The 64,417-nt window shown below is 36.7% G+C and overlaps 1 long non-coding RNA gene across 1 annotated transcript; it reads right to left on the bottom strand.

Moving 5' to 3' along the window:
- Positions 1–3,691: 3,691 nt before the first annotated feature.
- LOC123380549 lies at positions 3,692–50,096 on the bottom strand. Its single transcript, XR_006586456.1, has 3 exons — positions 49,627–50,096; positions 27,169–27,367; positions 3,692–5,340 (listed from the first exon to the last, which is right to left on the bottom strand). It is a non-coding gene; the product is annotated as an uncharacterized LOC123380549 (long non-coding RNA).
- Positions 50,097–64,417: the final 14,321 nt, after the last annotated feature.

Genomic DNA, 64,417 nt, shown 5'->3' with positions numbered 1-64,417 from the left:
TCTGATAGCAGTTTAGCCACACCAGGCTGGTTTTTGTTAATATTTGTATGGTGTAACATTTTCCTATCTCTTTACTTTTAAGCTTTTTACATTATTATGTTACAGTTCTGACTCATCTAAGGAGAACATAATGAGATTTAAAAAATCTCATTGACAGTCTTTGTGCTTTAATTGGGTTTAATGCATTTATATCAAATGTAGTTACTGATACCTTCTTTTCAATTTCCTTCACCTTTTAGAACATATCAATTGTTTTGTTTTGCTTTGTTTTTAAGTTATTCCTATTTTCTTATAATGCTATTATGTACTTAATTTTTGCTTAGTGACTACCATCATACAGCCTACTTATTTGAGTTTCATAAATTGGCAACTTTGCCACATCTTTAACAAATGCACAGACCTTAGAACTTTTTAACTCCTTTCATGTGTCTCCTACCTTTTGGGGTTATAACTCTAATCCTACACATATGTGTAGTCCCTATAAGAAAAATACTGTTATGGATTCACTTAAAGTTACTGAAATATTTACCCTTTGCTCTTCATTTCTTTTTTCAATTTCATAGTTTTCCAGGACTTCTTTCAGATTCTACTATCTGAATAACTCGCTTTAATATTTTCTTTATTATGGGTTTTTGTAGGCCACAACACTTGTTCACAAAAATGGCTGCCAGGGATAGCAGCCAAGAATATTTCTCCAACCACCACTCATGATTGCTGTGGGAGGGAGTGTGTTGCCCAAGCTGCTTGATCTGGGGCAAATCCATTTTATTAGCAAGCACTCTCCTATAGAATCAGGTTTTCAGCTTTACCCATGTAAGGAAACTGTTCAATACACATGATCTCACACTATTAGATGAGACCATGGCAGCAGATGGAAACATAGTGTGAAAGTTAACCAAACACTTCTGGGAGTGTTTAAATACAAATATTAATGCTAATTATTAATATTCATTGTTAACAAATGAAAATCCTGGGCAAACGCTAAGCCGAGTGATAAGCCATGATACCAAACATAAATCAGAACTGTTCCTGGAACCCACTGTTTGAAGGTGTTTGATTAAATTGTACTCTTTCCCACAATACTTATTTCTGCGACAACTAATAATTTTTGTAAAAAAAATATCATACACATCCTTGGACCTTCAGGACAGACTCAAAATTGAGTTTTGGTTCTAAGTTTCTCTGTGACCCACAGTCTTTCATTTCATCAAAAGTAGTATTAACCTGCAGGAATTTATAAATTTAAATCTTACAAAGTATATTGTTCTTCAAGTAAATTTCATTAACAAAAAGAATTTGATTTATTAATGATGGTGATCAAATTATTTCATCCATTCAAAATTATCATGTCAGGCCCTGTGCTAAACTACTTGGAGATTTAGAGAAAAGAAATAATATGGATGTGGATATTCGTAATTTGTCTTATTCTGCTTAATCTTTTCTCAGGAAAATCTTGTATTCTGTTTACATGAGATTTCAATGGAATTCATGCTTATTGTTAATCAAAAATTATTCAGTGTTTCTAAAACTTCTTTAGGGCACATTTTCAATTCAAATACCTTCATACGTGCCTGTGACAATGTATTTTATTGGAAAAATGGGCAGGATTTGGAACCAATGCCTAAAACCTTTTCAAAGTGAAGTCAAACATCACTATTTCTCCAAAACAGTTATTACCATGTGGTCCTTGGGGGTACCCTGTGGATTTGGAAGCATTCCCCTGGCCACTGCCCTTCCACCAGCATCCTTGTTGTCTTGAATCTGAAGCATTGACTTGAATTCAAAGAGCTACCTACCTATGTGTTAAAAGTCACTGAAATGCCAATAAAATCAAATATTTATGCCTTTTGGAGCTGTAGAAGCAGATTTCAGGTCAATCTCTTCTTTTCCACCCTTGAAGAAATGATTTCTACCTACTTCTTTTTCCAACCGTGTCACTGTTTTCAGTGAGTCTGGTTGATCTGCTATTTCCTTCCCACCTCTTCAATTCATCTGGATCACCTGAGGTGTCTATGGTTGCTAAATCTTACTAATTTAATAATATATTATGCATAAACGTGCCTAACACAGAGCTTAGAGCAGACTGATTGTTATTTATGGCATCTGAGCTTCTCAGAACACATTTCTTAAACATAGCTACCATAATTCTGGCTTGTTTTTGAATACTATGTGGCCTGCATTTACAATATCTGAAATTTTATTCTGGCTTCCATTGAGATCTTCTTTCAATCTTGACTCACTTAAAAAAAAAAAAAAAAAGGACTTTAACTTTGGACAGTGTAATATTTACAGAAAGCTAGACAAGATATCTCAGAGCATTATATATACCCTGCAACCAGTTTCTCGTATTAACTTACATTAGTATGGCACATTTGTTACAATGAACAAATCAATATTGACACTTATTATTAATGGAAGGTCACAGTTTTAGATTTTCTTTTCAGTGACATTGAAAGTTGTAAGGATCAGGTATAATGTAGGATGTCTTTTGTTGTAATTTGCTTGATGATCTTCTCATAATTAGACTGAGCTTATAGGTTATGGGAGAGCAAGATCACAAAGGAAAGTGATTTTATCCCATCAGACAAAAGATATATAGTATCTATGAAACTTATCACTGCTGACATTGACCTTAATTACCTGGCTGGGTAATGTTCATCAGGTTTCCTTACTGTAAAGTTACTATTTTTCTTCTCTCACAATACTGTACTCTTTGGAAGGAAGTCACAATGTACAGCACATGCTTTAGGAGTGGAGAGTTATGCTTTCCCTCCTTGACAGCAGAATATATAAATATTTGTCTGGAATTCTTTTGCACAAGAGAGTTGTTTTTTCCACTCATTTGTTGATTTATTCAATCATTTATGTATATCAATATGGATTCACAGATATTTATTTTATACTGTGAGTTATAATCTACTACTACTTTTCTTCTTTTCTTGCTGAAATTGTTTTGGCTTTGACCACTTTTGACAAAAGGACATTTGTCCTTTGGTTGGTTCCCCTGATTTTCTTACATTCCCCTATCAAAGTATGTATGTGTGTGTGTGTGTGTGTGTGTGTGTGTGTGTGTGTGTGTGTTGAGTACTTACTTTCTGGCACTATTAGATACTTGAGAATCATCTCATATATTCTCTGCCCCACTCTTAGATCAGCTGTTCCTCTGTGGAAACCTGGTTTTCTTTGCTGGAGAATGGTATTGGAAACCAAAATATGGCACTCAATATATTATTGCTACTTCAGTGTCATTTCCTTTAGGCCATATCAGCTGACAGAGCAAAGAAATATATGTGTTGATAACAACAACATATGTTTATAAATATTTTATATGTAACTATATCAATCTATATGAAGCCCAATATGAGTTCATGGTGCTGTCTCCCAGCTCTAACCCATTAGGACATGTATCATTCTAGCCTTCTTCACTGGCTTATCTAAGCCCTCTCACTCCAATAGTGTATCTGAGCCTGTTTCTGATAGTCCCTTTGTTTCTTCCTTTTTATTTTTATTTTTTATTTGAGAGAGGGAGAGAGAATGTACACTCATGTGCGCACATGAGTAGGGGAGGGGCGGGGGGGAGAGGGGGACAGGGAGAGAAAGGAGAGAGAGGACAGAGAGGAGAGAGAGGGAGAGAGAGAGAGAGAGAGAGAGAGAGAGAGAGAGAGAATCTTCAGCAGACTCTATGCCCAGCATGGAGCCCAATAAGGGGCTCTAAGTCATGACCCTGGGATCATGACCTGAGCTGAAATCAAAAGTTGGATGCTCAACCGACTGAGCCACCCAGGCCCCCTCACCTTGTTTCATCATATGACTTTTCTCTAGATGTTTAGCATGCTTTTAAAGTTTCATTGAAATTCAGACAAAATTGGTAATAGAAGTTGGTCTGCATTTAATGTTTGCTGTACCTGTTGGTGCCAGAGGCTTTGATTTACTCTGTTCCTTGATTTTATCTCCCTGTGTGTCTTTGGATTTCCTAAGAATTTCTGAATAAATAGAGCTCCCATACTGCACATCTTTTAGGTATAATCCTATATTACATCAGGAGAGCCCAGTAGTGGGGGTGGGAAGATGGGGAGGGGGAGAAGGCATTTTATAAGCCTATGATTAAATGTCAGTCTCCCGGTGGGCATATAGGTCTCACTCAATTTTAGAAAAGGAACATATCCCTTCAAAAGATAACCAACAATTTTTTATCTTCATCTATAAGTCAAGGTAGAAATGACACAAGAAAGCAAGGAACTGTCATTATTTTACAGATGTACTTCCTTTTCTTTCAAAATTTAACCAAAACTAACTTCTAATTATTGAGAAAATGACTTACTTAACCTCAGTTTTCTCACAGCTGCTGTCTATTGGACTTATCCGGAAAGTGTTAGAATTTTCTATGGCCACACCTTAGATTTACAGAAGCAGAGATCCTTGAGCTGCAGGAGCTGCATATTTCAATAGCCATTTGTCAATTTCAGTAATAAGTCACATTTCTGCATCAGCGGATTAGCTATTACCCACAAGACCTTCAGTTAATTCACGATGCTCTGGCACAAAACTCTAAAAATTTTATACTGGTTATCTCCAAAAATCCACTTCAAGTTTTAAAGCAATTTAGAGATCATAGAATCCAACTTTTCAGTGAAATTAGTTGACTTGCTTAAACTTCCAAAAGGAGTTATGAAAAAGAAAACCAAGGCAAGACAAACTCCAGCCTGAATCCTAAGGCTTTCAGTGGGGGAAAAACATCAGTGACAGGATTAAAAGATCTTTTTTGCTTGGCGGCCAATTTTAACTTTATTGAATGTTATCTTAAAAGGCTTTTGATCCTAAATGTATTGATTGATTAGTTGAACCTAGATAGAATACCTTCCAGATATCATTTTATACAATACCTTATATATCAAAGCTGCTCAAAATGCTTCAATCAGTCAAATTGATCACACATCCAAATATATTTTCATCCAATACCAACAACTACTGATAGAGGGAAAAGGGTTCTAATCTCATTACATTTACTATTCATACAGATAATGCATATTTCAAAAGCCTGGGTATTTGCTTCCTAACTTTCTCAAAGGAGCTGCTCAAGATTAACTTATAGGAATCCCTCTCACACACTAATATATGTTTAAAACTCTATGTAGGGTTGGAAATATTCAATTTAGCACAAGTTTTATTGCAAATAATGGAAAAGTTATCTGAGTGCATTAGCTGAACATTCCATCTCCTATGAACTATACCCACAAAAATCCTTTTTGTGAAACCACCTCTGCACTTACCACATCACATGACTGTTGTCTGAAACCAAAGGGGCATTCTAATGCAGGGAAGATGATTATTCGGGTGTTCCTAAAAAAAAAAAAAAAAAAAAAAGGGGGTTAAAGCCAAGCAGTACAGCACTTATAAAGAAATCCCAGGACAATATCATGATTATATTTCATAAGAACATAAAGATTTCATAACATAAATTTGCAAAGACAAAGGAAAAGGAAACAATTCATTTTTCTTGGAATTGGGCAAAGATAACCATAGCTACTTTGGAGTAGACTCTGAATTCTGGGTTATAAAAAAGCCTTACAATCCTGACTTGGCCCTGGGGTTCACAGGGTTAAGGATAAATGTACCTCCTAAAATCACTATGTTCAAGAAATTGCACATTATTTTTTAATGAAGACCTTAAATTGCATATCTCAGTAGAGTTACTAAGATAGATGAAAGTAATATTAGAAAAAACAATCAGAGCTTTAATTGTAATGGTCTGAAGAAACACCCGTGTAAAAACTAGACTTAGTTTAATAGATATCTTATACTAAAACATGTTATCATGCTATAAAATAATGATTTGCAACAGAGATAAAATCATTTTCCTGACTTTTCATCCAGAACAATCACAAAGGCAGCAAAGTAATGGAAAAAGTCAGAACTTTAAAATTATATAGACCTGGATTAATCCTGTTTCAGATATTTAGTACTCATGTACATCTGTTAAATTTATTTGACATATTTGAATCTGTTTCCCCATGTGTGAAAAGTAGAATAATGATACCCATGCCTAGAAGGATATTTTAAGAGAAAATGAGATAATATATTCAAAGCTGCTAGTCTAACATCGAGCTCAAAACTACCTATTCATTCTGTACAAGTTTATTAAGTGCCTGCAATATGCTAGTCACTACTTTAAGTATTGCTTCTCAAAATAGTGGGTAGGATAGAATACAAGTGACAAATCTAGAATGTGAAATGAAGAACAACAAGCATTATTTTTAAAAACCTCACATGTTAGGTAGAAAGATAGCACACAAAAGGGTGGTCAAGAAAGTGCACTGGGAAGGTGTTGTATGTGTGGAAAATAAAAGGAAAAAAGGAATGTGTTTTGTGAATTATCTGGAACAAGAGGCTTCTAGGCAAAGAGAAAAAGTCTGTGAATAGGGTGTGTGTTTGTCTGTTTGAGGACAGTGGGTTCAGAGAGGTTCTTCTATGTCCCTAGAATGTAACCTAGGAGATAGTATCACAAATAGCATCTCGTAAACTCCATAGCTAAGAACAAGGCCACGGGAATCAGAGTGTCTTTGTCTAATGTTGCATGTCTACCTTTGGCAAGTCACTTAACCTTCTGGGTTTAGGATCCCTCATCTATAAATTCAAAACAACTGTCCCCTAGGGTTGTTATGAGAACTAAATGTGTTAACAAATATTAAGGTGATAGCATATAGTAAATATCAAAGAACTCACTTTTAAATTACTAATTAACAAGGAATAGAGTCTCTTTTTCCTCTTATTGGAAAATCAACCTCTAGTTTCCAAGAATATAGCCCAATTAAAATTATTGGATTTAATATTTGAAATATAGTTTGTTTGTGTGAATCTTATGGCTGTTTTCTATTCTGGAAATAATGACTTTTCTGTTCTCTTGTTTTATTTCTAGGTTTCTGTTGGATAAAATTAGGGTTCTGTTTCTTTCCAAACTTTAGAAATCTTACTTCAGAGCTTTGCTATCTCTTGAACATCAGTGAACTGTACAAACAAACATCTGCAAGATTGATGAGTCATAAAATTCAATGAAGAATTTTAAAATTCAAAAACAAATAGTTTCAATGTTTTCTTTTTGAAAGCTTTTGATAGTGGGTTAAAGGTTTTATCTACTTTAACATGACTGGAATTTGGCATTCAAATAAAATGCAGATTTCATTGCCTATATTAATGCCTTTTGTATTTAGACTATGAATCTGCTTCTCGCTTTCCCATGCATTTTCCTATGCAACCCTCTCAATGACACAGTGAAGTGGGTGTTGTTACCCCCCATTTTGAAGATGTAGAAACTGACGTTTATAGACAGTTAATTTAAAATAATTGTGAGGTTAAATGTTAGGATAAAGTTCAATTTTGGGCATGTTAAGTCCAACATTTATTCCTTATTGTTATGGTATGAATATTGGTATCCCCTGAACATTCCTATGTTGAAATCCTAGCCCCCAAAAGTGATGGTATTAGAAGGTGGGGCCTTTGGAAAGTATTTAAGTCATGAAGGTGGAGCCTTATGAATGGTTTAGCTCCTTACTAATGTTTTAGCTCCAGAGAAGTCCCCAGTCCCTTTCACCACGTGAGGATAGGAGAAGTATGGGACCACAAAGAAGTCTCTCACCTGACTATGTGGGATCCCTGATCTTGAACTTTCAGTTTCCAGAACTGTGAGAAATAATTTTTTTATGCTTATAAGCCACAAGGTCCCTGGTATTATGTTATAGCAGCCTGAATGGACTGAGAGAACTATCCAAAAACAAACTTTCTGTTAGTTTTGCATGCACCCAATCTACCACAGGGCCCACACAAATGGTTTCAGCTCATCATAAGTATTTATTGTATTTATATAAAATATAACACACATTGTGTTTCTGTTTCGTAACTGTATAAAATAATGCTTACTTCTTCCAATATGAGTATAAACTCCTTAAAAAATTGAAAACAATATATGCTTTATAAAATGGGTCTGGACATATCAAAGATTGAAAAATCTTTGAGAAATAAATTAAAATAACTTCACTTCGATTATAGGATTTAGAGTCACACACATTTAGATTAAAATCTGCTCTTTGACATCTCCTAGATCTAAATCTTGGGGAGTGGTACTGAGTACTTATCACCATCATCTATTCAATGAGAGTAATATTCTTTTTCTACCATGATCATTACATGGATTGAGTATGTAAGGAAGCAAAAATAATTTTCTCTCTCTCCTGAGTTCTTAGCTGAGACCCCTGTGATAATAAACAGATGAATAACAGAAAAAGAGACAGAAGTTATTATCATGTATAATTCATGTATACATGGGAGATATGCAGAGAAAAATGAATAATTCCTCAAGGTGGCTTAGAATTCAGGTATAAATGCCATCTTAACAGGGAAAGGGAAGGAAGGGTGCAGGTCTCTTAGGGGAGAGTAGGAAGTATGTCTGGGTGTGGTGTAACAAGGATCAATCTTCCCTGGTTGATGAAATGTCCAGGAAGGGGACTTAAGACAATTGAATTTCTTCTGGAGAATCTGTCTTTAGGCAGACAGAGAGAGTTCAGAGAAAGTATTAGATTGGTTCATACAAAAATCCAGAAATTAACTGAAAATTATCTTATGTTACACATTATTATTTTCCACTATTGATCTCATTTAAACACTGTAACAAATTTAACGACAACTCTTATTTATTTATTTATTTTAATTTTAGATACTAGAGAGAGACAGTACAAGTGGAGGAGAGGGGCAGAGGGAGAGGGAGAATCTCAAGCAGGCTCCACACTCAACACGGAACCTGAGGTGGGGCTCAATCCCAACACCCTGAACCGAAATCAAGAGTCACACTGACTGACCCCTTAACTACAAATCTCAATACAAAAACATCTCTAGTTACATGAAGAAATACTCCCACGCACTGTGATGGAGAAGACTGCATTGTGCAGGACGCTCCTCTTGTGTGACACAACATTGAGTTTGTAAACACAGTCTCCTGTCACTGCTCTCACCAGAAGCACACGGCCTCTTACTTGTATCACTGCTTTCACCTCCTACATGGTATTGCTTCCCTTTTGCTTTATTTCATCAATATGTCATTCACATTTCCAATTATAAGATCTCTCTTTGTAAGTAAACATTCTCTTACATTTTAGATGATTTATAAAATATTAAAAAATAGTTCAAGGAGGAAACATGTTAAATGTTCATATTCTTACCTTTCAGAATCAACAAACAACCTTTACTATTTTGACACAACTGCCTTCAGAGATTTGTTTTAAATGCATGATTTTGAAAAAAGGATTCATAGTAATAGTTATTATCAAATAGTAAGTAATTTCCATTGGAAATCAAAGAACATTGCAGATGAAAGTTAATCTCTTCTTTGACCTTCACTGGCCCATTGTTATTCCTTCAGCCAAGCACTTTCTTAGAAAAAGTAGGAGGAGGAAGTTATTAAAACCCCTTAACCAGAATAAAGTTCTCACACTGATTCAGGATCTACAGTTTTATACAGCAGTGTACTACGATACCATAGCCCTAAATGTTATATCAGGTCTTAAAAACCTGTTGCATTTTTCCATTCCAGAGCACATATGTATCTGAGAAGTCCTATCTTTCTTCCCTGTTCATAAAAATCTGGCTCAATTTAAGACCCTTTAAAAAATATTACAGCATCTGATGGGGCACTTGGGAGGCTCAGTTGGTTACGTGTCTGAGTCTTGATTTTGGCTCAGGTCACGATCTCACAGTTTGTGAGACAGAGCACCCCATGGGGGGGAGGGGGGTGCTGACAGTGTGGAGCCTGCTTGGGATTCTTCCTCCCTCTCCCTCTCTCTCTCTCTTCCCCTTGCTCCCCTCCCCTCAAAATAAATAAATAAACATTAAAAAGATTTTTAAAAATTACAGCATCTGAGATGTTCATTAGGCAGAGATGATTATCTCTCTGTCACACTCACCCATGATTATACCTCCACCACAGAACCTGTCACGCGTCCCTGATGTTACTAATATTTGTGTAATCTTTGTTGCTGGTCTGTGAAGGACTTGAACAGAGGCCACTTCATCTTCATGTTTGTACTTTCTGAATCAAACATGCTACTGGTCCTTAGCCTAGGTTCAATAAATTTGTGCTTTAGATAAAAGTAGAGGAAATAGTGATAATGGGTATGGAAGGATGAGAGCACGATAGAAAGAAACACCAACAGTTATTAACTTACTCAAATTTAATCAAATGCTTTAAATGGAACATAAGTAGGATATACAATGTGGCATGAAAAGGTCAGAACATACTCATAGTCAGGCATGCACAACTCTTTAAACTGCTCTCAAAATGAGAAACAAAATACAGTCAACTATGTATTTTTGCAAAGAATTTTATAACCAATATCTCTAAAATGAAGCCTTAAAATACTAATGGATTATGCAAAGAGTATTTTTGCTTGTTTTAAATTTCATGTGACTCCAGTCAGAGCTCTCAATTTCTGGACTCCAAAATAAGATATATTGGTAGAAAATTTATTAATGATTAATTTATATTTATTGATTAACCTAGTACTTTCAGAGTAATGATATTTTGGGTATTGTTTTAAATTGGAAACAGAAAGGTAATTTTGGAGTTATTAGCAGTCATTTCCAATACTGTATAAAATCTAGTTGCATAAATATGATTTTACAATATATGCAAATAATAATGCTATTAGTTATTTCAAAATGACAGCTCTGAGCATTAATTAGCTAATGCTTTTAGATCAATTAGATCAAATAATGAAAGAAAGGAATGAGTGGATTTCCACCAACCAGTTACAAAAGGAAATTTGATTTAGAATATAGGTATATAGTTGTGTGGAAGTGCTGACTGATTCCTTTTGGATTTATGGAAACTACCTCACCAACATCAAATATGCTCTATAGAGTAAACATCGACCAATCATCCGTGTCTTAAATCTCAGTCAGGTCAGAAGTTGCTTTGCAAAGTTGCTGAGACTGTCTCACTTCCTAGGCCTATAGCAAATAAAATGACGAGAGGACTCTTTCTACATAAGCCTTGCGAGCCCTTTTTGAAGTTTTTCTACATCTCACAATGAATTGCAATCTTGCCAATTACAACACCACTGGTTATAGATTGAACATAAGGTACCAGTACAAAAGGACTAATCGAGATGAGAAATGTAGATAAAATGTGCCTCAAAAACAGAACTATTCAGTGGCTTTTAGGTAACAGAATTAATCAGATAGAGTATCTGTTAAATTGGGAAAGCAACAGACTGTATTAACTAGGTCTGTGGTGTTTCAAAAAACTTCCAGATCCTAATGTTTATTTATTGTTCATGTGTCTGTGCATGTCCTACAGAAATGCAGATTAATCTTGAGCAACATTCTTTTAAAGCAGTGGCAGTTTAAAAAAAAAAAATCTAATCTTTACAAAGATTTAATTAAAGTGACTTATAATATATTAAAAACTTCATAAGAAGGAATCTCCAAATAAAGAATACTTTATGTCCCAGATGGAATTTTTCAACTTTGCTTCCAATTTAATAAAGAATCAGTTTATGACCTAAATCACATTAAGTCAAATGGTGGGAAAACTTCTGTATTCAGTTTAATGCTGAATACGTTTTCTAATTATTCAAGTATCAGAACAGGAAATATACTTCAAAAGTTTATACATGCTTTAATCTTTCATCGTTTTTAATCCACTTTTTTTCTTGGAAGTCACTCAAATTCTCCCAGAACTGGCACTATAGGATTATGTAAGTGGTATTTATATTGTTATGTAGAGTTTGATAATTCTTCCAAATGGAAGTTTTACGGCACTAATTGGATAGGTTTTCCCTGAAGGGGTCTAAAAACCTGTTTGCAAAAATTTGGGAGTGTCTATTTCATATATGAACTCATTATTAATCCATTGAGGAATGATGACAAGTGCTGACATCTGCGTGCTTCGATGTAACATGTCTTATAATAAGCATTTCAAACGAATTATTTAATAATTTCACAGCTATCACAAAAGTTGTATTTTTAATGTTTACAGAGAAAAGAGAGGCTCAGAGAAGTTAAGCAACTTTACCAGTTTACTCAGATAATAATGAAGGAGCCAGTATATGAAACTGGATCTGTGTGCCCTGGAGCCTGTACATGTCACACTGTCGATGTTCATGCCATGCTTGCTGCTTTACATATATCATCCTAAAACCACTACTGTGGGGTGTACATGTATATCACAATCTCACAGGCAAGTAAACTGAAGTTAAATAATTTGCACAAGGTAGCAGCTGTATTTAGAATGCCTTTATGACTCCAGTGCCTGATTCAACAACAATTGACTTGGCACTTAATATTCATAACTTCCAGAAGGATCATGTGAAGAACAAGGGAGAGAAATAAAATGAAGTTCTGATCAATGAAATCCCACAGCAATGCTCAGAAACATGCAAGAGACAACATGGTTCTTCCTAAGACATAAAGCGAATCCACTGAACAAGGATAGTTTGTGAATTAGCCCATCAATGACCTTATTTCAGAAGTGTTTTTCAGCAGAAATTAATAAAATATTTTTCCTTGATCTTATTTACTCTTTTTTCCTAAGTCCTCAAAATTCTAAAGGCAGCATTTAAGTGAAAATGGAACAAGCTAATAAGCACTGTTACAATTTAAAAAAATCAGAGTAAGAAACCTCACATATTGAATTCTAGAAGAATCGAATAAAGTAATGTACTTGGCAGACAAAACTAAGAATGAATCCTGGCTCTAGCACCCATTAACTACATGATTTAGAGAAAGTTCCTTTGCTTCAAAGAATTGTAACTGTCCACTAAATAAATCGTAAAACTTTTAATGCACAGCATTTTCTACAAAAATCAAATGAGCTCAAGTTATGCAAATCATCTAATACCCTGCCACGCATGTAGCAATTATTATATTGTTTGATTCTTTACTATTCTTTCTACACGTAGCATACATTTCTTTGCTTAAATCAGCATTAACATTTTCCCCCTCTGTATTCCCTTTATGTTCCTCTTGGCATGATTAACCCAAATCTATTTTCAAATATCATATATATTAAAATGGAGATATTGGATATAGTGAACATACATGGACATTAGCAATAAAATATTGTTTGTGAAAATATTTTTCCATTACACATAAGAAGAAATATATGCATGGATACTGGATTATTATGTAAATCAAATTCTTAATGTGAGGTACTATCAAAATAGTTAAAAAACATAACAGTACAGTTCTGAGGGCAGAGTGGATGCTAAGTAAACATGTAGTAAAATATTTGCATCGGATAAGTACTTGGCTTCTAGTAAAGAAGACCCCCTTTAAATAGTCATTTTTTTTTCTCTTGCATAAGATAGGTCAAAAGGCAGGCACTCCTGGTTTTAATCTAATGCTTCATTAAATCCTGAAGAACCTCAACTACTTCTATCTTTCTGGACAACAATTGGTTGTTTTTATCCTCAAGATTCCCCACCTATTTAAGATGACCACTGCAGCCCCAGCCATAACATCTTAACATCAGCATCACTTCACAATAAAGATTAATGTGAGTAGCCTCCCTCTTCTCCAAAGAATGAACCCTAAATCCCTTTTAGCAATTCAATTCTCATTTCATTCACCAAAACTTAGTTGCATAGCCACAGAAGCTAAAAGGAAATGACTAAAACAGATAGATCATTCAGTTGAGTTCAGTTACTAAGGAAGATGATAAAAGTGTATATTAGAAGGCTCTTCGCCCAAATAGAGATCTGTGTTTCTTTTCCCCACTTTGTCTTGGCTCATGGGAAAGAGGCCTTCTAGAATTTGCACACATTGGAATTATGCTGTGTAGGAGAGGCAATCAATATTAAGAAGAGAGATTTATGTTTTCCTTGTAGATGTCTACTCTTGGCAATGCCAGTAACAATTAAGAACTAATTATGAGATAATGCAAAATATTCTGATGTGAAGTGGGTGAGAAAATAAATGGAGAGGAGAGAATGAAGGAGGATGGGAGGGAATTGGGGGTATCAGGGAGAGTTAGCCAAACATCAGGGAACAGGCAAGATTAGGCAGATAGAAAATACAAGTTTTCTCTGTTCTTCAAGATATTGTGAGTGACACTAAATCCTATGCACAATGAACTTCAGCACTTTCTCAGCTATTACCAGGTAAACCCAGATTTACAAATAATTAAAAGGATCTATGAACAGCTGGAGGACTTTTTGAGTGAAATTTGCTACAGCCCCACATTATGACAGGAATCAGTTGCTTCATTCACCTGAGAAGGATTAAAACAATTGAAAAGTTTTGGCAATCACATTTATTGACTATTTCCATTTTTTTCACATAATTACTATTTTGTGTTAATATTTTTTGGCAAAGAACGTGTAAATATTTGTCACTTTTCTTTTAAGTATTTGGTTGAAAGAGTCCTTCAGAACCACTCAGCTCAGCCCTTCAGATAAGCAAAGCAATACAGAATTTGTTAGCACTTTGGTAGTATACAATTCCAGTTCATGTCATTATTTGTTTCTATCCCAAGTATTTATTTTTACTGGTCCTGACCAGCATTTCTTTATTTCTTAAATTACCTTGAAACCACTGTGATGCATGCTAGGAAGTTTATGTAACCCAATCGGAGGTCTTGGAAGACTAAAATCATCTAGGGTGTTGGTCAATTAAGAAATAAAAACACTAGCTATGGTCAGGTATGCCAGGTCTAAGACTACCTCCAACAGTCATCTTTATCAAGAGACTTACAGTTTATACTCCGTCTCATAAATTTTTGTTTTCCCTTGAACCTTCATGGCACTCAACAAATATTGGCTGGTGATATACTGAACTGCACAAAGGTTCTGAGGTTCAATTTTAGTAAAAAAGATAATTTAAAGGTCTTTTATAAGAAGGCTCTGCATATTTATAAGGGCAAATGGGATTTCCTAAATTGCCGTAAACATATTAATGCTCAATCACAGATGCTGGCGTGAAAATGGATTTTAAATGTCATTGGCATAGGAGGAAAAAGGAGAAGAGAGAGTAGTGTCCTCAAGTTCACAGGGTGTACTGGTTTTTAAAAAATGATGCAAATGCCCTAGAATGGTCCGTCTATCCCCTATTGTTTTAAAATATTTACAGAAGCAAATTCCAAACTGTGTTCCTCAGGATACTAATTTCCTCAGATGTTAAAAGTGTGTCCATAAATTTGAAAATAAGCACCTCAAGGACATATATAATGCCCATTAGAGTTTTAAAATCTCTGATATGTTTTTCAGAAAAGATTTGGATTAATACTAATTTAGTATTTCTCTAACATATGCATTTAAAAAGAAGTCCACTCTTATGTTGTTGTTGTTGAACAGTTACTAGCATTTTGGGAAATTCAGTGTACCACGGAACACTATGTGAGTAAAGCTAAATTCATTTACAAAGGCTGTCACCAATATCACAACCAATAACTTGTAGGAGGGTATCACTCACAAAAATGTGTTTTCATTATAATTGTTTTCAAAAGTTCGGGCTGATTAACATTAGCATGAATTACCAAAATAGCATCAAACTTTCATGAAAGGGAGAGTCTAGCATCAAAATAGAATCACTCCCTGGGCCAGTCCATGACCTTTGTTAGGGAAGACTTCAAGAGGATGACAATGTATGCACCTTTCCTTTGCACTCATCAAGCATATGAGTATAAATATAATACCATCAACAACTCTTGCACTACATAGTTTTAAATGGGATTTTTTTTCTCTTTTACTCCCTACACATATTATTTGCCTTATTTTTATGTTTTATGTTGCTCTTACTTATGCCATTTTTCTATAAGAATAAATCTTCCTTTCCTCTTTTTCCTAAAATTGTACAATATAGCTTGTTTGAAGCTCAGAGATAATTCAAGCCAATGAGAAAGCTGATTTGATATTAACTTCACACGAATATCTCTTGTTATTCTATATATAAATAATATATGAGATATATATATACTTATATATAATTGTTTTGCATATGGTCGCTCAAGATACTCATTGTATTTATTTATGTATTTGTTTCACCTTCTTACATGTATTACAATGTCTAAATTTTGCTTGCTATTATAGCTTATGCTGTTTATTTTTTTAAAAACCAGTTGGATTTATGTTTATTTTGGAAATACCAATCTTATTTCTCACAAAACCAAGAGATCAAGTTAGTATGTGTTGACAATCACACTTCAAAGATAGCAAAATCTCTTAGAACTGGAATTCCTTGAAACAAACTAAAAATATATGCAACAAACAGAAAAAACAAAAGTGTAAAAACAATGTCAGTAAAAATCCAGCCAATGATCTAGTTTCTCAATGAGTCCACAAATACTTTTTAAAAAAAGTTACTTTGGGGAGCTTGGGTAGTTCAGTTGGTAGAGCATCTGACTTCAGCTCAGGTCACGATCTCAGGGCTCATGAGTTTGAGCCCCACATCAAGCTCTGTGCTGACAGCTGAGAGACTGGAGCCTACTTCAGATTCTGTGTCTATCTCCCTGTCTCTCTCTGCCCCTCTCCTACTTGCTTTCTCTCTCAAAAATAAATAAAAACATTAAAAAAAAATTTTTTAAAGAGAACTTTGATGAAGATACAGTCTAATCACTGTTTATTCCTTTTCTTAAAAATCTAATATGTGCAGGTAACAGTAAAGAGAGTTCTGGGGAACCTGTATTAGCTAAGCTGCTTTTGATTCCAAATACTAAAAATCCCAATGGCCTTAGTACTCAAAAATTATAAATGTATCTAAAAAGCAGAGGTATTGAGGAGGGCACCTTTTGGGATGAGCACTGGGTGTATGGAAACCAATTTGACAATAAATTTCATATATTGAAAAAAAAATAAAAAGCAGAGGTAGGTGGGTTGGTTCACTAGTTATAGTGAGGCTTAGTGACATCAGGTTTTTGCTATGTTTCTCTGTGGTTCTCTTAGGCTTCCTTCTTTCCAGTCACTGCGGGCAGTCTCCCAGCCTCCCATGGTTTCCTCAGGGGCAGCAGGACAGTGAGTCTCTTCTCTCAACCATCAAAATGAATACATACGTTAAGTCCTCAATTTGCCAAGGTCTCTTGAATTAAAGCACATGGCTGTTACATAACAGCAAATGGATATAAAATGATCCCTACAATATTCTCTATAATGTTCAGAATGCTTATGAAATCAAATGAGGAATGTGGTGATAGGATTCCTCTCTTTCGTTCATCCACTCATTTATTCACACAAGAAAGAAATATTTATTAACAGTGCCTGACACTGTTGTAGACACTGAGGATACAGCAGTAAACAAAACAGATATATATTTATAAAGCTCACATCCTGCTGGAAAGGCAGGCATTAAATAGGTGTATAATGCAATTTCAAACAGGAACAAGAGCTGTAAAGATAAATCAAGCAGAGACGAGACAGAGACTCAGACTCAGGTGTGCTTTTTTCCCCACAGAATAATCACACACAGGCTTTCTGTAGAGACCTACATGAAAAAGAAGTCCAAATCAAGGAGAAAGCATTCCAGAAGAGAAAAACAAAACAAAACACAACAAAACACCAAACTGGTCTGAGGCAAAAGTGAACTTTGCCTGATTTGAATTTCAGCAGACCAGTACAGCTGTCACACAATACAGGATAGGAAGAGGAGTGAGGAATGAGGCCAGGGAGAGAGCCAAGCGTCAAAACAAAGTTTGGCAGAACAATTTTGGAGGATCCTTAGCAGGATACAATATGATTTAGATTTATATTTTAAAAATCTTGCCCTTGCTGCTTTTGGGAAACTGTAGAGGCGCTAGGATGGAAGTTGAAAATGCCATTTCAGGAGGCATTTGCAGTGTTACAGGCGTAGATAGTGGCTTAGACTAGTGCACCGTTGGTGAAAACAACGAGCACTGGTAGGAATCAGAATACACTCTTGAAGTCACTGTAAAGCCAACAGATTCTGAGAAATGTCATAAGGTAAGCAGACTTCAATGGAGATATTGACCTGAACAAAACTATGCTATTTCATCTACCTTTTAGCAGACTAGAGAGCAGACATATTGTAGAGTCTCTTCTTTCTATTGCAATATTTAACTTTAAAGTTCCATCTTGGGAAGTATTCGATATTTAATTCAATTAATTTCCAAACTGTGTCCCTACAGTAGAAACATTAATACTATACAATACTGACGAAGTTTTGGAGTGATGGTGGGGTGGTATGGAGCTGATGGCCAAGAAAAGAATTCTTGAAGACATCTTTGGTGCAAAAATGGTGATTGAATTAAAGCATGGGGACAGAACCCACAGGTAGGAAGAGCTGCATGGGGTTCTAACAGGTAACTCATTATATACCTCAGGTTGAGAGGGGGTCAGGGATAGAGTAAGTCTCCAAGGAATTTTGGAAGCAAAGTTTCCAGGACCTTGAGAGCTAGCTATTGCCAGGGAAACACCATTTATTACCCTTTAATCAAACCTCAGTCATGAGACCCCCTCAGATCATATCAGGGGGCCATAAGCTTGGAATATGATTGCACCATGTATCTTGGGGCAGTTGAGATAACGGAAGTAGACTTACAGTATCCTCGAGGTTGGGATAATGTTAAAGCTTTCTCTTTTGTCCCTAGCAAAGTGTCATCATGGAGGCAACTAAGCTCCTAGAGGGAAGTCAGTCTGCTGGTTTCAAGGACTTGCCAATGGATTGTAGGCAGTAAGGGAATTTAATTTTTCATTTGCCTTAGTTCCCCATATTACCATGGCAAGCACTTAAACCCCTTTCCTTTGTTCTTGGGTAGCCAGGAGTGTCCAAGGAATATCACACATGTTCCACCTGGGGGGGGGGGTGCCAGCTTGTATTTTGCCCTCAGCTTGCCCCACGCTCCCTCATCAAAGTACTGACACAAATCCAAAGGTTTGCCCCACTTAGTAACTTTATAACTTTGGATAAATTTCATAACTTCTATGATTCAATTCCCTCATTTACAGAGTCAAGACATAATATATACTCAATAGATTGTCTCAAGTAGTGAGAATGTGAATCACTAAGCACACTCCCTATCTCACATCAGCAACAATGCAATAGGTATTCATTTATTTTATCCTATTTTTAAAATAATTATCCTTAGCCTTTGGATGTCATGAGAAATTTTTCTACATGGGCACAACAGGAATCAAGACTTTGATGTCCCATTGTTTTTAAGGAAGAAGGTGGTTTTAATGACATGCTCAGTGGTCCAACAATTTTCAAGCAACTGCCAGAAACTCTTGGAATAAGACGTGACTATGCCATGGAAATGAAGAAAAAAAATCTTCATGTGCTGGGAATTTGTCCATTCTAGGCATAGATAATTTTCCTTTGGCAGAAGGCCTAAATGTTTACTGGCTTTTGCTTTCTATTCTTTGAAAAAGAGAAAAATAATTTTTTTCCCAGGAAAATTCTAAGTTCCCAGAGCTATCTATCAAGATTCTGAGTAGACAAACTTTATTATAATTTAACTGGGCATTCTATGACCTTCAACTGCCACTAAATAAAATCGCTAATCTCCATGACTCTTTTTCAAGGCTGTACATTTTATTCAAATTTACGTATGATAATATTACACATGTTCATTTGAAAATAAAATTGGCTGTTTTAAAAAAAATTATGATGGCAAACTAAACCAAGTTAAACTCCTGTGCTGTGCCTTGATGCCTACTAGTTATGGTTCCTTGATTCTAAGAACTGTACTCTACTTGAAATGGCAAAAACAAGCCAAAGAGACTCTCAGAAGTATTACTGGGCAAGGTAGAAATGTAAGAATAAGTTTTGAGAGAGTACCAAAAGTGGAAGTTCACGTGAACATGGGCATGATCTGTTTCCATCTAATAACATCAGTGCTAACATGTTCAATCAAGTACCTACTCCACTGATCCCTTTTTGATCAAAGCCAACACCTCCCTCTTTGTACTAGGAGAAGGGAGATGATTAAAGCTCTAGAAACTCTTATCAATTAATTACAGGAAAGTTTTAGTCTAGAATCGAGGAGGGTCGAGGGAAAATAACTTTTCCTCTCCCACATAGGCAAATTTTGTTAGAGTGATATGTGAAACCTTGGGGATGTGGCTTCAGTCTTTCTTTCCACTGTTTTCTTCCATTCATTTATGGAGGCCTACACTTGTAGCTGCAGCTCCAATCACCAAATTTCTTCTTTCAACGTTTTTTTTTTTTTTTTTTTTTTTTTTTTTGGGACAGAGAGAGACAGAGCATGAATGGGGGAGGGGCAGAGAGAGAGGGAGACACAGAATTGGAAGCAGGCTCCAGGCTCCGAGCCATCAGCCCAGAGCCTGATGCGGGGCTCGAACTCACGGACCGTGAGATCGTGACCTGGCTGAAGTCAGACGCTTAACCGACTGCGCCACCCAGGCGCCCCTCCAATCACCAAATTTCTGATGTCAACAAGTGCAAGTAGATTCCCTCTTCTCTGAGTCCACTACCATTTGCAGTTTCCTTTGAACACCCATCTCACTTCATCTTTTATCACTGAGGAGTGGGATACTTTGAAACTGGTAGCTACTATTTCTGACATTTTAAAGTTCTTTTGTTGTTTTCCTACTCTCTCTACCAGGTGGAGTCTAGCCCTTTGCTAGAGGAGGGTACTGGCACCAGAGGGATTGCTCCTTTGTGTATGTAATGACTAAAGGAAATACTTTAAATGGGTCTTTTTACATGAAAAAAAGTAAACTACATCCTGTTTTGGAATGAGAGACTTGTGACCCCAAGTTGCCTGGCATGATAATAAGAGGAATTTTGTATATTGTTAGCTGAATTGTGAGGCTAGAGATGGTGAAGATGCAGGTGATGGCCATGATGATGATTATGAGATCAGATATCTCTAGAATATTAGGGCCTACATTAGGAGTCTAGACATGCTCAGGGATAGTCTTTTTTTTTTTTTTTTTTAATGTTTATTTTTGAGAGAGACAGAGTGGGAGCCGGGAATAGCATAGAGAAATGGAGACATGATATGCCCCGACTGGAGAGACCCCTGAAAACAAACCACCAGAGTCCAGAGTCAAAGCCAAGCGGCAAGGGTCGTTTATTGCAGGTTCGAACCCAGACCTCCGCGCACTCATTGCCGGTGACGCTAAGAGGCCCCGAGCAAGGATCTTACAGCTTCTTTTATAGACAGGCACAAACAAGTTAGGGATTTTCGAGGTTACAGAGCTGTTATTGGTTGACATTTAAATTTGAACACTCAGCAGAACTTGATTGGTTCCCGCCTTTAGGTCAAACCACTCAGCAGAACCTGATTGGTTCCCGCCTTTAGGTCAGACCACTCAGCAGAACCTGATTGGTTCCCGCCTTTAGGTCAGACCACTCAGCAGAACCTGATTGGTTCCCGCCTTTAGGTCAGACCACAACTGGGCACGCCCTGGCTGGTTCCGGGAATGGCGGGGGGGGGGGGGGGGGGGGGGGGGTTCTTTTCTTTGCAGTTGTGGGTACACCTGGTAATTTTTCTCTTAGTCTCTCAGACACAGAATCCCAAGCAGTCTCCTGGCTCAGAGCTGTCAGGACAGAGCCTGATAAGGGGAACAAACTCATCAACTGCAACATCATGACCTAAGTGGAAGTCAGACACTTAACCACTTAACTCACTGAGCTACCCAGGCAACCCTGCTCAGGGATAATCATACTGAAAGAAGAAAACAATTCTTCTGAAGTTCATCAGAAGGTGGTGGGGACAAGATAGAAGACCAGATGAGATCTCTATCTTCAGAGGAAGGGGACCTGGATGCTAGTAGCAGTTATTCAGATACTCAATCTTAACACTTCTTTTTTCTGCATTTTAATATATTAATCTATGCATTTAACAGGTAATTTTTAGGGACCTACTATGTGCCATAAACTCTAGGTGCTGGGGTTATGGTCACAGGCAGATATAGTGGAAAGCTAGTGGAATTAAAGATCCAAGATCCCTCAATTACATAATATCCCTTCAAAAGGACATTAATTCATATCATTATGTTTCTAAGAAATTTAGCAAAATAAGAAAGTTTAACCACAATCACTTAAAAAATGTTTTTGTTTTTTTTTTTAATTTCTACCTCTACTTCATCCTATTTCCCAACCTGTCAGTTGCTTTAGAGTGACTATTGGCATTGTGGTAATCTGAGTTAAGAAAAGTTGAAATCAGAAGGCACATTTAGTTTGGGATTGATGGAATGTATTTTCCAGTTTAAAATAATTTCCATGTAGATAAAGTTATAGTCAATATTACTAGCAATCTGGGAGAAGAAATGATGTCCAGGAATACTCTCGAAACATCAACACTAGCTGATGAGTCTAAGCCATCATCAAGCAGGTCAGGAGAAGGACTGAAGGGCTGGGATAAAAGTGAGACCTCAGGAGATGTTGGTTGACAAGGATTCTGCAGGAGAGTGAAAGTAGGCGTGAGGCAGATGATTGTCCTGAGAAAAGTGTCCATGATCTGGAGTGGTCGCGACTAAGAGTCTCTCTACGAGTAGGAAACCCACCATTGGCTGGGCAATAATTTGTTACAGCTGACAGGTAATTTCAAATACTACAAGTTAAGGTAATGTCATATTATGACATAAGAGCCATTTTTTGGGCAACCATGTACTTTTCCTTTGATGCCAGTTTCTGGCAGGTTGTACTTACATGGCATATATCTAGGGAATATGATAGATTTTACAGATGTATTCTTCAGCCCACACAGGCCCCTGTTCTGTATAGAAATTGTGTGAGTTATGCATTTTTACCCAGAGCCACATATACACAATCATGGGGCTTAGTTGGTTTGTATTCCATATCTGGCCTTGGGATCAAAACGGACCTTTCTGTTCCTGATGCCAAGAGGGATTAATGTGCCTCATCCTTTGAGCCAGACCAGGCTGGCCCCCTGGAATGGGTCAGGGAGGGAAGAGGAATATGCAGATATCCATGCTCCTAAGATTGTGAGATACGATAAGAGAAACAGGAAAAAAAAAAACCAAAAAACAGCTCGCTTGGGACTGCACTTAGGCAAACTTAATGACTAACCTTAAGTCACACATAGGTAATATATATATTGCCTTGGCAGGAATAGCTAGTTGGAAGTCTCACCTGAGGGGAGGACATTCTACCCAGGACCCTCATTCGGGACTCCAACCAGTCTGTTCACCTTGGGGCTTCCCCAGGCAGATGGATGGATGTGTGAGTACCTGATTTAATATATTAAGCCTTCTTTCTTCTTCCCTGTATTTCTTTTCCTCTTCATGTTTACTTTAATTGTTTAATTCCTTATATCCCCTTTCCCTTATAATTAATAAAGTCTTCCTCCATGAAACCGAAAGTGCGGCTATCATGAATTCGTATTATTTAGAACAGCCCCTTAGTATGATGAATATTGCTAACTTTAATGAGTGCTCTATTTTTTATTTAACATTTAAGTTAACATGTTTCCTCAGACACTTTCACATTTTATAGCCATAGGCTTGATTATGAATATCCAAAAGCACTCTTGACTAAACAGAGACATCATTCATGTGATTCTCTTTTTCTTCTAGTTTATACTCAGTACTGAACCTAAGCATGCACCAGAAGTACATTTCTGTTTTCAATTCCTATTCCTGAAAAGTAAATTAAAATGGCAAAGAAATGAGCTACTTATAAACTGTTACAGGACTTGACCTAGGTATATGTGCAATGGGATTAGAAAACAACCTTCTCAAATCTCTGAAAAGATTTTTAGGAAATATTGTAGTATCAGAAACAAAGACTGCTTATTCCAGGGCCTTACTTCCTTGTGCTAAAAGAAGTATTTCTTCTTACTACAGAGTGCCAATCTGCCAAATATCTGTTGTCTAATTCCACCTTCCCCTTTTCTTTCTTCCTTTCTTTCTTTCTTTTCTTTTTTTCTTTCTTTCTTTTTTCTTTCTTTCTTTCTTTCTTTCTTTCTTTCTTTCTTTCTTTCTTTTTCTTTCTTTCTTCTTTCTTTTTTTTATGTTTTTAAATTTATTTTTGAGAGAGAGAGAGAGAGAAAAGAGACTGAGTATGAGCAGAGGAGGGGCAGAGAGAGAGGGAGACACAGAATCCAAAGCAGTCTCCAGGCTCTAAGCTGTCAGCATAGAGACTGATATGGGGCTCGAACTTATGAACCATGAGATCATGACCTGAACTGAAGTAGGAAGTTCAGTCGATTGAGCCACCCAGGTGCCTCCCTTTCCCCTTTTCAGATATAGCAAATTCAGTGCTTATGGGGCTAGGAGGAGGACACTTAACCTTTAAGGACTTTCTCCCCCTTACCCAACACTTCAATTTGCTTTCTAAAACTTTATAAGTAGCAATAAAATTTAATTGATTTCTTTTCCTTTTTTGGTTTTCTGTGTTTTCTTGTTGAAAAACTTTTAAATCCAACCTTAAACATTTATAGCTAAACTCTCATCCCCCATAACATTTTTTCACATACACTTTAGAAAACTTACTACTCATGAAGATCTTGTTTTGAAAAAAACAAAACAAATTTCACTTAATATCCAGCACATTCCTCAGGGACAATCGTAGGCCTACCAACAACTATTAATCTCCAGAGATTCCATGCACCTGCCTATAGATATTCTCAAACTCCATAATGCAGGATATCAATCTCCTTTAATATTGTAAAACCCTCATAGTTTCAATAGATTCCTATTCTCCTAATTTCCTAATTTCAGGGATGAAAGTCATGTAAACACAAACCATGGAGGACCTTAGATTTAAATATAATGCAGCTTCTAGATGTTAACTGGGGCAAATGGGATCATTTGTGAATTTTAACATTAAGTTTGTCAAGTTAGCATCCTTATTGGGAGACATGTCAGGCCAAATCACAAAAGTTAGTAAATATATTATCAGGAGCAAAACACTAACACAAAATTTAAGGAAACGTGCTCTGATAGAGATTCCTTTTATAGATGTTCTTCCCCAGATCACTAGGACCAAAATGGCATTTCCATGATACTCTGAAATATAATGCTGGAAATTCTTCTGGAGGGTGAGAGCGACTTTTCTCTGATCCTCTGACTCTCCTTTCTGTATGTTATTTCTTTCACAGTTGTGTTAGGTTCAATTCTTATAGCCCATCCCTTATCTGATATGTTCTCAGTTAACCTGCTTTTCTGTTTGAGAGGCCACTGATAGATAGACCTGTTCACAGGTTCCCTCCGGGTGAAATCACTGACCTATCTTGTTACCACAACTGACTGAACCAGGAAAGGACAAATGATCAAAGAAGTAGCCCATCCATAGGCAGGCCTGTTGAGAAAAGACTGTCTACATTTTAGTACTGGCATACAGAGATCTTGTCAGTTAGCTGGTGGATTTAAAACAAATGACTTTACAAGAAATGCGCCAAGGCTGGTCATGGTGAAACCTGTTCGAGTTGAGGGATCAGATGAAAGCTATGTACAGAGAGAAGAAAATAAAAAGAGGGGCAGAAAGTAACATCTGACCCTAAGAGATGGAGACCAGGTTCCTGATAACTTTTCAGTTCTCAAGAAGTCTAACCTTTTGTTACTTTTTGTATTTGGGTCCTAGGAAACTTCTCTATGCTTTTGAAATAAACACCTTCCTCTCTTATGCAAATATGATTTTTTTCCCTTCAAACAAATAAAATGGAGTTAAAGATAACTGAACATTTAAATTATGTAGACAGAGACTAAAGCAAAGATGTGAAAATTGAGTACCTTCAGGGAAGACACCATTTTATACTTAATTATATCTAGTTTAGAGTCCAAAGACCAGAAAGTAATTATATTTATGTTAATAATTACTAAGAAACAATGACACCTTTAAAGTCTACATTGACAATATTCTGTTTGCTAAGATGGTGATTTTGTTCCAAAAAAATAATTTCTTAACAGACTGATAGGGTAGTTAACTATGTATCAGGCTCTGTGCTGTGCACTTTATTTTATTTTTTTAAGTTTATTTATTTTGAGAGACAGAGAGAGAGAGGAAGAAAGAGAGAGCACACAAGTGGGGGACAGGTGGAGAGAGAAGGAAAGAGAGAGAATCCCAAGCAGGTTCTGTACTGTCAGTGCGGAGCCCGAAACTGGACTTAAACTCACGAACCGTGAGATCATGACCTGAGCTGAAACCAAGAGTTGGACGCTTAACAGACTGAGCCACCCAGACGCCCCTGTGCTGAGCACTTTAAAGAAATAAAAAGACTCTCATCCTTTAGAACCTCTCAGTGCTGTTGGGAGAGAAACACCCAAGTGATAATTATGGAATAATGCTGTAACATTAGTGATAGAAACATACCTAGAGTAATACAAGGAGGATATGGCACTCCATCTTTTAAAAAACACAGGCTATATTTTGCTCCAATTAGGAGTGGAAGGATTTCAGGAACACTTGCTTTAATAAGTCTAAGTCAGGAAAAGAACACATTCTTCTTCAATAATGTACATCATGTTTATAACCGACAGCAGCTTATATTCCCACAATCATTATAAGTCTCTTGCACATATCCTTAACTGTCTTTTCTTTCTCTTCTTTTCTCACACTCCCCTGGAAAAGCCACAATTCAAATTAAGGCAAACATTCTTCCTACTCTAGCCTACACCTTTGCAGGCGAATATAACAGAACAAAAAATTCTGTCCTCACCTTAAATTTGTGACTTCCACCCTCAAATGGGCCCTTAATGTTGTCCAGTGTCACACTACAAATCCCTAGCCTATTCTCTTTCATGTTTTCTGAGATAGATATTTCAAATTTCTCTTTTCTTTTCAAACTTCCAAAATCCCTTACCCATCCTTTCTTGGCTTATGAGCTTGGCTCCTACTTAGTGGAAAAACCAAAACAACTAGAAGCTAGAAGGGAAATATTTGAAAACCATTCGTCTAATGGATCAGAGATTTTTAAAAGCATACTTTATCCTCTTGAGTTTTTTTTTAAAATCTTATATGAAAACGTTCTAAAATGCATAAAAAGTAACAAAATAGTAAAAAACAATAACCTATTTTTCATGAACTATTTACAACAAGTTGAGAACATGATGCCCCATCATCCCCATATACCTTAGTACTTTAGACTTTTTACATAATGACATAATGACATAACACTAGAATTAGGAAATTAATAGTGAGTCATCACCAATCTAATCCTCAGACCCAAATTAATGTGAACATTGGCCCCAACGTGTCCTTTAGATCACAGAAATATATTTTCAAAACACACAATGCACTTACTTGTCATGTTTCTTCAGTTATCTTCAAAATGGAACAGTTCCATAGTCTTCCCTTAACTTTCATGATCTTGAAACTTTGGAAGGTTAGAGACCAACTGCTTCATAGAATGTTCCTCAGCTGATTTTATCTAATGTTTCCTCAGGTCATGCTTCTTTGGCTGGTTATTGCAGACGTGATACTATGTCACTCTCATTGTAGCCTATAATGGGCACAAGAATTTAATTTGTTTGATTAATAATGATGTTTGATATCTTTATAAGGGTGATAACTACCAGGCATCTAGTCTCAAAAATACTATTATTTTGCCCTTTGTTAAATTTGTAATTTAACACAAAATTTGTATTTTGTGTGGAGTTGTTTTGAAGTGACATCAATACTCTGTCGCTTGCCAAACTTTATTTTTTTTTTATTTTTATTTTTTTATTTTTTTTATATGAAATTTATTGACAAATTGGTTTCCATACAACACCCAGTGCTCATCCCAAAAGGTGCCCTCCTCAATACCCATCACCCACCCTCTCCTCCCTCCCACCCTCCATCAACCCTCAGTTTGTTCTCAGTTTTTAAGAGTCTCTTATGCTTTGGCTCTCTCCCACTCTAACCTGTTTTTTTTTTTTTTCCTTCCCCTCCCCCATGGGTTCCTGTTAAGTTTCTCAGGATCCACATAAGAGTGAAACCATATGGTATCTGTCTTTCTCTGTATGGCTTATTTCACTTAGCATCACACTCTCCAGTTCCATCCACGTTGCTACAAAAGGCCCTATTTCATTTTTTCTCATTGCCACGTAATATTCCATTGTGTATATAAACCACAATTTCTTTATCCATTCATCAGTTGATGGACATTTAGGCTCTTTCCATAATTTGGCTATTGTTGAGAGTGCTGCTATGAACATTGGGGTACAAGTGGCCCTATGCATCAGTACTCCTGTATCCCTTGGATAAATTCCTAGCAGTGCTATTGCTGGGTCATAGGGTAGGTCTATTTTTAATTTTCTGAGGAACCTCCACACTGCTTTCCAGAGCGGCTGCACCAATTTGCATTCCCACCAACAGTGCAAGAGGGTTCCCATTTCTCCACATCCTCTCCAGCATCTAGAGTCTCCTGATTTGTTCATTTTGGCCACTCTGACTGGCGTGAGGTGATACCTGAGTGTGGTTTTGATTTGTATTTCCCTGATAAGGAGCGACGCTGAACATCTTTTCATGTGCCTGTTGGCCATCCGGATGTCTTCTTTAGAGAAGTGTCTATTCATGTTTTCTGCCCATTTCTTCACTGGGTTATTTGTTTTTCGGGTGTGGAGTTTGGTGAGCTCTTTATAGATTTTGGAGACTAGCCCTTTGTCCGATATGTCATTTGCGAATATCTTTTCCCATTCCGTTGTTTGCCTTTTAGTTTTGTTGGTTGTTTCCTTTGCTGTGCAGAAGCTTTTTATCTTCATAAGGTCCCAGTAATTCACTTTTGCTTTTAATTCCCTTGCCTTTGGGGATGTGTCGAGTAAGAGATTGCTACGGCTGAGGTCAGAGAGGTCTTTTCCTGCTTTCTCCTCTAGGGTTTTGATGGTTTCCTGTCTCACATTTAGGTCCTTTATCCATTTTGAGTTTAGTTTTGTGAATGGTGTGAGAAAGTGGTCTAGTTTCAACCTTCTGCATGTTGCTGTCCAGTTCTCCCAGCACCATTTGTTAAAGAGGCTGTCTTTTTTCCATTGGATGTTCTTTCCTGCTTTGTCAAAGATGAGTTGGCCATACGTTTGTGGGTCTAGTTCTGGGGTTTCTATTCTATTCCATTGGTCTATGTGTCTGTTTTTGTGCCAATACCATGCTGTCTTGATGATGACAGCTTTGTAGTAGAGGCTAAAGTCTGGGATTGTGATGCCTCCTGCTTTGGTCTTCTTCTTCAAAATTCCTTTGGCTATTCGGGGCCTTTTGTGGTTCCATATGAATTTTAGGATTGCTTGTTCTAGTTTCGAGAAGAATGCTGGTGCCATTTTGATTGGGATTGCATTGAATGTGTAGATAGCTTTGGGTAGTATTGACATTTTGACAATATTTATTTTTCCAATCCATGAGCAGGGAATGTCTTTCCATTCCTTTAAATCTTCTTCAATTTCCTTCATAAGCTTTCTATAGTTTTCAGCATACAGATCCTTTACATCTTTGGTTAGATTTATTCCTAGGTATTTTATGCTTCTTGGTGCAATTGTGAATGGGATCAGTTTCTTTATTTGTCTTTCTGTTGCTTCATTGTTAGTGTATAAGAATGCAACTGATTTCTGTACATTGATTTTGTATCCTGCAACTTTGCTGAATTCCTGTATCAGTTCTAGTAGACTTTTGGTGGAGTCTATCGGATTTTCCATGTATAATATCATGTCATCTGCAAAAAGCGAAAGCTTGACTTCATCTTTGCCAATTTTGATGCCTTTGATTTCCTTTTGTTGTCTGATTGCTGATGCTAGAACTTCCAGCACTATGTTAAACAGCAGCGGTGAGAGTGGGCATCCTTGTCGTGTTCCTGATCTCAGGGAAAAAGCTCTCAGTTTTTCCCCGTTGAGGATGATGTTAGCTGTGGGCTTTTCATAAATGGCTTTTATGATCTTTAAGTATGTTCCTTCTATCCCGGCTTTCTCAAGGGTTTTTATTAAGAAGGGGTGCTGGATTTTGTCAAAGGCCTTTTCTGCATCGATTGACAGGATCATATGGTTCTTCTCTTTTTTTTTTTGTTAATGTGATGTATCACGTTGATTGATTTGCGAATGTTGAACCAGCCCTGCATCCCAGGAATGAATCCCACTTGATCATGGTGAAGAATTCTTTTTATATGCCGTTGAATTCGATTTGCTAGTATCTTATTGAGAATTTTTGCATCCATATTCATCAGGGATATTGGCCTGTAGTTCTCTTTTTTTACTGGGTCTCTGTCTGGTTTAGGAATCAAAGTAATACTGGCTTCATAGAATGAGTCTGGAAGTTTTCCTTCCCTTTCTATTTCTTGGAATAGCTTGAGAAGGATAGGTATTATCTCTGCTTTAAACGTCTGGTAGAACTCCCCTGGGAAGCCATCTGGTCCTGGACTCTTATTTGTTGGGAGATTTTGGATAACCGATTCAATTTCTTCGCTGGTTATGGGTCTGTTCAAGCTTTCTATTTCCTCCTGATTGAGTTTTGGAAGAGTGTGGGTGTTCAGGAATTTGTCCATTTCTTCCAGGTTGTCCAATTTGTTGGCATATAATTTTTCATAGTATTCCCTGATAATTGTTTGTATCTCTGAGGGATTGGTTGTAATAATTCCATTTTCATTCATGATTTTATCTATTTGGGTCATCTCCCTTTTCTTTTTGAGAAGCCTGGCTAGAGGTTTGTCAATTTTGTTTATTTTTTCAAAAAACCAACTCTTGGTTTCGTTGATCTGCTCTACAGTTTTTTTAGATTCTATATTGTTTATTTCTGCTCTGATCTTTATTATTTCTCTTCTTCTGCTGGGTTTAGGCTGCCTTTGCTGTTCTGCTTCTAGTTCCTTTAGGTGTGCTGTTAGATTTTGTATTTGGGATTTTTCTTGTTTCTTGAGATAGGCCTGGATTGCAATGTATTTTCCTCTCAGGACTGCCTTCGCTGCGTCCCAAAGCGTTTGGATTGTTGTATTTTCATTTTCGTTTGTTTCCATGTATTTTTTAATTTCTTCTCTAATTGCCTGGTTGACCCACTCATTCGTTAGTAGGGTGTTCTTTAACCTCCATGCCTTTGGAGGTTTTCCAGACTTTTTTCTGTGGTTGATTTCAAGCTTCATAGCATTGTGGTCTGAAAGTATGCATGGTATAATTTCAATTCTTGTAAACTTATGAAGGGATGTTTTGTGACCCAGTATATGATCTATCTTGGAGAATGTTCCATGTGCACTTGAGAAGAAAGTATATTCTGTTGCTTTGGGATGTAGAGTTCTAAATATAACTGTCAAGTCCATCTGATCCAATGTCTCATTCAGGGCCCTTGTTTCTTTATTGACCGTGTGTCTAGATGATCTGTCCATTTCTGTAAGTGGGGTGTTAAAGTCCCCTGCAATTACCACATTCTTATCAATAAGGTTGCTTATGTTTATGAGTAAGTGTTTTATATATTTGGGGGCTCCGGTATTCGGTGCATAGACATCTATAATTGTTAGCTCTTCCTGATGGATAGACCCTGTAACTATTACATAATGTCCTTCTTCATCTCTTGTTACAGCCTTTAATTTAAAGTCTAGTTTGTCTGATATAAGTATGGCTACTCCAGCTTTCTTTTGGCTTCCAGTCGCATGATAAATAGTTCTCCATCCCTTCACTCTCAATCTAAAGGTGTCCTCAGGTCTAAAATGAGTCTCTTGTAGACAGCAAATAGATGGGTCTTGTTTTTTTATCCATTCTGATACCCTATGTCTTTTGGTTGGCGCATTTAATCCATTTACATTCAGTGTTATTATAGAGAGATACGGGTTTAGAGTCATTGTGATGTCTGTATGTTTTATGCTTGTAGTGATATCTCTGGGACTTTGTCTCATAGGGTCCCCCTTAGGATCTCTTGTAGGGCTGGTTTAGTGGTGACAAATTCCTTCAGTTTTTGTTTGTTTGGGAAGACCTTTATCTCTCCTTCTATTCTAAATGACAGACTTGCTGGATAAAGGATTCTCGGCTGCATATTTTTTCTGTCTAGCACCCTGAAAATCTCGTGCCAATTCTTTCTGGCCTGCCAAGTTTCAAAAGAGAGATCAGTCACGAGTCTTATAGGTCTCCCTTTATATGTGAGGGCACGTTTACCCCTTGCTGCTTTCAGAAGTTTCTCTTTATCCTTGTATTTTGCCAGTTTCACTATGATATGTCGTGCAGAAGATCGATTCAAGTTACGTCTGAAGGGAGTTCTCTGTGCCTCTTGGATTTCAATGCCTTTTTCCTTCCCCAGTTCAGGGAAGTTCTCAGCTATGATTTCTTCAAGTACCCCTTCAGCACCTTTCCCTCTCTCTTCCTCCTCTGGGATACCAATTATGCGTAGATTATTTCTTTTTAGTGTATCACTTAGTTCTCTAATTTTCCCCTCATACTCCTGGATTTTTTTATCTCTCTTTTTCTCAGCTTCCTCTTTTTCCATAACTTTATCTTCTAGTTCACCTATTCTCTCCTCTGCCTCTTCAAGCCGAGCTGTGGTGGTTTCCATTTTGTTATGCATTTCGTTTAAAGAGTTTTTCAGCTCCTCGTGACTGTTCCTTAGTCCCTTGATCTCTGTAGCAAGAGATTCTCTGCTGTCCTGTATACTGTTTTCAAGCCCAGCGATTAATTTTATGACTATTATTCTAAATTCACTTTCTGTTATATTATTTAAATCCTTTTTGATCAGCTCATTAGCTGTATTTCCTGGCGATTCTTCTGAGGGGAATTCTTCCGCTTGGTCATTTTGGATAGTCCCTGGCGTGGTGAGGACCTGCAGGGCACTTCCCCTGTGCTGTGGTGTATAACTGGAGTTGGTGGGCGGGGCCACAGTCAGACCTGATGTCTGCCCCCAGCCCACCGCTGGGGCCACAGGCAGACTGGTGTGTGCCTTCTCTTCCCCTCTCCTAGGGGTGGGATTCACTGTGGGGTGGTGTGGCCCGTCTGGGCTACTTGCACACTGCCAGGCTTGTGATGCTGGGGATCTGGCGTATTAGCTGGGGTGGGTAGGCAAGGTGCACAGGGGCAGGAGGGGCAGGCTTAGATCGCTTCTCCTTAGGTGATCCTCTTCAGGAGGGGCCCTGTGGCAGCGGGAGGGAGTCAGATCCGCTGCCGGAGGTTTGGCTCCGCAGAAGCACAGAGTTGGGTGTTTGTGCGGCGGAGCGAGCAAGTTCCCTGGCAGGAACTGGTTCTCTTTGGGATTTTGGCTGGGGGATGGGCGGGGGAGATGGCGCTGGCGAGCGCCTTTGTTCCCCACCAAGCTGAGCTCTGTCGTCAGGGGGCTCAGCAGCTCTCCCTCCCTTTGTCCTCCAGCCTTCCCGCTTTCCGAGCAGAGCTGTTAACTTATGACCTCCCAGACGCTAAGTCGCGCTTGTTGTGGGAACACAGTCCGTCAGGCCCCTCCGCTTTTGCAAGCCAGACTCGGGGGCTCTGCTTGGCCGGCGAGCCGCCCCTCCGCCCCGGCTCCCTCCCGCCAGTCCGTGGAGCGCGCACCGCCTCGCCGCCCTTCCTACCCTCTTCCGTGGGCCTCTTGTCTGCGTTTGGCTCCAGCGACTCCGTTCTGCTAATCCTCTGGCGGTTTTCTGGGTTATTTAGGCAGGTGTAGGTGGAATCTAAGTGATCAGCAGGACGCGCGGTGAGCTCAGCGTCCTCCTAAGCCGCCATCTTGCCGCTTCCCCGCCAAACTTTAAATGTATGCCCTATCTTTATTTTCTGGAGCTATTGCTTCTCCATTTCATTCAATGGATCATATTCCATTATATGCTTAAATTGTCCCAGAACAAGCTGGCTTCTGGGTCCTGAAGACATTATATTTTGAATACTTCTTTTTTGTTATAAGTGGTGCCAGACTCATCCTCAAGCTTGGTTACTCTATCCTTGCATTTAGTCGTTTCTCTAACAATCTCTAGTTTCTTGGGGGAAGAGAATGGTGTATAAAGCCAAAACCTGAGAGGCAGATTTATATAAGATCTCAGTCTCCATTAATAATTTCAAATTCAATTAAACATCATTCTCCTTTATTCTTTTTCTCTCCTCTATGCTTATCACTCCATTCTCTGATAACTGGCATCCATTACAATTCACATATTTATTTAACTAATATCCCCATAGCCACCACATTCCCTTTCCTGTGTCTGTGTTCTTTCCACCCTACTTCATCTGCGACACGCTGTGACTAGGCTCAACCACCACCCACCTGTGTAGAATGCTCCTCCTTCTGCTCAGGCTCCAGACTCTGTGCCAAATCATTTCACAGCACAGAAGACTTTCTACCTACTCTGCACTCTGGCACTCTGCAGAGGGTTGCCTGTTCCATCCCCATGTGGATACCAGTCTTACCTCACTTAGGTCCAATATTCCATACTGGACTGCCCTTCTCACTTTGCTGGGACTTCTATTCCTCACTTCCATTTTTCTTCTATGTGAATGTTTTCCTCAGCCTGCCCCTTCCCCAGGTTTTGACGTCCACTTTCATCCATCATGGCTCTTCCATTTAGTGCAGACTACTACCTTGCTTAGCCCTACCTAATGGCTTTAAGACTAGATTGCTTAGAAATAGAAAGGAAGAAATAGATATAATAAAAAAGAGGGTGCCGGGGTGGCTCAGTCAGTTAGGCATCCAAATTCAGCTCAGGTCATGATCTTATGGTTCGTGGGTTCAAGCCCCACATCGAGCTCTGTGCTGACAACTCAGAGCCTGGAGCCTGCTTCAGATTCTGTGTCTCCCTCTCTCTCTCCCCTCTCCCCACTCATGCTCTGTCTCTCTCAAAAATAAATAAACATTAAAAAAATTAAAAAAAAACACAAAAATAGTAAAAAAGAGAAGGGACAGAATGGAATAAGAAGAGAAAGGGGCTTTTCTTGATTTTAACACATATTTAGATTGTATTACTGTCTCTTCTGGTTCATTGGTTCTCCTGTCAACTTTTTAGCATCCCTCAGTTTGTCCTCCTTACATGACTGTTACATAAAATTGAAGAAGAATTATGAGGATGTTACATCTTAAGAACAATTTTTAATGACAATATTAATTATGAAATTGAATGAATGGAACATTGCCTATATCTTACTATATAAAGAAAATTGTTCTCACTTATGTACTCCTGATTCCCTGATTATTATTCTTGGGTGCCAGTCTTGCGTGGGAAAGAAAATAATAAGAATCCTGCATACTGAGCAAAAGTTCTTAAGGAATAATTAGCAAAACAAATCTGATACTAGTATTTCTGTTTACTTCATTATTAGGTTAAAATGTGAAGTTGGTGAATCGTCCCATTTATATAATTTTAGCTTTCCTGCCTACCAGTCCATGTTGCCTTCCAGCTCTTCCTTTTATTACTCCTCATCTTCTAGGCTTTTCTGAAAGCATAGTGCTTTCACTAAGTTAGGGAAGGTATTGCTCTCAGTTACTGATATCTGTTTCTTCACTCTAGGACAGTGCTCTCCAACAGAAATATGAGAGTCATTCATGCCATTCAAACTTTTTCTAGTAGCCACATTAAAAATTTTAAAAGAAACTGGTAAAGTTGATTTAAAAATATATTTTACTTAATATATACAAGTTATTATTTTCACGCATCAATATCATTAAATTATTGAGATATTTCGCATTCCTTCTTTTCATACTACATCTTTGAGACCTGTTACATATTTTATCTTACACATGTCAGTTTGGATGCTAAATTTCTATCAGAAATACTTTACTTATATTGAGATTTCATAAAATTATCAGTTAAAAAAGTAAATTCATATTTCCACTTTCATTCAAACACAGTTAAAAGTTTCCCAATACACACATTAAGTATTCATTTATAAAACTGTAATTAAACTAACTTAAACAAAATAAAATAAAACTTGAGTTTTTCAGTCACATTAGTTCAAGGACTCAATAGCCTAGTGGCTACTATATTGAATACTATAGGGGTGCCTGGGTGGTTCAGTTGGTTGAGCTTTTGACTCTTGATTTTGGCTCAGGTCATGATCCCAGAGTCATGGGATCAAGCCCCACGTCGGGCTCTGCAGAGTGTGGAGCCTGCTTGGGATTCTCTCTCTTTCTCCATATGCCCCTCTCCCCTTATTATTTTATTTATAAAAAAATAAAAAATAAATAAATACTACAGATCTAGTCACTTAATAATAAGGTAAATATGAGTAACAGTATGCTGTTGATAAGGAAGTCAATATTGGTAACTTTGAAGTGATGGAATTGATCTGATTTGGGGACAAATTAAGATCTGGCATTACTAAAGTTTAAGGTGAAATTCCAGAATAACCTGCATTACTTACTTAATATAATACAGTTCTGATTTATGTTTCTCAAAACATTTAGTGTGAAAATTTTCTTGAGTAGTTAAAAATACTTATTTCCTGTCTCTCACCCCATTCCATCAGAACTTCTGGTTTAGAAGCTCTACAGTGAGGTTTAGAAAACCACCTTTTAGTTAATTCTGTCTCATTTTGGATAAAATGTTGAGAAATACTGCCCTCCAGAGTTTGACTGTAGTAAAATCAGTTTCTGATCCAGTATTAAAAATATTTATTGAACAGCTAATGTTTTCCTGATTTCCTGATGATTAGGCAATGTTGAGCCAGTATCGTTGCCCTTGTTTCATTAAAGACAAACACCTGAAGTCATAACTCACAGAGTTTAGAATCCTGACAACAGATTTGGATAAACACTGAAGCTATTAGATAACTAAAATAAAGACAGCAAATCATAAATTATCTAAGTGGTTAATTCTAAGCAATGAAGTCAAATGCTATCCCACCTCTAGGTTGCCCATATTTACTATTTAATAGTAGAAAATATCTACTATTTTCCTGGCCTTCAAGTCTAGAAAGTCAAGGAAACCAGTGTGTTTTTTTCTTTTCTTTTTCTTTTTTTTTTTTTTTACTTTTTTTTAGATTTTATTTTTAAGTGATCTCTACACTCAACGTGGGGCTCAAATTCACAACCCCAAGATCAAGAGTTAAATGCTATCTATACCTACTCAGCCAGCCAAGTCCCTTAAGAAAAGCAATGTTCTTAATACTAGAGATGATTCCTTTAATGAGAAAGAATTATTAGTGTTTTGGTCATCTATACATTGACACTACATTCCACTTCTACATTCTTTTGTTTTCTTTCCAAAATTTTGTAAATATGTATATTTTATCATTAGATTTAAACCTATATGACTATCTAAGTATTTAAACTTTGGAATCTTATAATACAGATTTAAATACAGAATCTTACAAATACATATTTTTCATTTTCTAATACCTGATGTTTCTTAATGACTTAGCATATAGCCTTTAATTCTAATTACCATTTAAGAAAAATATAAGACGCGAAAGGAAAAACAAAACAAGACACAAAACAAACAACTTTGTTCAGGTATTTCTATTTATAGCCTCATTTTATTACAAATTTGCCAATATTGCCTGATTCTAATTTAAAAGGGAAAATTAAGTATATGAGAACACAATGAGTAAAATATATGATTTGTGTCATGGCAATCTGAATGATATCATAGACATTTTTCTGGGACTTTGCAAGTGCTCATGGGAACCTTAACATCACACAAACATTTGATACCATCAACAGAACATCTCATCACTGCAATGTTCTACCATGGGCTTGCCAGACAACAAACCCTTGCCTCTCATTACAATAAAGTGGCAGTATTGAGGATGAAGTCTGCCATACTCTGGAGAGGTCCTTTCTGAAAAGAAGCCAAATATTATGTGACAAAAAAACTCTGTTAGCTATAGTCTAATTGGACTATAGGTCCCATGAGACTCTCAAATATACAAATCGTTGCTATAGGAGATGTGTCACAGATGTGCCAAGAACAAGAGATGTACCCTTTTCTCCCTAGTGGGGCAGGACAAACTGGCCCCAAATAGGACAGAATTACAAGCCCAGGTGAAACTTCACCACTGAAATTTAAGCAGGTTCATATGGAGCACATCTCTCAAGGAAACAGTGACTATATTTTGTATGCCCGAAAACTCACTCCTCAAACCTGACACATCCATCAAAGACATATTTCAGTCTCCCTTTATGCTTTTATTTGCCAATTGTGTCTAGGCAGTCATGATAGGTCACATCTTGTTTGACATCTTGAAACAAGAGCAGAAATCTCTCAATTTCCACTGCCTTGCATACACCTACAAATTGATTTGTCCCTAGACAATCATCCAGCATAGATTAACACCCACACTGTTCTTGACTTAAGACAGAGTAAAAAAAAGTGTTTTCTTCAGTGCAAATGGCAGGGAAAATAGGAAGGAGAATAAAGTCAACATCCTGCTGATGCTTGAAAGATGGAAGAATATACCCTCTAACTATGAATAAGGACTGATTAAATTTATTCTTAGAATTCATATAGCTGAACAACTTTATAAATGTATTCAAAACTAAATGCTATTTAGCAATTATTTCTTTCACCTACTTAATCATTTGAGAGAAAGAGATGGAACTTCTTTCATATTCCCTATCCACTCTATTTTTAATGATGTATTGTAAAAATGTATTCTCGTTCCAAAATTAATCATTCATAACAAATTTCTACCCATAAATTCCACAGTTAAGAATGTATTCAAGTATTATCATATATAGATACCAGGATAAACCAACCCAAAATATTTGTTTTTGTCAAGACACTTGAACCAACGTTGGCCAATCCAAGCAAACTGCCTCTTTAAGAATTCATTTGAAATTGTTAGTAACATGCAACTGGTTACACACTAGTAAATTATGCCTTCAGGATACAAACATAGCACCATGCCTTTAAGAAGCTCATAGTCAGTGAGGAAGTCAAGCAAGAGAGTAAGAGTAAATAGTCATTATACATTATGCTCTGACACAACTGTTTATATAATGAGGTGTGAGAGATTTGAGACTGGTTTATAGAGGCGGTTCAAATTAAGTGAGTGGAAGTCCCTTCCTCCCAATACAAACGGAAAAGGCATTCCAGACAAAAGGAACAGGAGCTACAAAATAGAGGTAGGACAGTTACTGTATGCTCTAGAAAATACACATAGCTCAAACACTGAGAGTATAGGAGAGCATACAGGATATGGGGAGGAATGGGAAGCTGAAGCTGAAGGCAGAGGCCATGAGAGCCATGCCTAATGAGCTGAATTTTAACCTGGAGGTGGTGGGACATGATTAAAAGGATTTTAAATAGGGAAATGACAACTTAAAACATATACTTTTGCCAAATTATTTGAGCTGGTTGTTTAGAAACTATAGTAACTGCAACCACAAAGAAAAAAGCTTCAGTTCCACAATTCTTAATTCACTTTTTTCTCTTTTTTTCATCTCTTAGCTTCAGTTCAAGGGGTAATAAAAATTGCCAGCAAATAAAAAGTTTCTCAACCTGAGAAAATGGCACTCAAAGAAAACTTATGGATAACATTATACCTAATGGTGAAAGAGTAAGTGTTTTTATTCTAAGATCTAAAACAAGGCAAGAATGTCTCATGATTTCTACTGAACATTATATAGAATGTCTTAGCCAATGCAATAAAGCAAAAAAAAAAAAAGATGAAATAAAAGTATTCCTGTTTGCAGGTGCCATGGTATTTTATGCAGAAAGTCCCAAGGAATAAAAATAAATTTAAACAAAGCCTCTAGAATAAGTTTAGCATGTTCAGTATATTTATATAATAATAAAATATTAATAATAATAATATTCAGACATATCATGCCCAGGTATTTGAAGATTCAATATTTCTGAGATGCAAAATTTCCCCAAATTAATTACAGATTTAGCTCAATAAAAATCTTGATAGTTTTGTTTTTGTTTTTTTGGTAGAAATTGATAAGCTAATTGTAAAATTTATTGAGAAATTCAAAGTCCTAGAATAGTTTAAGCAATTTTGAAAAAGAACAAAGTTTGGCACTTTAAACTACATAAAGGATACTAGCATACAGAAAGTACACAGTATACATTTGTTAAATGAATAGTTATATAATCATGTTACATTTAACAATGTCTTACTATAAAACAAACAAACAAAACAAAACAACAACAAAAAAAAAACCCACAACGTCTTACTATAATGAATCCTTACATTCACCTCTGGTAGGAAAACTGAATTATGAGAATGACAAATGATAGTATTGGGTAAAGTAGAAATTAAAGAAAATTAGCAGATCTTAAGTTCTTTTCAGTTTGATGTGGACATATTGGGTGGCAGGTGGTTTACCATTTGTAGATTAAAAGCATATTTTCCCATAGTCCCCTTTTCAAGATTGCAAATCAGCATTATATTCTTTTATAACCAGTCCTATGTTATTTCTCTGTGATGTATTTAAATCTGTAGAACACATAAACACTTTGGCCATAAGAGTTATTAAAATATTAAAACAGAAATAAATCACACCATGCTAAAGCCTCTAAGCTTGACAAATCTATGAAAGGTAAAGAATAAGTGAATCTTGTGAGACATTTATTGCTTTCTATACCCAAGTCAAACCTAATTATATCACAAAAAACTAAACAAAAAAACACAAGCAGTGATCTTAAACCTAAATCACAGCTGTTCAACTGATTATGCTGAAATAAGCAAATATCCCTATGAGCTTTCTTTCCAGAAACACAATCACTTCATTTTATTTAGCAAGATTTCCACTATGCCTATCAGCTTTAAGTTTGATATTTTCAGCCAGCAGATTATTGCACAGAATTCTGCCGATGACTTGGAAATTCTCCATGTAGTTGACAAAATATAGTAATCATTGTTGATCTTAGCCTAGCAATGGCTCCCAAGAAGAAACTCCCATGTCTTATAGAAGGAATCACCAATAGACTAAAAGGTAGATATTCCTAAATTGTCATCATCAAACTACTAACACGAGATTTGCAAAGAGAGCTTCAATAGAAACAGAGAATTACAGCCTGGGGTGGGATAAGAAAAGTATGCACCATCAGATTCCAAGAGAAATACTGAAAGATTAGGTGCAGCGGTACAGTGAGTGGTGGTGGGAGATCCTGAGCTGTTTTATTTTATTTTATTTATTTTATTTCAGACACTAGATACCATTCCATTTACTGGAGGGTTGAGGTTTTCCAGGCAACTCTCACTCTGGCTCAGATCATTGTTTGTCTTCCTTTGTCCTACCAGTGATAAAGACATCTAATCAAATACTCTAAGAATAAAGACAGTGGCTTCAGTAAACAAACCTGTCTAGAACAAATAGTAGACCTGTGATTGCAAAACAATTTCCTTTAAATCTTGAATGAAGTAGTAAGAGTGTGAACATGTTTCACACTGAAATTTCTCTCAGAAATTCCTGTGCTACTGATAGGATTTAATACCACTATTAATGTAATTAAAATAGCTAATATTTGTTTATAATTTGATAATACATGTAGAGTTTTTCTCAAGTATTTGCTATATGTTTCAGAACAGCCCTAGGTGTTGTTATCTTAACTGTATATTTTTTTTTAATTTTTTTTCAACGTTTTTATTTATTTTTGGGACAGAGAGAGACAGAGCATGAACGGGGGAGGGGCAGAGAGAGAGGGAGACACAGAATCGGAAACAGGCTCCAGGTTCTGAGCCATCAGCCCAGAGCCCGACGCGGGGCTCGAACTCACAGACCGCAAGATTGTGACCTGGCTGAAGTCGGACGCTTAACCGACTGCGCCACCCAGGCACCCCGCTAACTGTATATTGGAGAAATGGATGCTTTGAGGGATGAAGTCATGTGTCTGTGGTGATATGAGTAAATAGTGTGAAAGTAAGATTCAAACGCAACTGGTTTTATATCCCTTCCTCTATAAACAATGCTCATGTCATTCGACTGCCTCTTCTCATGTTTTCTGGAAGTTTGCTTGATGATACCAAAACTGTTGCTTCATTTTTGTTTTCAATTTTTCTTTTAGTATCATCAAAAAAGAATATCTCTTAATACTAGGAGAAATGATTTCAGAAAGAGTCATGACTTAAATTCTCTCAAACCATTAAAACATACAATTTTCCTTAAATGGCAATAAAGTTGAACTAGGGAAAAAAAAGAAAAAAAAAAACCTCTCAGGCACATAAAGAAAGTTATTGCATATGGAAAACAAAAGTTCAGCATATATGGATGGTGTGAAGTAAGCAAGGGTTATTACTCTCAACCAGCCTCATCTAGTACATTATTTAAGTTAATGACTCAGCTAAATTATATATAAGCCACAGACCTTTTTGTGGATCTTGAATAGTTAAAGCTGCAAATACCATTTTGGGACTGAAGGTGTTCTGCGTGCATAACTTCTCTTTTTAAACACTAAGGTTCTCATTTCATAGCCCATCTATTTCTTCCTAGCTTATTTTAAACATTTGAAGCTGAGTCCCCTCTACAACTGTAACTTTTTTTATGATATAGTCACCCAGTTCATGTTTTGACATCTGCTACTCTTTGAGGCAGCTTACTATGAGTAAAAGAAAGTTCCTTCCTACATTGACATGAAACCCACATGCCTATGGTTTTATCCACAGAGCTACTGAAGACAAATCTGATTGGTGTTACTGCTTTTTCTTATTTCTCAGTTCTCTAATGCATCTACTCACATCATACAAAAAACAAACAAAAAAAACACAAACACAAAAAAACACAAAGCATCAAATACTTTGAACACAAAGATATTTGTATTATTAAAAAGTTTTGGCTAATTTGTTAGCTTAAAAAAGAGGACCTTTTGGGGGTGCCTGGGAGGCTCAGTTGGTTAAGCATCCGACTTCAGCTCAGATCCTGATCCCACGGTTCATGGTTCATGAGCTTGAGCCCCGCGTCAAGCCCTGTGCTAACAGCTCGCAGCCTAGAGCCTGCTTCAGATTCTGTGTCTCCCTCTCTCTCTGCCCCACCCCTCTCACACTCTGTCTGTCTCTCTCAAAAATAAACATTAAAAAAAAAAAAAATAGAAAAGAGGATTTTCTAAAGAGTGTTGAAGCCTTTCACAGAACCCAGAGAAAAACTGAACATAAATAAGATTTAGCAATAGTTGAAAGCAGGAAACTAGTTCAACTCTTCAGACTACTAACTGAATAGTTATGAAAGATACTTACATGCCTGCTTTCTCAGGAATGGGTGTTAGTTTCCTTTGCTGTCTTAAGATACAACATCCTTCAGAAAAGTCTTAATGGAAAGGACCTTATTCCCTTTTCCTTTTAAAAATTCTCAGAGTGCCTGGGTGGCTCAGTCAGTTAAGCGTCCGACTCTTGATTTCAGCACAGGTCATGATTTCATGGTTCGTGAGATCGAGCACTACATCAGGTCCTGCTCTCACAGCGTGGACCCTGCTTTGGATTCTCTGTGTGTATGTGTCTCTCTCCCCCCCCACTTGTGTTCACACTCTCTCTCTTTTTCTCTGTCTCACAATATAAATAAACATTAAAAAAAATTCTCCCATTGCCCTCTTGGACTGCTTCAAAATGATATATGGACTACTTTAGTCTTTCAATTCAGATCCACTTCCTTGCTTTAAAAAACTTCCAAACAAAACAATAAACAAATAAACAATAAACATGCAGACCCAGAAAAAACATTGGGGTGTGGGAGAATTTATGTATTAGGAATACATCAAATATTAGTAACCTGTCGTAGCAATTATAGAAAAGAGATTATCCCTGTCAATAATAAAAATAATTGAAATATACTATTAGTGTCTTCATGTCAAGTTTGTTCTCATTTATCTTTTCAAGAGTACAGATTGATTTTATATAATCCATTCTGTAATGTAAATATATCCAAGCCTTGCAGGGGATTTTATCATTTGACCTGCGAAGTTTGCCTTTATCTGGTTGGCTTTGTGATCTGCAGTCTGTATTATGATTTAAGTGTCCCTTCTATTATTTTATTTTATAAAACATTTTAAGTGTTGAAAGAACTTTGAAGTCACCTAGTTCACGCTATTTATTTTACAAATGAAAGAAACAAGATTCAGAGAGAGTAAATGTCTTGCCCAAAGTCCAAGTACTATAAGAGGTACACTTAATGGAAGTCCACATTTTGTACTTACTCTGCATTCCTTCTACACCGCTCTATATTACATGTTATGTATGCAAAATTTGAAACAAGAAAATCAGATGATTCACATAACAGTGCTTGGATCCAAACTTGGTCACTTTAGAATGAGGGAAAATGCCTTACATTCATTCACCTTATCTTCATCTTCTAGCTCTTCCTTGGCCAACAACTCCAGTAACTTTCCCCCTCTGTGAAAAGTTCAGCTCTTTTAGTTCTTCTCCAAGACCCTTGACCTAAGGCCAGGGACATGGGGAGTCCTGGTTTTAATGCTCTCAAGTCTTCAAAAACAGTCAGAAAGTACTTCAGAGCAACAGAATTCTGACTCCAGGTGGACTCCTCATCTTTCTTGGAATGGGGCAGGCTTAGTTCCTCAGAAGACAAGGTAGGCCAATATGTTTGGTTTACTCAGTAAACTCTTTAAAAGCACAATATATGAGTTTGTACAAATATTTAAAAACAATTCCAAATAAGATATAAAATATTTCCCTGAGAAAGTTTAGCTTTCCAGGGGAACTGGGGTGGCTCAGTTAAGTGTCTGACTATTGGTTTCAGCTCAGGTCATGATCTCACATTTTGTGGGATTGAGCCTTACGTCAGGCTCTGTGCTAATGGCATGGAGCCTGCTTGGGGTTCTCTCTCTCCTTCTCTCTCTGCCCCTCACATACTCACACTTTTCTCTCTAAATATAAATGAATAGGGGGCTCCTGGGTGGCCCAGTTAGTTAAAAGTCCAACTTCAGTTCAGGTCATGATGTCATGGCTCATGAGTTCAAGCCCTACGTTGGGCTCTGTGCTGTCAGAGCAGAGCCTGCTTCGGATCCTGGGTCTCCCTCACTTTCTGCCCCTCTCTTGCTCATGTGCAGTCTCTCTCTCTCTCAAAAATAAACATTTAAATAAATAAATAAATAAATAAATAAATAAATAAATAAATATTAAACAAATAAAAATAAAATAATCCTAAAAAAAAGAAAATTTAACTTTCCCTTTTAGTTACTATTCCTACCCCTACCACTCACTATCATCATACATTGGTTTTGTTAGTTTGTGTGTACTTTCTGGAAATTTAATCTTATGCTCTATATTATATTATTTATAATTTTATACTATAAATATTTATAGAGATAAATCTCAAATAGTTTTGACTAACTGGAACACATTTTCTAAAAGAATTTAAAGATATTCCAATTTCCCAATACTTTATTCACTTTATAATTTAGCATAACAAACTAGAATGTATTCTAAAAATGTGAGATATCTTTTCTTGTGCTTTTGCAAAAGTTAGATAGAGGAACATATGCATACCATGTATCAATTCATATAATTTATTCATTCTTTAACTGCTAAATTTTACCCATTGATGTCTGTCACAATCGTCCTATGTGTTTGAAGTATTTAATAGAAAAAAAAGTGAACTGATTGTTCTGTAAAAATATTCTTGCCAAATGGAAAGAATTTTCTTTTTCCCATTTCAAGAAGCCCAAGAAAAGAGTTCTAACAATTCAATGTGTATCTTCTGTCTACAAGTCAGTACCAAAATGAATATAGTTATATATTAAGTCTCCTCTCTTCCTTTCTTTGCCTGATATCTGACAGAAGTTTAATTAGCCCTGAAATGAATCAGTAACTAAAATAAGAGAAGTTTGGCCATGGACAAACAAAAATAGCAGCATCAACAGCAACAACAACAAAGACAACATGATTATCCACTCAAAATATTGAGAAACTGCTTGAGACTCCTGATTCTTTACAATTTGAGCTACCGTTTAATAGAGATTTTCAAATGTCACCATATAAAGGAGGAAATTAAAGCTATTGCCTTTAGAGAATGTGTAGTCAAAAGAAAGAAGGAAGGACACTTGAAAATTACACAGGTATTTGTGAGTGATCATTTGATGTTTGTATGCATATTTACATACGTAATTATTATGCATATTAAAATGTATAATGTTAGAGTAGAATGAAAGGAGGTCAAGAGTAGGAATAGGGAACAACAAGAAAAAACAAGTCAATTTAAAAAAGCTTATGCGACAAAATTGGTTTTAAAGAGGCAAGAAGTACAAAATGAATGTCATTTTGTGGGGAAGGAATAAAAGAACTGTATCAGCCTATATTTAATGATCCCACAGGTACCTCAGATTCAACATATTTAATCTTTTAGCTTTGATTTTCTAACTCCTCCTCCTATGCAAATGTGACCATAGTGCTACATTCCTCAGTCCAGGAACAGCACTAATCATCAAAATGGCATCTAATTTGGAGATCACACTCATCTAACTCTCTGTTTACCCAGTGGCAGAACTACATCATATTCTAACCCTTCTTCTTCTTCTTCTTTTTTTAAGTTTATTTATTTATTTTGAGAGAAGGAGAGCAAGAGAGAGAGCAAGAGAGAGGGCACACCCGCAGGCACCCATGCAGGGAGGGGCAGAGAAGGAAGGGGAGAGAATCCCAAGCAGGCTCCTCCACATTCTATCCAGGAGCCTGACTAGACTCCAACTCATGAGCTGTGAGATAATGACCTGAGGCAAAACCAAGAGCTATCCAGGCGCCCTGAATCACATCATCTTCTAAATATCTCCCCCAACCATAATTTTCCAAGTCTTGCTTTAGGCCCTCTTCACTTTCCCTTCTGACTAGGCTTTTTGCCCAGTCTCCCCATCTTTCAGCCTGACTTCTGTATTGCAACCAGTGTATAAAAATGCAACTAATGGACTTGGTCTCTTGTTTAAAATCATTTGGTTATATGCCATTACATATAAAATATAATTTAAAATCTCAGCCCACGATTCCAGGGTCTTTATGTATTAGCTACTGAATACACACATCCAGCATTATTTCCTGCTAAATCCTCATTCACACCTTAAACTCCTGCTATATTGAACCCCCTTCACTTATCTTTCTTACACCTCACTGGCTTCTATACTGTTGAACTTGCTGAAACTCTGTAAACTTCATAAGCACCCTGTCTTTCCACCTACTTCTTTACCTGACTAGGTGGCTCCCTGTCATCCTTCAACACCCAGCTCAAGCATCATCTCTGGGATGTCTCTCCTGACTACCCGTTCCCTCTTCTGCCTTTCCTATATTCCCACACTATCTTTGAGATACAGTACACTATTTTCTTTGAAAGTTTAATTCAGATTTAACAAGGTTATAATTTTTATGCATAAAAATAATCCTTTGTAGGTACATAGTTTAATGTTTTCATATGTGTATAAAAATAATCCTTTGTAGGTACATAGTTTAATGTTTTCATATGTGTATAAAAATAATCCTTTGTAGGTACATAGTTTAATGTTTTCATACGTGTAAACAGTCTTAAAATAAGCATTACAAAGGAGACAGAGTAATTCCATCACTGCCCCCCTCCCACACCCTTTTACTATCAATCACCTCTCACCACTTCTAGACCTGGCATACACTGATCTTATTTTTGTCTCTATAGTTTTTTCCTGTCCCAGAATGCAGTATAAATGGCATATTTTATATGACAATTTTTGTCTGGTTTCTTGTGCTTAGCACAATGCCTTTGGGATTTATCTACCTTTTCCCATGCATCAAAAGTTTGTTCCTTTTTATCACAGCATAGTATTCTATTGTATGATCTGCCACAATTTGGTTTTCAATTCATTAACTGATGGACATTTAGATTATTTGCAGTTTTGAGGTATTCTGAATAAAGTCACCATAAATATTCATGCAACGAGTCTTTTTTTTTTAATTTTTAAGTTTATCTATTTATTTTTGAAAGAGAGAGCACAGGTGGGGCAGGGGCAGAGAGAGAGAGAGAGAGGGAGAGAGAATTCCAAGCAGGCTCCACACTGTTAGTGCAGAGCCTCATGTGGGGCTCGAACCCACAAACCGTGAGATAAAGACCTGGGCCAAGATCAAGAGTAAGATGCTTAACTGACAGAGCCACCCAGGTGCCCCTCATGCAACGAGTCTTTAGGTGGACATATTTCATTTACTTGAGTACATACCTAGGAGTGGGATTACTGGCTTGTACTGTAAATGAATATTTAATCTACTATGAAACTAGCACATGGCTTCCAATCCAAAGTGGCTATAGAATATATCATTCCTTTTAGCGCTTTATAAGAGATAGAGTTATTCTGCACCCTGGCTAGCATGCCTAAATTTTAGCCATTCCAGTAGATGTACTGATATATATCCTTGTGGTTTCAGTTTACATTTCCCTAATGAATAATGATGTTGATGGCCCTTACTATACTTATTTTCCAACTGCAGACATTCTTTGTTGAAGATGTATAGATGTTTATATAATATTCTGGATATTCGTCTTTTGTATATAAGTTGTAATTTATTTTTCCAGACTTCTCATCTTCTTAAAAGTGTCTTCTAAAAAAGTTTAAAATTTTGACTCAATCTAATTTTAACAATTTATCACCCATACCTTTTGTTTCCTAAGAAATCTTTGCATAACTCAGGTTTACAAATACCGTCCTTTATGTTTTCATCTAAAAATTTTGCAGTTTTAGCTCTATGACATGGTCCACGTTCAACTTCATACAGTTCCTCTTTATGAGATTATGGATTGTTCCATTTATTGAAAACATTATCTTTCCCCCCTTGGATTACCCTGCTTCTCTGTTGAAAGTCAACTGGCCATTAACCTATAGGTTTATTTCTAGACTCTCTATTCTGCTCCAGTTATGTATTTGCATATTTTCACATAAACACCACAGTCTTCTCACTACTCTAGCTTTACAGGAAATCTTGAAATCAAATAGTGTAAGCCTTTCTACTTTGTGGTTCTTTTTCAAAATTGTTTTGGCCATACTATGTTCCTTGAATTTCCATATCCATTATGATTTCAGCTTGTCCATTTGTGAAAAATACAGATCTCTAGAAATTCTAATTGGGCTAACGTTCACTCTATAGATCAATTTACAATGAAAATTTAATTTCTCTCAGCAATAATTAGTAGATTTCAGCATACACATACTGCTCATATTTTTCTGGATTTTTCAAGTATTTAACACATGTATTCATATTATACATATTTAATATATAGAGATGCTATTGTTAATGGTATATAATTTCAATTTTCAACTATATATTACTTACATATAAGAATACAATTAAATTTTGTATATTTCTTTGAATCTTGTGAGACTGATATGTTATCTTATTAGACTTAGTTGTTTTTATATATATCTTGAGACTTTCTATAGAGTATTGTCATCTGAAGCATCACTTTATTTCTAATCTGTATACATTTTTTTTACTTATTTACTTAGTTATTTGTGATCGATACAATAATTTCTATTTCATTTTTATTTTATTATTTTTTAAATGTTTATTTACTTATTTTGAGAGAGCACAAGCAGAAGACGGGCAGGGAGAGGGAGACAGAAGAGGGAGAAAGGGAGAGCCAAGCAGGCTCCACACCCAGCACCCGGCCACTGCAGGCCCAATCATAAGATAACGACCTGAGCTGAAATCAAGAGTCTCAAGAAGTCTCAACCAACTGAGCCACCCAGGTACCTTGATTAAAATACTAGATTGTGTCCAACTCATCAGGATAGGTGTGTTTCCTCAGTCACCTTTAAACATGGAATAGCTAGGCAGTCCTTCCTGAATAGTTCAGGGCAAGAGCAGTGGTGAATGATTCTGCCCTTTCTTTTTGTTGGCTTTGGCTTGAATAAACTGCTATTCCTGATAAATATAAGCCAGTGGAATTGGGCCCAGCGGTCCTCACCCTTAACAAATCCCCAGCATGACTGGGGGAAAAAAGGCGCCAGTAATTTATTCTTACCGGCCTTTTCAGAGCGTGGTCCTCCGCCTCTCTTGGGATTCAGGGAGTTCCTCGAGTTTTTTGCTCTTACCCAGGCAGGGAAGGCTCATGTCCAGTTAAATTTCTCCCTCCATCGGGCATGGGTCTGCACGTGAATGGCCAGGACGTGCACCAGGCTGGCCAGCTCTGAACCGTGCGATGTGAACAAATCAATCCCTTTAAGCTAGAATTTGCTATGACTTTGTGGAAAAGCATCTTGTTGCCTGGTGGGATCCCCTAGCTGCAACTCTCACGGAGCAGATTCAGCACCACAGTGCTCCCGTGCTCCAACTTCACACAAATGGCAGCCTGGATCAGATCTATGGTCCTTGGGACCATGCAGCCCCAGCACAGACCACAGACCACAAACGCCGTCAGGCCACAGAGAAAAAACGACCGATACACCACCCTCTCACATCTGCTGCCACTCAGCCTGCTTGACTATCTCCGAAACAATGAGTGTAACAGACCGCTGGCGGGGTGGGGGGTGGGGTGGGAAGAGTGGGGGCAGTGCTGTAGAGGCTCATATCCCGGGGCATTTTGGGAAATGGAGTCCAGATTGCTTGTGGGTAGGCTGAGCTGGCCACGTGACATGCGGAGGGGCCATGGGAACTATAGTTTCTCATCTCCAGATTCAAGAGGGCGTCAGATGCTCAGACCAGAGGAGAGCAAAGAAAAAGGTTTTTCCTCGCTTTGGCATTATTCAATCCATGGTAATGCCAATATATTATCTAATCTTACTCCTTTTATTTCAGATATATGAAAATGGAAATTTTGGTCTGTTTATCGAATATGTAAATAGTGTGTGTTAGACTTCAGTGTCGGAGTCTGAGGGTGGAAAACGGATCCGTTTCTCAGGTTTATAGAACTTTGGAGAAGACAGGATGCTAAGAAAACGCATCACCCAGACTTGGGGAACAAAGAAAATTCGCAAGAGGGGTTACAAGGGAACAGTTACGAGCACAGAGCATGAAAATCTCTTTCTCAGCCTCTCTTAGCCAGCTTGAGGCAGCAGCACGTGCAAATGTCGGCAGGAGAGAGAAGTTTGGGAGAGTCATTACCTTCCAGTGTGTTAGGATGTAGTTAGGTATAACTGGATTCCAGAGAGTAGAGATGGTAGTGTTGGGAAGTCCGTCAGTGTACAGCCGTGACGACAAAGAGGCAGGGGGTTGCTCAGGGCTACGCTGGGCCACATCCATTTTGTTAAGCAGTTTTGTCTTTATTCTAGGAGCAGTGGGAAGCTAGTGACGATTTTAAGCAGGGATATGAAAGGATTCGATTTTTCCAAGACCATAACTCCCTTTTTAATTTATTCATATTTTACTTTGTCTTCTTAAATGTTATTTTACAGATTTCTTCGTATATTCCCAAGTATTTCCCCTAACTTATAATTTTGAAAATGTGAATAGTAGGAAGCAATATCCTTTACCCCTTTAAAAATATAACATTTTAATAGTTGTATATATTTATATACTTACACGTATATTTATACATTTTTATATTCATATGTATATTTATGTTACATATTAATATACTTTATTTTTAGAGTAGTTTTTGGTGTACTGAAAAATTGAGCAGAACATACAGAAAACTCCCATATACTCCCTCATCCTGCACCATTACACACTTTCTCCAGTTATTAACCTCTTGCATCAGAGTGCTGCATTTGTTACAATTTATGTGCATCATACCTTCCATGGTTTTGTATCCACCATTACAGTATCATACAGAATATTTCTACTATCTGAAAAATCCCCTGCCTGCTGTCTGTTCATCATTCCCTTCCCCTAAACCTCTGACAGTTATTTCTTCTTTGGCTATCATTTCTCATACAATGTTGACTACAACAGGTGAGTGGACATCTTGTTGTTTCTGATCATAGAGAAGAAAGCATTCACCATGAAGTATGAAGTTATATTTTATTTTGATACATGCCCCATAACAGGTAGAGGAATCTCTCTCTGGTGTTAGCTTTTTGAGAATTTTTATTATAAATGGGTATTGATTTTAGTAAATGTTTTCTATATGTATTAAGGTGATAAAAATCATGTTTTTTTCTCCTTTATTCTGTTAATGTGAATTACATTCATTTTTAATTGGTAAATCAACGTTTTGGTTCTGGTAAAACTCACTAGGTCCCAATGTATTATCTATCTCTCTATCTCTCTATCTATCTATCATCTATTTATCTATCTATCACTGGATTCCGTTTGCTAACCTTTAGTTAAGACTGTTCTCTGTATATTAATGATGAATATCAGCCTTTAGTGTTCTCTTCTTGAAATATCTTGGTCTGGTTTGGGTATCATAATGCTAGCCACATAAGATGAGTTTGGATATGTTCCTTGTTTTTCTAAAAGGTTTAGAGAAGGATTGATAATTCTCCTTTCTTAAATGTCTGATAGATTGGACCAAAGAGGCCATCTGGGCCTGGAATGTTTTCTTTGGAAAGATTTTAATTACAAACCCAATTTACTGATCTTTTCAGAATAACTGCTTTAATTTTTAATGATTTTTGCCATTTTTTAAAAATCCATTTCTTATTTTTTTTTTAATTTTCTTCTTTTCACTTCTTTGTTTTCCCCCCTATTTTCTTTGGGCTTAATTTACTCTTGCTTTTCTAGCTTTTTTTAAGAGGTAAAAGCCTGGAGCATTGATTTTGGACCTTTTCTCTTATTTGATAGAAACATTTAATCTATCAATTTCTCTATAAGGACTATGTTAGATGTAGATGTAAATTGTGGTTTATTGTTCTTTCATTTTTATTTAGTTCATAATAGTTTGTAATTTTCCTTATGGAATTCTCTTGGAACTATGAGTTATTTAGAAGTATATTATTTAAAGTTTAAAATAATTATTTAACACATAGTGTCCTGTTTCCTGGTTTTTTCATATGGAAGTAAACCTAGCCCGCGTTATTTTATCATGCAGAAGCTTTTTGTAATGACTTTCCAATGTCTTAGTATTTGCCATAATTTTATTTGTGTACCATTCCCAACTTTTAAGAAAGAAGCCAGAACATCATTTTTTTCAGTCTTTCTTGCAGTTAGAAAAGCAGACACAAAAACCTAGATCCACCCATCAAAGACCCCAGTGTTTGACCTTGATTCAAGAGAAACCAATGTGAAGAACCCAATAAATTGAGAAATCCATTTTTTCTAGTGATGTCGATGACTAAAACATAAAGATTTGGGGGGTGAGCGACTGAGGTTTAGGTGTCCATTGCCCAGTTCCAGCAGTGTAGTTTTATTGTTTCTTTAGGTGGATAGCTTATAAACTTAATACTTCATCTCTGAGATTTTGTGATGCTGTCTTATAAATTGTTTTTCTGCTTGAACTGAGGTGGCTCCTGTTGTTTTCAAATAGGAACCCTGACTGATGAAGAAGTGATTATTTTTCTAAACAATTTGAAAGGTAGTTAATCAGCTTTTGAGCAGAAATATGTAACTGTTTCTCTGTACTTCAAGCAGACCAGAACAGTGTTGGACACTCAGTGAATGCTGAGTAAATTGATTCACATCCATGGTATTAGAATATACAATCATTCTTGAGATTGTCTTTGAATATGATAAATATTCTAAGTAATCACAATCTGTATTTTTTTGTGAGGTGTTTTGTCCTCCAAATGTCTTCCATTTTTTCTTTATTTTATTGTAGTCCAAGTAATTGTGGAAAGATTCTGGCATACTACGAGAATATGTGGAGCATGATTTCTGACAATCCATTTCAAATTGCTGTCATGAAAATTTCTGTGAATTGATACAATTTAGTGCCTAATCTATTACTAATGATGCTACCAATAATATTGTTATTGTAAGAAGGAAATAACAAAAAAACTATTCCTGACAAATGACTCCAAAGCTTATTTTTCCTTCAAATCAACCCCATTATGATGCATATGAATTGTGGGCTAGTTTAACAGTTAGTTCCCAGTTAAAGATTCTTAAGTGTTAATTGCTAGAATATGAAAATCATTGAGGATTTGTTGGCATGACAACAAATCTCAAATTTCAGCATACTTAATCCACAGATTATTATTATTTTTATTTTATATTTTTATTTTATATTTTTAGTAGTGGTTGGATAGTAGTGGAATGTATATATATATATATATATATATATATATATATATACACATACATATATATGTATATATAATCATCATAACCATAACCATTTGTTTGCATATTGTATAAAGCTCTGCTATGTATACAACAGTAGGCACATAAGTGAAAAATGACTTGCCTTGCTATGTTGTTCTGTGTCTCAAAAGTATGATCCTTAAGAATTCTACCTTTTGGATTGCTTTGGTTGGCAAATGGGAGGCACCAGTGGGAGACTAAAGGGTAGAGGGAAGAGAAGTAGAGATCGCTATTCTGCCAACTTTCTCCTCCCTGGTATGAGGTTGGCAGTGGACGAATTCCTCCACTGAAGTCTGCAGCTTTTGTTGATATTTATACAACTAAAGTTTCTCTCTGAAGACAGCTGTCTTTGTCCCTCTGACTTAAAAGAGGTGCTCTTTCCTAGTTCAGCTTTCTTCACAGTGCTTAACCCTCCCTTGTAACTTTTACTTAACTCTGTCCCAAAACATTGCAGTCTTTTCCTTGAATTTATTTAATGGCCATTTTTGAGTGGGCAGTCTCTATTCCTGCTGGGAACCTTACTGATAACACCCATACACAGATTCCCCATGCCTGAGCCAATGTGATACTTAATACCAAATAAAAATCTACATGACAGTTGAGAGAGAAACTATTGAAGAAAGAAAAACATTTTTTTTCAAGCTTTTTGAATCAGCGTTTTTATTTTGCACTGGACTCCATCAATTATATAGCCAGTCATGAATGTACTATAGGTGGCAGGCAAGGTTTTGAGAAATTAAGTGTCTATAGCATCTAGTTGCTATGGTTAATAATGATGATTAAAAGCAAATGAAACATGTGTTGCAGTTTTTAACAAAACTAGAGTATGTACATCAAGAAAAGAACAGGCAGAGAGCTTTCAATGTCCAAATGAGAGCACAAGAGGAAAATTGGATGGCCTATATTGCAATTTTTAAAAGTGCCTTATCTCTAACAGTATATATGGTTGAAAATCAATCCCAAGGCCAGAATATAAGTTTTTAGATTCAACACCTGTTAAATACTCAGCCTAACACATCCATTACACTAACACAGAAGTAGGCAAACCACTGCCCAAATCTGATGCACCAACAGCTTTTATTAAACATTTTTTTGTTTTGTTTTGTTTTGTTTTGTTTTACTGGAATATAACCATAACCATTTGTTTGCATATTGTCAATTCATGCTTTCGAATGGTGGAATTGAGCAGTTTCAATAGAGAGCACAGACCAGAAAAACCTAAAATATTTAATATATGACTCTTTACAGAAGTTTGCTGACTCCTGCAATAAAGTAATGACACTAGCAAGACAGAGTGAGACTCTGAGGCATGGAATGAGGACATTTGGTTAGGACACACAAGGCTGAGAATTTTGTTTTTTTGTTTTTTGTTTTTTTTTTTTAATATTTTTTAATGTTTATTTCTGAGACAGAGAGACAGAGTGAGTGGGGGAGGGGCAGAGAGAGAGGGGAACACAGAATTCGAAGCAGGCTCCAGGCTTTGAGCTGTCAGCACAGAGCCTGACACGGGGCTTGAACTCACAGACTGCGAGATCATGACCTGAGCCGAAGCCAGACGCTCAACCAACTGAGCCACCCAGGCGCCCCACGGCTGAGAATTTTGAATTCCCAATTCCCCAATTCCTTCTTGGCTAGCAAGGACCTACTCCTAAAGTGACCTCTGAGAGCTGGATACTAGCATAGCTCAGACCAGAAGTATTGTCTTTATTCCAGTCCCCTACAGTTTTAAAGACCAAGATTTAAATCTTTAAAGACCAAGATTGTCTTTATTCCAGTCCCCTACAGTTTTAGGTTTAATGAGTTTGAAGTTTTAGTACCTAAGGAATTACTAAAGGAATAGAGTCATGGTCATGTGGGTTCTTCATATCTGAAAACCAAGAAGCAGATATCGTAGTAACTATACTGGCCAGAATCATTGATACCTTGATTACAGAGCACATATTCCGTCTCTGCCTGACAACGAGGCCAAGGAAGACTCTGAAATCCAGTATATGCAATATTTGAGGTGATATGTAACAAATGATAATTCAAACAGATTTTAGTACCTAGGACTTTGTGCTACCATAACATGACTTTGGCTTTGGGACTGAGTGGTGGGTAGAAATCTGAAAAGCCGCAAGGAGAGTGGGGAAGCCTAACGAGCATCAAGGCAAGTAACATTGAAAGCTTAAATGACCTTGTGCTTAAAAGAGAGGGAAATGTTATAAAGCTGGAGGAAATGGGATCTTTGTTCTTTAATGGCAGACATTTGGCAACATTTTTGGAGTAACATGGAAAATAGGAAATATCTCTAATGGATCTGGTGATCTAGCTAAAGAGATTACTAGGTAGGATAATTGAAAGTGCTATCTAACTTCCTCCTGCTGTTTATGATAAGATGTGAGAAGAGAAGGATGTGCTAAAGAATGAGCTCTTTTTTTTTAAGTTTATTTATTTATTTTGAGAGAGAGAGAGAGAGAGAGAGAGAGAGAATGTGCATGCATATGAGAGGGGGAGGAGCAGAGGGAGGGAGAGAGAGAGAGAGAGAGAGAGAGAGAGAGAGAATCCTAAGCAGAATCCTTGCTGTCAGTGTTGAGCCTGTCGCAGAGCTTGAACTCATGAACCCTGAGATCATGACCTGAGCCGAAATCAAGAGTCACACTTAACTGACTGAGCCATCCCAGTGCCCCAAGAATTAACTCTTAAATAAAATGAAAGAAGGACATGCTGAGTACCAGAATTAAAGATTCCCATTCTCAGTATCTCTCAAAAGCAGAAGGGTTTCAGGACAAAGACTGAATCCAAGGCAAAATTATTCTAACTTTTGTGTGTATGTATGTATGTGTGTGTTTTTGTTTTGTTTTGTTTTGTACTGTTTTGTACTGTTTTGGTTTTATAGACATTAGAAAGATATTAGGCAATCATTCATAGAAACATTTAGACAGAAAAGTATTCTCTAAAGATGATTTTGCATGCCAATCACATCCACTCTGTTAAACGATAAAGCTTTTAAGAATCGTAAGGATGTTGTCTCATAGCAGCAGCACTGGGAAGCCAATGTAGAGAAGAACGTGTCTTAATAAGATTTGTGGTTGTGACTTTTGTTTAAGCCAGGAGATCCAAATTAGATTGATAGAATTCTTACAAAATTTTAAAAGGTGCTAGGTGCTGATAGATGTTCTGTAAGTTAGTAATAAAAGTACAGAAACCATAAGAAATTAAAGAGGTCTTTGGGCCCTTAATTTAACACATTTAGAAAGCTGAATGAGGAAACTACCTACCAGTAAACACTGGTAATTTCTAATGAAAAAGGAAGGGTGAATCAGAGGACAGAACCAATAGCCAAGGGACTAGAGCCAAAAGCCGTGGAGAATCACTGCCAGAGTAGGAGGGCACCCTAATGAACAGATTGGCGAGTGGTAGCCAGATATATTTCAGAATATCTATGGAACAGTGACTGCTATGTGAATCCTACTTTACCCGTTTTTGTTTTTGTTTTTCTTTTTATGAAAGGTATTTTGTGCCAGCATCTCAGAGACTATTTTTCTCTATAGTGAGATAGAACTGGAAGTGATTTGTATATATATTCATTCCTCTAGTAAATCATTTTTAATTAAAGAAATGTTTTACTTCCTTGTCTTTTGAAATGGACTCAAAGTCATATCTTTTCTTATATATACATAAGTTCTACCATTTTTTGTAAAAATTTATCTTTGTATATTTTTTATGTAGTCTTCATGGATGAAAGTAATTTAAGAAAGGAAATACCCAGGGCTTACAGCCAGAATTTGTTTTTAGCCTTGAATCCATGTGCAAGTTCTTTCAACTGTAAAATACAAAAGGCATTAGCGTCCTTGCTTACTTCACAATTTTATTTAAAGTGTGCATGAAATTAGCCATGTGACCATGTTTTGCCATCAGTGTTTATTCATAAAGTAACATCTATGTATCATGTGGACTGTTCTATGTAAGTTAGAATGAAATATACCGTAAAATGAAAGAGAATCCTAAAACTTTGATGCCTGTGAAAGTCACTGATGGCAATTACTTCCAATATTATCATTTTACAGATGTGAGACTAGTAACTTTTTAAAAAAATTTTTTAATGTTTATTATTTTTGACAGAGAGAGAGAAAGAGAGAGAGAGAGAGAGAGAGAGAGAGAGAAAGAACATGAGTGGGGGAGGGGCAGAGGGAGAGACACACACAGAATCGGAAGCAGGCTCCAGGCTCTGAGCTGTCAACAGAGCCCGACGACGGAGGCTCGAACTCACAGACCATGAGATCATGACCTGAGCTGAAGTCGGACGCTCAACTGGCTGAGCCACCCAGGCGCCCCTAGAGACTAGTAACTTTTTAAAGTTCAAAATGGACTATATGCCCCCTGATTTAGGACAGCACCTACAAACTTGTCAAGGGAATAAATGCAACAGATTTTCATTTTAATAACTTTGGTCCTGCTGCAATACCCTATGATAAATGTTGACAGTCACCTAGCAAATGCAACAGATCTTCATTTTAATAACTTTGGTCCTGCTGCAATACCCTATGATAAATGTTGACAGTCACCTAGCCTTTCTCATTCAGGAAATGAATCAGAAACTCAGGAAGTCTTGAGTTTCAGGTGAAACTAAAACATAACATCACTTCCAATAACAAAGACATTGCTAGATTCCTCGGTGCTGCCTAGGTTTCCAGCCAATGAAGAAAAGAGGCTCAGAGGAGACAAATGCCCCCAGCAGCAAACACAGATGGTGTCAGAAGATGGCAGTACAGGAGCAGAAGCAAAGGCCTTCAGGGGCTTAGATTAGGGGTTGCATACATTCCAGTTCCCCTTATCCTTCAGTGGAAAAGAACTCAATGTGTGGACAATTTGGTTTCTAAAAAATTAATACATGTACTTTTAAGTAGAATTGGAAACATTATATATTATATGTTTGAAAAAATAGCTGTCCTTGTAGTTGTCATGGGGTATAAATTAGTGTAAAATGTTAACTACCAAGAAGAAATAGTTTAGAAGGTATGACAGAAGTTATGTCAGTGATTAATGTATAAACAACAAAAAATGTATAAACAGAAGTAGGCACAGCATGCTATGGGATTGCAGAGAGGGTCATAGGAAGTTTTTCTGGAGGAAGAGATGTTTGGACTGAGCACCAAAAAATAAAAAGGAGTGAGTCAGGAAACAGAAAGGGTGAAGGGTTTTTCCTGCAAAGAGAACAGCTTGCCTAAAAGACTGGGAGGTAGCAGTCAGGTTTAGATAACACTGGAATTATTATATATGAAGCATAAATATATTCAATAAGCAGGGAACTAATGTTTTTGGAGTACAAAGGAAATATATATTAATTTCTTTAATCTTTACAATTTTTGGTTTAGTACATTCTCATTATTTGTTCTTTACATAAGAGGGATTTGAATCTGAGAAAAGTTAATTATTCTGTCAAAGCTCATATTTTTAAGAGACCATAAAACTACTTTTAACTCGAACTTTCTTCCAGACTCCACATATACTCTTTTCATTGTCCTTTGGTGCTGGAAGAGTTAAATATCAATTTGATCAATCCATGTATACAATGTGCTTCCAAGTATCATTCTATTTCCCATATTAACTAAATTTTTCAGTGGCCAACTATGTGTGCCTATTATGGAAATATGCAGGCTTATTTTCACATTTTTTACCATGTTGTCAAGATATGAAAATAATGTATGTAGTGAACCTAGGTCAAATGAGGCATAATAAAGAGTAGTCTGAATTGTAATTGGATCACATGGAAACTAAAACAAACAAAACCAAAAAGCAAATATGTGATGAATGTATAAATTAATCAATTTACTTTGATAAACCCATATATGACAGGTCTATTGCCTGTTCATAACAGGAATGAAGTTCCACCTAGCTTAGTATACCTTATTTCAACTTCCTCTATTTCTTTTAAAGATGCCTTGCAAAAATGTTTATATATCATTTATATACACATCCTTCAATTTCTTCTTCCTCACAACCTCTCCTTTTCTCTATTATATACTTCTAATTATTTCCAAAATGTTTGGAAAATACGTTACATCAAACAATCGGGATAATGCAATCTAGAGAAAATCCTTCAGAAGAGTTTCTTGAGTTTTCTCACAGGAATGGTAACAGCATTGGAAATATTTCTAAAATAATTATGGTTAAGGACTACAAGTTCATGAATAAACTTTGCAGTGTGGCATCTCTTGTCTCCTAAAGGATTCTTGAGCTACAGTCTCAGTCACCCAAGACTGCTGAAAGAGCAGTCTAATTCCGCATTGTTTTTTTTTTAATGGAAAACAAATTGTGGTTTGGCATTGTGGTGAATCCAGTGAATTCTACATCTGTTATTAAAAACAAAGGGCTAGAATATTTTATCAGCACAGATAGGTTGAGATTCTATAGCATAAACATCAAGGATATTCGATAGTCATCCAAAAACAAGAGTATCTACGTAATATGAAAGCATCAAGAGTAGCATTGTCCAGCAAGACTGGTTGTAAGAGTAAAGATGGTTGCTTCAGCCATAGGTTTCATCACCTACCCTGGAGGTGAGACTTCTAAGTCTGTCAAAATACTTTCTGCCAGTTGCGAATGTATTGTCTCTCAGGTACAAATCTATAGTTCTATGCCTTGTTTTGTATTATTAGACTCGGACATTGAAAATATCCCTCCTTTGCACGTTGGCTTAGTATTAAGCTTTGTCAGGAAATAACTCTGGAGGAACTGAAAGGCCATAGCAAGAGAAAGGGTCTTTTCATTCCAGTGATTGTTCTTGGCGTAGCTGCCAAACACAATGGCATTTGGAAGTCCTCGTAACAGCTTATAAAGGCCAGGTGTGGTTTTCCTACACTTGCCAGCAAGTCTCTTTGTCATCTAGCAAGTCTTCCCTGGAGGGATCAGCTCCAGGATGCCTGTACCTTCTAGTAGTCTCTGGACCACTTAGCTGATCATTGTTACATACTGGCTCTGGCACACCACACGATGCAGCAAGATAGCCATTTATGTTACTCATGAAATTACTTACATGGCATGTTTTAAATCTTATGCAAAAGCATACTCTTCATCATAGAAAAATGTAGAGAAGGATGAAAAATTGTAGGATGAAGTACAAATTCCAAAATATTTACAGTATGTTATTTATAAATTCACAGAATTTGTTGAGCACCTTCTAAGTCTGAGACGTTGCACAAATATGCAATTATGGAATAAATATGTACTTAATTTAAAGATGAAGGAAACATGGCCTCTACTCTCAGGCATGGTGGAGAGCAAAGACTTTCATTCCTGCTACTTATAGTTAATGAGTGACTATTTGTGCAATGCACTGTGTGGTACATATATGGAGAAAGAGAGAAGATTCTTGTCTTTAGAACGCCAACTTAATAATAAATAACAAGGAATGTAGATGTTAACCAAATGATGACAAAAGTAGTATGCTTTCCAGAAATTATCATGTGCACAAGGTGGGTCTTTGGTTCATGCTTTACACCAGTGCCTAGTATAATTCCTGCTAAACAGTATCAATTCAATAAGATGTATTTAATGAATACAGGAACAAAACATACTTATGCTATAGCTTTCCTTGAATATTCCACAAAGAACTGAAAATTCCTAATTTCCAGTCTGTCATGACTATTCTTACCTTTGCTTTCATTTATTTTTCTTAATGAGTAGATGCTTTATATTCATAAGGCATATGTCTAAAACCCTAGGGAACTCCCATAATCATAAATGCAGAAATAGGTGCAAAGGTTTGTGAATTTTCTCTAAAGTACAGTTCTACCAAAAGGCACGTGTCTGATGCCATATGCTCAGACTAAAAGTTAATTGTTTTAACCTCCACATGTACTTTATTTCTATCTTTTTGAGAAGTTCTTATGTTATCTCAAGGACTCACATTAAATCTATTTAACAAAATTTTTCTTATTTCAATACATAACATATGGCACATTGTGCAAATGATATAGGTCAACCCTGAATTTACCAACTTAATCTTGATTTTATCTGAAGCTTCTTTTTTATAAGAACCAATACTTTTTTATGTATCTTTTTTTTCTCTTTTCTTCAGATCCAGCATTTGTAGTTAGATTTTAATCTTTCCATTTTGCCATGGCTCTTGATGAAAAAAGAAGAGCTATGTAGAAGGCACTATTATCTGGGGGAGTGTTGGCTTTCTTCAGAAACAGTATTTTATGTTATTCAATACTGTGCGTCAGTAAATCACAATGATTAAAATGTACAGTGGATTTTTAGGGAGTTTGAGTGTGCTAAAAACCAAGGTACACAATAATAATGCATTTTTTTCTAATTAGATTTTAAGTCTCTTCATAGGGTAGGATTGATATATTCAGAGCACAACTATAAAAATCTGTGATACTGTAGAAGTAGCAATAGACTAGGAGGAAGATGAAGGAGAATGCCACTTCAAACTACCACCCAAGTGTTGTGTAGATTAATCACTTAATCCCTCTGTATTTCATTTTCCTCATCTATGGAATGGGTCTAATGAGTCATTTTTTAAATTACTGATTCCCAGTATTTGGCAATGCTTAACACTTAGCTTATAAATTGGAAAGAATATTTAACAGTAGAACAGGTATTAGAGTTGTAGTTATGAATGTAGACAAACTAAATGATCAAAGTGCTTCTGGTTTCTCTTTTGCCATTGATACTCATCTGTGAAACAGTCAGCGTATGAGATGCAGCCTGTGGTCAAGGAACAGAAGAAAGGCAGCTGTATCCTAGGGAAGGAGTTCAAGTCATGTACTTCTTTCATAAATATTGCTTTAACCTACTCTTATGATTGGCTGGATTCAGGTAAGACAAACACAACTTAATTTTTTTTTTTAAATTATCCATCTAGTTTTCTAGTGACCTGGAATAATCTTTTAAATTATAAGTCTTTCTTGAGGCAGGTCCTTTAATTTTCCAATAAACATATTGGGTAAATTCCATAATGCTAGGCATATTCTGGACATATAGATGTTGAGTTTGAAAGTTAAAGATATTTACTCTGGTCTCAAAAAGTGGCCAAATAGCCCTAATGAAATAAATAAGAGGAGTTCTTTGTAGAGAACTGATATAAGTTGTTTTCATTATGTACAATGATTAGTTCTGTAGTAGATACAGGAGGCTCCAACAATGAAAGGTTGATGATAAGAACTCCTGCTTACAGCCTTGCTACTGGTTTACAATGAAATCAAGTCTCAGGTCAAATTGTGCTATAACAATAGCACATTAACAATAGGCACAGATCAGTTATGCTGATTCTATAAGTTTGATGGGCTCTCAGCTCTATTCTTTTAGGTGCCAACTTGTATCTTCCAAGAAAGGTTCACCAGAAGATGATGCAACAATACCTAGTAGCAAGATCAGGCATCCAAGAAGCCTCTGTATTAGCAACTGAAAAGGGACTCTTGGGAATCAAGCTGAGATCATTTTTCTTTAGAGCATAGGTTATGAGTTCCCATATTTGTGTTAGTATAAGCAGAGGACTGCTATATACTATTTATGGACAAACCAGATATTTATAATTATATCTAACATTCACTGGCTTCATTAACAAAATATCTGGTGTTGATTGCTTATAAAGTTAGGTGACGTTCCTTGTCTAGCTCCACCCAAAAGGGCAGCATTGAAATTAATTTCAATAGACATCTACAAAGCAGTAAATGAGTGTAAGAATTTGGGCTAGAGGCACTAAGTAAGAAAAATGCAAATTTTAATATGTCCATAATTGCATGGGTGTCACTCTGTGACCATTGCTATAATTCAGAGTGGTGCTGCCTGTTTTGTGTAGGCCATTCTATTTCTGGATTTTCAAAACTGATCAGATTTAAATATTCTGTTCTATTTTTAGAATGTATCCCTACCTTTGTCTTTGGAAATATAATCATTGGAGGATCAAAACATATTGCAAGAAAAAGTCAGGGTATAGTTCCAGAGGATATGATATTAGAGCTGAATAACGAAGAATAAATAAAAGCTTCATAGAAGTTTTAAAAATTGGGAAATGATATTTCAGAAAGAGAAAGCTATATGTGCAATGAAACAAAGGATACAAAAGGAGGATGAGTCAGTGCTGAGGTATAACTAGAGCTTCATTTCAGTAAGGTTGGTAGAGGATCTTAGGTTGTTGGTTCTAGCACTGGAGGTAGATAAGTCTAGCGGGAGTATGTGAAGGAGATAACTGGACCCATAATGGAATCTTAAAGTTAGAATACAGTTTACGGAGTAAGAGTAGTGACAGATCCCAGTAAAGTAGCCTTAGAAGGAGCCGTCTGGGGTGGAGGGAATTTTCACAGATATGACAGTGGATGGTGTAATAGACAAAATATGTATGCATTGCATCCATTATAATACTCCTAAATTGGCAAAAAAAATTACAAAGAGTCAATTACAGCTATAACCTATTTGAAAGTTGTGTAGACTTATGTATATAATGATGAATGTAAAATTGGAATTTTTTTTTCTCTGCGTGTGTGGCTATCTTATCTGAAGCCATAAAACTATTGAATGGTGGAGGTGAGATTAGAACCCACATTCATATGCCTCTATGGCCCAGACTATAATACATCATGTTGCTTTGCCTTAAGCCCTCATTTCATTCTTTCTCTACCAAATCTCTCAGATACTCA

The sequence above is a fragment of the Felis catus genome, chromosome D1 (genome assembly GCF_018350175.1).
Source record: "Felis catus isolate Fca126 chromosome D1, F.catus_Fca126_mat1.0, whole genome shotgun sequence".
NCBI classification, from domain to species: Eukaryota; Metazoa; Chordata; class Mammalia; order Carnivora; family Felidae; genus Felis; species Felis catus.
This window is presented reverse-complemented; position numbering and strand designations above follow the sequence as displayed.